Source organism: Poecilia formosa, unplaced genomic scaffold, assembly GCF_000485575.1.
Source record: "Poecilia formosa unplaced genomic scaffold, Poecilia_formosa-5.1.2 Scaffold356, whole genome shotgun sequence".
NCBI lineage: Eukaryota > Metazoa > Chordata > Actinopteri > Cyprinodontiformes > Poeciliidae > Poecilia > Poecilia formosa.
This window is the reverse complement of record NW_006800295.1, coordinates 325,565-378,435: the sequence shown is the minus strand read 5'-3', so window position 1 is coordinate 378,435 and position 52,871 is coordinate 325,565. Positions and strand designations below refer to the sequence as shown.

At 35.8% G+C, this 52,871-nt stretch overlaps 3 protein-coding genes and 1 long non-coding RNA gene across 6 annotated transcripts in view; 2 read left to right on the top strand and 2 right to left on the bottom strand.

The window, feature by feature from the left end:
* Positions 1-10,822: 10,822 nt before the first annotated feature.
* On the bottom strand, positions 10,823-23,815 carry LOC103153584 (uncharacterized). Its single transcript, XR_001659004.1, has 3 exons — positions 23,460-23,815; positions 15,714-15,808; positions 10,823-11,393 (listed from the first exon to the last, which is right to left on the bottom strand). It is a non-coding gene; the product is annotated as an uncharacterized LOC103153584 (long non-coding RNA).
* On the top strand, positions 15,269-37,391 carry LOC103153585 (excitatory amino acid transporter 2-like). 2 transcript variants are annotated; one of them, XM_016662051.1, is made up of 11 exons: positions 15,269-15,486; positions 28,796-28,935; positions 30,769-30,921; positions 31,551-31,801; positions 31,906-32,014; positions 32,490-32,616; positions 32,710-32,943; positions 33,861-34,055; positions 34,401-34,535; positions 34,938-35,148; positions 36,105-37,391. In XM_016662051.1, exons 2-11 carry the CDS (start codon positions 28,806-28,808, stop codon positions 36,174-36,176), a joined length of 1,617 nt encoding a protein of 538 aa, XP_016517537.1. In that variant the 5' UTR covers positions 15,269-15,486; positions 28,796-28,805; the 3' UTR covers positions 36,177-37,391. The 2 variants fall into 2 exon arrangements, with proteins under 2 accessions (XP_016517537.1, XP_007574626.1); XM_007574564.2 differs by lacking the exon at positions 15,269-15,486 and adding an exon at positions 25,546-25,821.
* Positions 37,392-38,474: 1,083 nt separating this feature from the next.
* Positions 38,475-41,916, bottom strand: LOC103153587 (endochitinase A-like). Its single transcript, XM_007574565.2, has 5 exons — positions 41,744-41,916; positions 39,700-40,371; positions 39,550-39,585; positions 39,389-39,467; positions 38,475-39,296 (listed from the first exon to the last, which is right to left on the bottom strand). Exons 1-5 carry the CDS (start codon positions 41,814-41,816, stop codon positions 39,131-39,133), a joined length of 1,026 nt encoding a protein of 341 aa, XP_007574627.1. The 5' UTR covers positions 41,817-41,916; the 3' UTR covers positions 38,475-39,130.
* Positions 41,917-51,751: 9,835 nt separating this feature from the next.
* The window catches only part of apip (APAF1 interacting protein), a 16,987-nt gene continuing 15,867 nt past the window's right edge, over positions 51,752-52,871 (top strand). Inside the window, exon 1 of one of the 2 annotated variants that reach the window (XM_007574561.2) lies at positions 51,752-51,889. In XM_007574561.2, coding sequence (XP_007574623.1) covers positions 51,881-51,889 — 9 coding nt within the window. In that variant the 5' untranslated portion in view covers positions 51,752-51,880. Of the gene's footprint in view, positions 51,958-52,871 lie in introns of both variants that reach the window. The other variant, XM_007574562.2, reaches the window with a different exon arrangement.

The window sequence follows — 52,871 nt, the reverse complement described above, 5'->3', positions numbered from 1 at the left end:
CCAGGCTTCTTTCTCATTTTGTTCATCCTTTTTAAGTCACTGCCTTTGATGATGCTGCTACCCAACAGATGATGACAGAGGACATTGCACTTCACAGCACCTTGCTTGAAACTGAGGAATCTAAACTTCCTCCATAAGTACAGTCTTCTCTTCCAGTGTACAGCTTCAGAGTTGTGTTTCTAGTCCAGCCTGATGTCCAGGTGAACTCACAAGTTGTTGTCCATATTCAGGATGTAATGATTGTAGTGAACAATTGCCTCACAATGTCACAGAAACAAGAGTTTCTTTCTCTTGTGGTAGCTGGTCATTGTGCAGTGAAATGTGTTTTTATTTACTGTTGTTACACCTTATATATGTCACCTGCTCCATTACTGCATTTGCATTTAAATTGTTTTTTGCATAGCATAATTTGACCTTTCAGGTCTTGACTTCTCTGAATGGTTTGCCACTACTAGAGAAGGTTCTAAGAAAACAATCATATTCCAGTGTAATGAGAGCATGATAACTAAATTGTGGTTAATGATGGAGAGTGTTGATGCTAAATCAGCACCTTAGCAGTGTTATTACATGAAGTGTGGATTGAATAAATGTATGCTAATTTTCATTCTAAGATTGGATATGATGTAATACATTCCCCTTAAAGTACTGAATTATGGCCGACTAAAATGCATGCCATAAAAGTTGAGTATATGTCATGTTACTAAAAGTGAGTCGACACAATAATTATTTGTGACCACAGTCAGACACCTATTATTGCTACTCAATAAGATTGAGGTAACTCTGCTCTAAAAAGCTCACTTCTTCATGGCACATTACAGTAATTTATATGCCTTGTACGGAGTGCACTTTGTGGGTTCAGACGTCACACTTTGACAAAGAAGAAATTGGACATTTTTTTGCCATGGAAACAGTCTTTTTATTAGTGACCAGTGTTAGATGTCTGGGCCTTTATTTATTGCTAGACTCACCGATTTTCCTCTGTTTTTGTTTAGTATTTCATCCAACATCTTAATACCACAAACTAATTTGACAGATTTTAATGTTCCCTTTATATTTTGACTGAAATGGTTTTGTTTTTGCAGCCAACAGTCTTTTTTTCCTCTTCTTCTGTGACATCCTTTGACTTTGTAGTCCTGGTGGGTTTGTACAGACAGCTTTCAAATACAAAAATGAATCCATAGTTGATGATTTACTAGCATAAGTTGGATAAATAATAATGGAATTCCACTAAAATAACTCTGAGTTGCCTCCTGCTAGTAGATGTAATTCATAAAATCACATTACCTTAAGAAAACCAGGAGTTATTTAATAAATGATAGAAAGTTACTTTATGTGAACAGTTGTAAACATTCTTCTACAAGACAAGAACTAATACTTGGTCAGTATGAAACTTCTCACTGTAGACTGCAGAATTTTCCAAAAAGTAGATTATGAAATTATTAAAGTAAAGTTCTATTCATAGCTTGCTGTATGGAAATGTTCATCAGTAATATGAAAAAAATAAATAATATCTTCCAGAAGGCATTTGCATAGAGTTAATCCGGTTAATCAGGGGTGATAAATGGTCATATTTTATTAGAGTCAACAGGCCTCAACTGAGATCAGAACTCAAAAAAGGGAAGCAGGGTAATAGGGTGTATTATAAGTTGTTCGATGAAAACATGCAGCTGCATTAAATAATGCAAGATATTTGAGCTTTTGGGGGATTCCATTATTCAATGGTTGGAAATGGAAGGGAGAAAATGGAAATGTGTAGGTACGAGAGGGAATCCTGAGCAGAAGCCCTTCTGACAATTGTGACTGGATGGAGGCGAGAAAGGGCATGGATGCTAGAGGGTGAATAAGTAAAGTCTCTAGGCTGCAAATAGAATATCTCTCTGAGCAACAGGAGGGCTAAAAATAGCAAACAGAGCACTATGGATAATTACATAAACTGGAAAAAAAGAACAATGTTGGTGGCTGATGTTGAGAGCTCATCTTAAGAGATAGTTTGTCCTTGTGACCCTGATGAAAGTTTTATAACTGTGTCATAATCTGGAATCCATAACACCCTGCTCCTCAGCCGTCTGCCTCTTCTCTGGTTTTGGCAGGTTCAGTTTGACAGGATGAGGCAAAATCTTCCGTTGTGATTGACAGTTCAAAGGATGCCACTATCAAATGTAGTCACTCATGTTTCTTTACATCTGTCAGCTCCTGATGATGGAAAAAATACGGTTGTCACTTCGTTGGTGAGAGAGCTAATTACTGCTGTGAGCTTTTCAGCTTAACTATTTCCCTGCTGTGCAAAAAAGCATTTCCCCACCATGCAACGAGATCCTCACACTGAGTGTTTTTATTAGCTATATTATTTCCTGTAGTTTAATGTCATCCGTCTTGTTAGAGGTATTTTAGAGGTATCTTATACCAACATTAGGTGAAGTTTGACCACTTGAGGGCAGCAAAGGAAGGCGTAAATAACCCTGAATCATTATGTATCATGGCCAAGCTCTAAGATATAAAACATGATGTGCTCATACAAACCAGTTAGCAATCATAATAAGCATTCACCACTTGATAGATTCAAGCTCAGAGTTCAAGTTTATTGAAGCTTAGTTTTGTCTACAAAAGAACAATGCCTCTGTTAAGCCTTCATCAGTCACTTGAAAGAGGTTTTTATCCAAGCTTTTGGCAGAAGCAAGTTGCTGCATGTAAAAGTGATGCTAATGAGACCCATGAGATCTAAATCTGAGGGAAAGTTTTCCAGAAAATGCCAATAAACAAGAGCCACTTTAGATAATGTATTGTTGTTACATGTCAGATTTATTTATTTTTTGTTTAAAGGTTTAGGACACATCAGTAAATGAAAATAAAACAATGCCCTTCTTGTTTATGGACCATCCTATAAAAACATTTTGTAATATTTACAATTCAGGTAGCACTTGGATTACCAAAAACAAACAACCTATAGCTTCTTTTACACTATTCTTTCTTCTGAAATGTGTAGCAAACCTTGTATTTTTTATTTTTTTTTTGCAGTAGCATGATCTCACAAAATAAATTATGCAATTTGAGTAAATTTTTTGCAGTGCCTTGATTTTACAAAATCCCCAGCACCACAGGTTTGAAACCTCTGACATTAATACCGCAGTGTGTGCAGCCCCCTTTTGTAGATAATACAGTTCTTAGTCTTTTTTGTACAACATTGTAGAGAGCAAGATCTTTGAGGATTTTTTCATTCTTCACTCATCATTCTTCATCTCATCTCTCCAGGGTCCTTAAGTATGAACTTTAGCTCAGCCTATAGCTTTTCCAAAGGACTTAGGTCTGGGAACTGAGATAGTAACAGAAGCCATTTGATTTTGTGTCTTGGAAACTATTTTTGAGTCAGTTTTTCCACATGCTTTGTTACAGTATCATCCTACTGAAAGGGCGGATCATGACCAGTTTTTATGTTACTGAAAGAGGCCAGCAGATTTTAACTTAAAATATCCTAGTATTTTGGAGGGTTTACGATGCTATGTAATTTTAGAAAGGTTCTCAGAAACACGCCACAGCATCACAGTTAACATTGAACTGTGGTTTTAAGCTTATATTTCATCTGATCCGACACCAATCACAGTCTCATTCTTATCCAGCTAATCCAGACAGAATCTAAATAACAATTGGGAAACTCCTTAATGTTCTTCTAAGCTAAGCTAAGATAGCTAAGAGCTCTTTGAGAGGAAGCAACATGAACCTATTACTCAGCACTTAGTGGCCAGAGACTACAAGTGTTAAGCACTGTGTCATACCATTTGTCTCATTTAGTGAACTGAGTTACTGAAAGTTACTGAGTTACTGAGAATAAATGAACATTCCAATAATATTTTTATTGAGATGCAATACTTGTCTTAGAGTTATCTTATAGGAATTTTGTTGCAAGAGTTGTACCCGAGTGCAGACATGAAAACAGTGTTCATGTAGAAGGAATTTTATTTAAAAATAAAAAAAAGACGTATAGCAACTGAACAACCAGCAATAGAGATCCACATAAACTGATTTGAACAACAAAAGAGCAGGAACACAGGATAAGCAGCATAAAGAAAGCAGAAAATGGAGAACAAGAGAATTTTGCAAGGTGGTAAAGAAACTGACAGGCAATAACTATTGGGAGGGTTAATGAGTAGTGTGACAACCAGGTGTGAAAAATTAGTGGAATACAGTCCACCTGATGAAGAACATAAGCAGAGATACTAAGAGGTGACTAATAAGCACAGAAATAATCACAGTGAGAATAAGACATGATAATCTAGCTAAACAAAGCCAAAAAAACTGACACAAATGAGAATTTGAACCAAAAGAGTAAAACACAAGAAAGTCTGAAGAAACCCAACATCAAGAAATTACCTGAATACAATACACCCTCAATGACAACTATCTAAATACACCAAGACACAACCAAAACACAAAAATCCATGTATGATGGCAAATTAGGTTTCAGTTTTCTAAAATTTTCGGTGTGAGATTATATCACTACTATAAAAGATTCAGTAGCTTAAGGCTTATCCATGACGAAAACCCATGATATTCGTCATGGATATGTATGTAGAAGGTTGTGTATCGCTGTAAAACATTAGATTCTGTATTTTTATATTTAACTGGAAAAACTCTGAATCAAATTTGATTTTATGTGACTTTATTCACAAAAAAACATAAAAAAAAATGGTATTGTATTGACTACATTGTTGGCTGACATGTAAAATACATTGATTACAAAACAATTTCAACAGTCTTTTATGGACACAAATACTAACTGATGTCTGTTATGAGAATTTGTAAGGAAATTGACATCATTCTCTCTGATTCAGAAGAGTTTGACTTGAGGAATGTGACAATGTGTAGGTCTCTTGATGCATTTATTACAACTTCAGTCTCATTATTGTTAAATAATTTCCCTCTTGCTGGTGTCACTTTTCCTACCACATTCTTTCCTTTCTGGCTTATCCTCCTTTGGAAGGGTGTCAGGTTTTGTGCAGACCCCATAGAGGCTCAGGAAATCTTTGCAAGTATTTTAATTCATTTTCTGAGTGTGAGTTTTAGGTATTTAATATTTGTGTTATATGATGTGATCAATGATAATCAATATTAGAGTAAGTAAACAAATGTCCCCCTGTATGTGTAGTGAATGTATTTAATTTGTGGGTTTCGCTGCCTGAAATACGTAACAGATATCTTCTTGTACTTTATAACTGGCATTGTGATTAGTTAGAAATTACAACATTAATCTGTTTCACATTTCATAAATTATAATTCTTTTCTAATCTTTCTGTGAATCAACAAACAATTTCAGAATGTGTCAGATAAAGCCCTGAGAAGATTAGGAAGATTAGGAGAGACTAATTGTTTTCTAAATTGAATCAAACTCCTGTTTGTTTAATTAAACTGAAATATGATCTTAAGTACTTTCGGTTTTTCAAACTTTGCTGTCTTTTCTTCATGTAACATCCTCTAAATTCATCAGAAATGTGAGAGGTATTTTATTGAAGCTGCTTTGATATTTTTTAACGCTGCAAAAACATTTCATTTCTCGATGCGTCTTCTATTGTGAGTCTTTTCAATTACCACATTTTTGTGTTTAACTGAGACGTATGGTCTCATTCATTCATGAGTCATAGAATGGGATAAAAGAAACAGGAATCTGTTGCAGATTTTATGTCAACCCGAAATGCACTGAATGGTTTGAATTTGGTTTACCAATGGAGACCTGTGAAGTGTAGATTATATGTGCCTATGTTTTGTTCTAGAGTTGTGAAAGTGATACAACATGACTGGATTATATTTCAAGCAGACTAAAAGACTTTTGTCATAAATTAACTGTTAAATTGTTCACTTACTTTTGTAGACATTTTTCAGTTTCTATTTCCAGGTAATAAAGGTTACACATATGAAGTAAAATTGTCCTTTTGATTAAATGTTGTTAGAGTCAATTTGCTAGATTGCAAAATTTGGTTGTGTTGCTTTACCTAAGAATACCTGAACTATGTTTTTAGTTTCTACGTAACTATGAATGCTTTCATTTTTATTTTTTTTATTGACTCTGTCAATATGCCTAACTAAAATAAAACTAATATATATGCATATATCTGTGAGGCGTATTGTTAAGCATCACATTTCTGGAATGCTGCAATGCGTCACTTCAAACAAAAATAAATGTGGAGTTAATTATGAGAAGAGTAAACTCAAGACAAACAATGGAATTGATACAGGATTCATCTTAAACCTAGATCTACATATCCCCAGTATGTGGTTATTTCAGATTAATATTTGCACACGACTTTACATATTATGATTCATTTTAACAGCTGATTAATATAAAAAAGCTTTTGTACTGAGAATCTGAAACAAAACTATTTTTTCTTTTCGTTTTGTAACCTCAGAACATTGCAGCTTGTGGTTGTTATGTGACAACACCTTTAATTTATTTTTTTTACACTTCTTGTTGCCAAATTGCAGTCTGTTTAGTAGCTGTAAATCCTGCCAAAATATATTTGAAAGCTAAGATTTATATAATAATAATATATAACTATATAACTATATATATATATATATAACATCATATTTCATTGAATTGTTACCAGTGCATTGTGTAAAGCCAGTATAGAGCGGGCTAGAGAAGTCATTCTCTAATGAATATTCAGTTTCAGTCCTTTAATCAGTTATTGCTGTATAGATTTCAGGACTTATCCGACTACAGAACACACCTGAGATGCTGAACATTTTTGACAGATATTCTTTTAATCATTTTTGTGGCATTTGCATTTTTGTTTTTACATTTCTGCTTTGTTGGTCATTGTAAAATGATGCAACAAGAGTTTAATAGTAGCATAATAAAAATTTACAGAAATGCTGATATTTTGAATATCCATGGCAATGTAGAACACAGAAAAATGCCTAACAAGCATCGGACAAGGTTGTATTTTTGATTTCTTTACAACACCGCTCCCGTTCACTGACATTTGTTTCTGCACAGTTTTCTCATGTTTCACTCTTGCACCAGTAAATTTAAAGCATGAACTTTGATTGACCCATTGCAACATCTTAGCTCTTTTTTTGTTATTTAGTTTTAGGTTTGCTGCTTTGTTTGGGATTATTTCAATATTACCTGTCCCCCTTCTCAGAAAACTGTATTTAGTATCTACTTTTGTAACCTTTGTCTGATACTGAAAACATTTCAGATCAACAAATAATTTTGCTTAATATGTTGAAAAGCCAAAATCACTGTGTTCAGTGACAGCTTACAGATATTATGTGGGAGAACGTTCTGGACTTTTTGCCAGTCTTTGCAAGTTCTTCGCTTAACAGCATGAATGTCAGTGTGATGTTAATCATCGTGGTTGTTAAAATGTCTGCTTGGGTATGATCCCTTGTAATCTTTTTGGCCATTATCTGCTGTTTTGCACAGCATGTCACATTAGTGGTCCAGCATGCGCCCCTCAAAACTGACAATGCAGCTGTGATAAACATGATTTTTAATGGAAATGTGCATTTACTAAGTGGAAGGTAATTATAGTTGTTTTAGTTGGCAGCCTATATGGAAGAAGCTCTGGGTCACATTGATGTCTGTTGTGAACAGAGTAAGAAACTGCACAGCATTAATTTGAAAATATTACAATAATAAGGAAAATGTTTTCAAATAGCTGTGCACTAATTGTGTGATGAAGTAATATGCAGCAATGATTATTGTGTCTACAACAATAACTAAAAGTATGGAATAGAGATGAGCGTAATGATGATGTATTGACTTGGGGAAGAAATTCTTCAACGTAATGAAATTCAAGTTAATATTAAGATTTAAATTTGTTTCCTTAACACAACGTCATTACTTTCACTACTACTGTTGGGATAAATGTCACATTTTGTAATATTATTGTCTATTATTAATTAAAATATATTCCTATTGTCTATATACACACAGTTAAATGTGTTAGCTGCTTGTGAAAATATGTTATCTGGTTATGAGACATCTGTATATAAAGTACTAATGTTGAAGTAAGATGAACTTTTTATTCTGCCTTATGTGTATAGAGTAAACAAAATATAACTCCAGTTACAATTATTAATATTTTGAAGTAAACATTACTGTTGAAAAAATATATTGGCTCTTCTGTTTTCTTTATGCTGATCTTAGCAAATTCATTACCTGAGTTGCCATAGCTAGCTAGCATGTGTATACTGTTTATCTGTCTGATAGGTATGTTCACTCTTGCACATAAAGATTTGTTTTAGCATTGCATTTCCATCAGAGGGATTAGGAGAACTCCCTTGGTCACTGACCCATGACACTCAAGACACAATTTCAACTCATTTCTTTTCAGTCAGGAATCATGCACAGCTTCCTCTACTGCAACGAGTAGAGGAAGAACCATTATAACTTCTTACAACAAAAGAAAACTGCACTACCTCGTAGATCTCATTAAAACTGCTTCTAAAACAGGAGGCTCGTGTATTTCTGCTTTTTTTCTGCTGCAGTGCAACGAAGATGAAACACTAGTAGTCACTATAGGGATCACAGATTGCACCAAGGGATTACACGTATTTTTAAGACCATTCTTACTTTGAAACCTGAAACGTCTGACTTTCTCAAAAATACAAAACATTTCTCTGATCTTGTGGTTCTCACAGGCTCACATAGGAGCCAGAACTTTACATTCTGAGAATCTAAACTCCAAAGTTACTTATTGGTTTGGTGGAACTCATCTGTGTCCGCCAACAAAACAGTTCAGAAATGTTGTGCTGCATTGTGTTCACCTCAAACAGCCACGGTAGGCTACCGTCGGTAGCTTTGGTCAATATGTTGGCTCCCTTGCTGAAGAGTTAACACCCTGGAACTTTTTCACATTTTGTTACATTCTGCAAAATAAATGTATTATGTGATTATAACAAAGTGATGACTACTCATGAAGGGAAAGAATATGATTTTAACTTGAGTCAAATTTGATTAAATTTTATTTATTTTATTTTATTCAAATTAAATCTTAAAGCCCGACATGCATCCAAATTCAGGCACCTTGACTCGGTCAGTCCTAAATAACATCCACTGCCCTCAGTTGCCTTTGAAATTTTCACCTGCGGAGGGAGACAGAGTCCACCTGTGTAATTCAATATCAGTATTAATGAATCTTTTCTTTGAAGACATCAGATGTTTGTTAGAGGACATTAGTGAACAAACAGCTGCAAACTGAAAACCTACCAACATATGGCTAAACTGGCAGTTTGGGGGAGAGCCATGTTTTTATAGCCACCTTTTCTCAGTATCACATATCCATCTTCATGGTATTCTGTAGGTATTGCCTTTTGATACCTTTTATAAATAATACAGATGACCCTGTTCTGCCTCCCCATACATAATGTACAGTCACCCCTGGGCTGTTTCACTTTTATTCTTATCTGTCTGTGCAGCATGCTGCTCGGGGAAGTGATGTGAGACGGACAGTCGATGACAGATTTATCAGACTCTCTTCTGTCTTTCAGTTTGCGGTCTATGAAGCAAATCACGCACATAACTTATACCCCATTGGTGCACCATCAATAAGTTCTGAATCATCTAACAGTACAGAGCTCAGTGCTCATCATGGAGAGGACAATGACAGCATCACAGACTGCATCACTACCCACATTAAGGTATGTGTGGACAACACTGTGGCCCTCATGAAGATGTGGTGTTTCTCCATTAACAAGCCTTGGCTCAACCTTCATCTCCTTAAGGAGATGAAGAGTTGTTAGATCAGGAAACAAGGAAGAGCTGAAAGCAGAGCCAGGGAGCCTGAATACAGAAAACAGCCTTTGCTGAGCATTGCTATGAGAGTCAGTGGTGAAATCTGTTGAGTTAACCTGAAAACAACCCCGCCCTGCTCTGCTCATCCATACTAATGTACAGTGCAAAAGAGGCTGCCTTCCAAATAACAAGTACAGTGGATTTAACACATAGAAACAAGAAGACCTTCAATCTTTCTATGCACTTTCGTTTATGCTAAAACCAACGTTAGAACATTAAACCAGTATATGTCATCAAACAGCACTGAATAACAAGAGTTAAAGCCCACTGGAAATTTTGTGTATTTATTAATTAACCAAATGTGATTAAAATTAAATACCTTGCTGGACATCAGGCATGACCTTAGCAATGTTGTCTCAACAATCACTAAAGGTTTCTGTTTTTTTTCAGAAGGAAGGAACATTCCTATTCATTCTGATTCCTATGATGATTTTATTTTCATACCCAGGGTCTGTGCTGTTTAAATTTACAATACTTCTCAGTATTTAGATACAGAAAGGCAGCCAGAATAAAATATATTTTTGTAAAATGTTACATGTTGTACCTTGTCTTCATTCATTTTCAATTTGTAGTGAAAAAGAATGTATGCTGGAGAATTTATTTTTCTTTTTTTGAATATGCCTTGTTAGTCAGCAAAAAATCACATATCAAATATAAACCTGTATTAAATTTTACTAAAAGTTTCAACATTTTGGAAGAAATGGGAATCACATTTAATTGTTATTGAACATTACAAGGCCTTGTAATTGTCAGATGTCCATAATATAAAATATTTTTTGTTGTGCAATATGTAAAAATATTAATAGCTCAATACATGACATGATGTGAACAATGTTTTTTTTTTATGTTTTTTTTCCCAAAAGCTGTAATAAAATGTCTTCAAACTCATTTACACAGATTTCATTTGAGATGTTTTTTCCAACATATGTTATTTTTCTTCAAAATCAAAATTACTTTGGCAAGATTTATAAATTTAAAAGCAAGTTTAACATGAGTGAGCTTTACTTTCCCTTTTTGACCTTAAATAATGACCCGGCCAACTAATGTGACTGAGATTAGGATGTGCACTTTAAAGAAATCGGTTGTAATTTAGTCATGAAAACAGATTTTAGAATCCACTCTTATTTGTTGTTTCTGCTTTTGGTTTGAGCGACAGCTAATTTACCAAACTTTAATAGCCTCACTTTAAAACGCAAGATCATTTTGGTTGTTACTTCATCATGACTTTCATCTTTATTTTCTCCATCTATGCTCTTCTGGTTGCTAATGCCATTCAGTCTGTGACAAATTAGAAGCTTTTAGCAGGATCCACCTTTCATAATCTCAGTGGCCGTGGCATGCAGCCATTTATATCCGCTCACCTCCTGATCACACTGCAAGCGCCCACGAGTCTTGTGGAGGCACCGTGTCGTACCAGCAGGGGGCCTCAGAGGGGTCCACATACTGGTTCCCAGGCTGCAGTGAGGCTCCGCTGGTACAGCGACGAGGACTGGAGGCAGCTCAGTGTGTGGCAGACAGAGACAAGCAGCTCCTTCATCCTGCTCATGTGAACGTTGTCATAGGGATGCAATTTCAGACATGCATTTATGAACTGAAAAGCCTTTAGCGCCTCAGGGCAAAACACAGAGAACACATCAAGAAATACTAAGTTACTAAGAGAAGATCTATCTTATCTTTCTTTTTTCTATTTGTACAGACTGTCAAACAGGTGGTGTATTGAGACTCAAAAATGCAAAAAAAAATAAAAAAAAATACATAAATAATTTTGGTATTTCAAAATTTTCAGAAGTTTATAGCATAACTTCTACTGAGATTCTTAAAGGATGACATTCAAAGTATTGAATCTAGCTTGTTAACAAAAACCCTAAATAGAGTAAAATTGGGAAATTAAGCATTTTTAATTTTATTTTACTTCATACTAAATATTTGGTTTTATAGGGAACAAAATTAATCTGCTGGTCTTCAGACATGAAATTTACATTACATCGAAATAAAATTATGTATCTTAATACATCGAAAACATAAAAAGATTTAGTCTTCTTAAAAGAAAACAAATATAACCTTACAGAGCTAAAATATTTTTACTTTTATTTTTAGATTGAAATCCGAGCAAGACAGGCATTCTAGCTTATATTTGTTTAGGACCTGATACATGCCTGTCTCACAAGAATGGTCTATATTATTTTATAAAGTACTTTGTAATCTTGTAGAGAATCTAAGTAATTTTCTCAATGTGAAAAAAAATGTGTTCTTTCCCCTCAAAAACGTAAAAAAAAAAAAAAAAATCTCTCTTTTACTTTTTGTCATTTTACATCTTTCCTCCTTTAGGTTTTACTCAATGCACATTCTTACTAGATCAAATGTTTTATGTTAGAGGATATGGCAAAGTTTTGTGATCACATAAAAACCCTTCCATCTCTGAAAAATACAAACTATTTTACAATGCAACGTGGAACTTACCAAAACAACAAACAACCTGAAACCTGACAGGACTGGCTGAAGGAGTTGTGTTGCTTATTGTCAAAGGAGTGTTTTCTTAAGGCGGGGCACATACCACAGAGATTGTTCACAACACACACTGTGCTATGAGCAAACTGTCCAGTCCTGAAGGCCCATGTCCCAGTGAAATTCCAAACATCAATACTGAGCCACCTGTCTTTTTTCCAGAAGAACCCACAAAATTCCATAAGAGAAAAGCAAGTGTTGTGTGTATATATAGCAAGTGTTGTGTGTATATATATATACACACAACACTTGCTTTTCTCTTATGGAATTAAATCAGTAGCTGCATTCATATGCAAGCCACAATCATCAGACATTTAGTTATAAAAATTAAATAAACCATAGATTACTCTCTCTTTTCTTTCACAATTATGTATTACTTGGTGTCAGTCTGTCACAAAGAATCCAAGGTGCAATGATGCTTTGGCAAATTAGCGTGCTGAAACCAGCTAAGGTCATCCAGTCATTCATCCGTTATCTAANATATATATGCTTGAAAAAAATGCTATATATATATATATAGCATTTTTTTTCAAGCATAAATATGAATAATATGTAACCATGACATTATCTTCCTTGAGCGGATGCTCTGCATTGACACATTTCCGCATGTTTAAAACCACAAGCTTCCATATATCATCTGGAATTGTGATATACATGTTTTTCTTTCTTTTTTTTCCAAAAGAAAATCAACCTTTTTTACTCCTTTATCCCTAATTAAAATCTAATGTACTCAAAAGCTATGTTCAATTCACTTAATTCTACAATCTAGAAGGCCTCAGAGAACTCCAGTGAACAAACAGCATTATAATGAGGAGAGAAAGGAATAGAAATGGAAGAGGTAGAAATTTGAACCAGGTTTAGTGTAAATGACGATATGTCAAGTGTTGAATATCCCACAGTGCACTGTTAATCCATTCCAGCCGTATTAAAAAAAACAAAAAAACACTACCATGTCGTTTGCATGTCTGCAAACCGTTGCAAAATTCAAAGAAGTAGCTCAAGGTTCATAGTGATTCTGGAGAAGCTGCAGTGATTAGGTAGAGGGATTTATTGACAATGCAATTAATAATTATGCATTTTACTAATTTGTTCTCCATGAAAGAGTGACAAGATTTGATTTGATTTTTTCAATAAAATCAAAAGGATTTTCCTCTACAGTGTCTCACAAGTAGGGGACAGAGGTAACATGTGAAATGAGGTGCTCTGGTCAGATGAAGGGAGAGGCTGCTCAGGGTCAATAGGAAGATGCAGAGAGATAAATACCAGTCAGTGCTGCAATAAACTGTCAAAAGCTGAAACAGGCTTACGACTGGAGAGGAGTTTCATCTTTCAGAAGGAAAACAAACCAAAACATACAACAAAGAGTATTCTTGTGTAAGACTGGTCTACACCTAAATCTACTCAAGTACTTTTGCAGAGAATTAAATCAGTAGCTGCATTCATATGCAAGCCACAATCATCAGACATTTAGTTATAAAAATTAAATAAACCATAGATTACTCTCTCTTTTCTTTCACAATTATGTATTACTTGGTGTCAGTCTGTCACAAAGAATCCAAGGTGCAATGATGCTTTGGCAAATTAGCGTGCTGAAACCAGCTAAGGTCATCCAGTCATTCATCCGTTATCTAAACCCGCTTATGCTTTCAGGGCTGCAGGAGGGGGAGGGGGTCAGGAGGGGTTATCTCCAGCAGTCATTGGGCGAGAGGCTGGAGTACACCTTGGACAGGTCGCAAGTCTATCACAGCTGCTAAAGTCAATACTTTACACAACAGCTGCTGATTTTTAGGCATCTTTGTTTGTCACGTGTATTTTCAACAAAGTTGTCTTCATGCTCTTTACCTGACAGCACCTAAGATATATATTAACTGATGGCATTTTCACCTTTGGAGGGAACAACTCTATGAAGAATTTATTTTTCCTATAATATCCAGGGGGTGTATGTTTTTCTGACTCTGCTGTGTCATAAAACCAAAAGTTATCTGCAGTCAGCTGCTACCCCAATTTATCTTTTGCTAAAGAGGAACCAAGTGCTTGTCTGGCTGTTATAGAGAAGATCTCTAAGTGCTAAAGTCCTTCTTAACAAGTCACTGCATCTTCGCCAGCCCCGGGCCTCTTACCTCTGAGTGTCTAGAGATAAACATTTTTCAAGAAGCATAAAAACTTGGTCTGCAAAGTCAACTGCCATTTTTCTCAAATTTGCTCTCTTATGTGGCTTTTGAATCTACATAATTCACTTTGAATATCACATTTATTCAGCAGTTTGTTGCATTCGAGTAGCTCATCAACGAGAATACACTGAAAAAGGAAAATCCCCCCATTTGCCTCCAGGTTTAAGCTCTGCACATGTACACGTGCTCGGCAGCACACAGCGTGCCAGGTGAAAATTCACCTGCCACAGTAGATAGCGTGTGGGTATGTGCTATGTGCACATGGGACACTCTGCATCTGTGAGTTTCTCTGCAGACTGTCCAACATGTGCTGTCATTGAGAAACACACTGAGAGGATTTGCTAAAGTTAGCTCCTACTCCTGCGGCGCAGACACCTGCTGTGATCAACGAGGCTTTATGCAGGACACCTGTAAAGCCAGCCAGCCAATTAAACAGTGAGTGCACAGATTCCTCCTCTTTCAAGACAAGTTGCAACAGTAGAGACATATAATGACCGGGAATTAAAGATCTGAATGTTTATTACACGGTTATATAAATGTTCTGGAAAATATTCAGCACTACTCATAAAAATTTAATAGCTACCTTGAGCAATTGCGTAAAAGTTGTTGACTTGCATCGAGAAATAGTTGTAAAAAGGATAAAAGGTTTTCAAATTGAGTCAATCAAATGGTCTTGAGAGTTTGTGTTTTGCAGAAGTCCTTGATTTAATAGGATTCCATGATGCAAAATGGTTTGAAGTTCCTTAACTAGGAGAACATCCCACCCACACCTGGGAGGAGGCACACAGAGCTCTCATCTCAAATCCTCTCTCCTCTGTGTGTACGTTGTGCATATCTGGGGTGTTTGTTTAGTTTGCTTCAACTTCTTTAACTTAGAGTAGGAGAAACCTGTCGTTACACTTAATTTATCTTCAAAACCCCCACAAATCTCATTGCTGCTTAAGTTGTAAGGCACAGCAGGGAATTCATCAGGAAACCAGGAAAGCCCATAAAGTGAAGAAGAGAAGACTTCCTCAGGTGAGCACTTTCACTGGATATTATAGGAAATTAGAAACAGAGAGAATATTTGTAGTGATGTAGTCATAGTGGCTACAGTTAATTTTTTTAGAGGAAAAAAAAAACATATTTTACAGGAATGACATTCCTCATACAATTCATGACTCCAAAATATTTCAGAATACAGTTCTGACTGAGAAATTGTTACAAACAGTTCTGTCAGTGATGTGACCCCATTCTGAGCATACCTGAAACTGATGATTGGTGCTTGGTTGAATTCCCACTCCTCGTCTTGGGATGATGGCTTGATCTAGGTCACATCAGCATACTGGCAGCACTTCTACTAAAAAAAAAAAGAAAAAAGAAATAAAAATCATCAGTCCGCAAAGTCTCAAAATGAGCTGAAATACATAAACTGTCAAATTAAAAGATTAATGACATTACATCTCAAGACAGGAACTAATGTCAGCTAATGCATTGTTTTGAAGTGACAGGCTCTTAAAGCGATGCAAAACAGCTTGCCTTGGGCCACATGTGTATCAGTAAAGATATGATGCTGTGTGCGATCGACTCCCACCACAACTCAAGAACAGGCTGCATGAAGATGAAGTTCAAAAGAACTGCCTAAAGGCTTAGACTGTAAATTCCAAGGAAATTAACTTGATGGATTTTACATCAGACAGTTTATTTTGCTGTGCCTAATGTCAGAGAACATAAGTATCATGGGCAGCTGGCCAGCAGAGGGCTCTGAGATGCCTCTTACAAATAAAAAAAATGGGCCTTTCATGCACATTTTTAAAAAGGATACTCCCTAAAGCCTGATTTTTAAAAAAAATCTGTCTCTATAGAAATATCCTCTAAAAAATTTTATTGAGATGCAACTTATATTATTTTACCCCGTCATGATTAAAACACATCTGCTAAACACAACAATTCCTAAAAATGTAAGATTTATAAATTAAAAACCGATGGGAATAAAATAAACAATAAATAAAAATAAGGGCAGATTCAATCACAAAATTACATTTTATTCCAATTAGGAAGGGGAGTTAGACCACATAGTGATCTTTATGTAATTAGTCAGTTCAATTTAGTTTATTAACACAGCACCAGTTCACAACAAATGTCACCTCAAGGCATGTCAGAAGAAAAAACAGGTCCAAATCAAATCCAATTATTCAGAAATGCATAATGGAATCAATCCAGTGCAATTTTATAATTTTGGCAGATTGAAATACAGTTACACACAGACCAATTAAAATACAATTTTTTTAATACACTGCAATCAAATTTAGTTAATTATGTTAATTAATGAAAAGTTTTGTGTCTCGCAGCAGATTGCATCTCATTGCCTTGGTATTAATTCCACATTCTGAGGAAACATGTCGTGACCATGAAGAGATCTTAATAAGAAAAATCCTACAACAGAACCAGGCTGAGTGTAAAAGACTATCTGCCATAATCAACTGGGGTTTAGAGGACAGAAAGCAGGCAGAGACCGTGCTATTTGAATATTTTTTTACAGGGAAGTACAGGGAAGCCAACTAGAAGCAGTTAATTTAGTACATTAAACTGCATTTTAAGACAAAAGGTAATATTGCTGGGTATTGCGCATTTTGAAAATACATTGGAAATATGGCAGTGGAGTTATGGACAAGAAAAAAGCCTTTTAATACACTGCTGTGAAACGTTCCTTATTTAACTTCAGCTACTTAATTCAATAATTTATTTGTTTGCTTCTGATGGGATAACATACACTTTGATTGCTGCCCAGCTCTGGATAAAAAAAAAATAAATAAATAAAATAAAAAAAATAAAACAACCTCAAAAAGCACAAACAGAAATCTTTCCAAAAAAACATAAATTATCATGCTAAAAAATATATTGCTGGCTCACTAGCTAATGTTAAAAAAATGTGGTCAAGACAGAATGAAAAATCATAAAATGTGTGCAAGTAAGTTCCCAAGTAAATCCCCTTTTTTATTCATAAACCTCTGAGTCACATCCATTAAGAAGGTGTAGTCACATCAGACGAGAATCTCCTTTTCAGCCACACTATGGTACAAATATATCTGTCTGCTGTCTCAGGCAGCAAAAAGGTAAACTGTGTGGTTGGTCTAATAACATTATTATAAGTGATTATTGTTACTTTCTATATGGAGTACACAGACTCCTTCATCTTCAGGTAATTGGTCTATGTGCTTGTGAACGACTGTCATTGTGCAACCATTACGTGAACCATTTGTTTTCCATAAAGGTCAGTTGTTGCCCAATGCTTACATTAAACTGCTGTCTAAAATCTCCAACCTCATTTGATTAAAGTTATATAATTTGTGGTCCAAAGAAATTCAGTATCACTATTGTGCTAATTTCATTAGCTTGTGGTGCTGATGTAGCAAATGCAGTGAACTGGGTTTGCTACTTCAGGCCTACACACAGAGGCCTGAGCCACACCAAGGAGATGCTGCAGGCCTGTGTGCATAAGGAGTCTTCACAGTTCTATACAGTTTTGTTACCTTTGTGGTCCATAGCCATGGTTTTCCAACTGTGAGATAAATACCACTGATGGTACTTGAGCCTTTAGTAGTACTCAGAAGAGATTTTGCTGTCAAGTATTGGCAAGGTAACACAAACTAATTAACTGTGATGTAGAGCTAATAAACACTAACAGCTAGAAAGATGATCGTTAAGCTGAAACTGTTCAAATGAGAAGAGCAGTGGAGAAAAAAGATTCATTTTCAGGCAGCACAAGTGAATAGCAGAAAACCAGAAACAAGTGTTAGTGTCTACTTATGCTCGTTATGCTCCAAGTTTGAAAACTGCTAATAAATATGCCTGCTAGCCAGATTTACTACAGCTAAAGAAGCTAATTGAAATGCCTTTTTCTGAATTTTATTTTTATTCAAGTGCAATGTAGTTTGACACTTTTGCAAGTCTTTTTGCTGTGGTTTTACATGATAGACAGTCATGTTGGGTTTTGATGTGGGGGTTCATAAGATACATTTCACTTTTGTTTTTCATTATTTGACGCTTGAGAATGTCTAAATTAAAAACATATTATGTATTATTGATTTGCATCCTCCAAGCAATCATTTGGTCCTAAAAAAAATCATAATAGAAATGTTTTCTTCCTGTTTTTGACGACACGCTGAGAAATCCCATCCACCGTTGATGCTGCAATTAGAAAATTTTGTATTTATTTGTTATAAAACAGTTTCTCCCTCTGGTCTAGAGTAGGCATATTTACATGGTCAAAGTAAAGATGTGGAAACAAAAGAAGAAAATTTTACATTTAATGCTGTATTCTTTTTGATATTGGCTAATTAATCATCTGCTAAAAGCATAATATTTGACAGGTCGTTCTCATTGATCATATGGAAAAGTTTGAATGTCACTGCAGTCTAGTTTACTAATTACACATTCAGTCTAAATTGGCTCTGAAACAAGAGGGATAATTGTCTGGCACTGTCAGGTTAATGCAATGTCAGATACACTAAGTTTTTCTGAAATCTTCCAAATATCTATCAAAGTCAATTAATTACACATAAAATGTTATTCTAATCTGTATAATCACATGGTACAGCAAATAGCAATTTTTGAAACTAATTTTTTTCAACAGTGTCGCACCTCAGATCTATGTCTATTTGCTTTTTGAATATGCTGTAAAAGTATCTTATTCAGAGTTTTAGGCAATGGATAAAGAAAAACATAGCCTAGTAAAGATAAATGACACATTTTATTCACAGAAATTGTAAAGAATTTTGTGAAATAACTCAATGAAATTAAAATTCAAAGTTTGTCACAGTACCTGATGCCATCAATCGAATTTAATGTACTTACTTTACATAGCGCTTCTCTGCTCAAACCAACCGTTCAAACAACTCAGAATTAGAAAATCTCATTTCACTTGAGGTTAAATAATAGTAATGCCTTGCCAAAAGGCTCATTGACATATAAGAGAAGGAAGATGAAATTGAACCCACATCTCTACTGATCACCAGGTGTCAAAATGCATCCAATTCTGACTGGGCTTGGTTTCTGTAATTTGTGAAAGAATTTTGGTTCTGAAAGCTGCCAGAAGTTACTTCAACAAAATTATCAAAAGGCAAACATGTTTTTATAATAATCTTATTATAAGATCATTTAAAACACACCACTGTTTCTGTTATTGTCCTTGGCTTTCTAATTTGTAATGCATAATTGCTTAAATTAAATGAAAAAGCATCAACAAAAAAGCAAAGTTTTTTTTTTTCTCACTGTCATGAATAACTAATGATTTTGAGTTGCTGTCGCTCCTAATTTTAATGTTGAATTCCAGAGTGTCTCTGTACATATACAAATTTAAAAACAGGTTTTTTGAAGTGCAGACATGCATAAGAGTCCATTTTTTTGTCTAAATTTTGAGAAAGCATGATTTGAAAACATCCCCATAATTTAGCTTTGTTTAGTGACGTTCTGTTTCATAAGGAACAAGAGCACTGAAATGAGTCAGAGTAGAAAATGCCATTTTCTGCTTCTGCTTCATTCTCAAATGGAGGCATGATGGCAGAGCAAGTTAAGAGCTTCTTGTCCATATTTTTTATTTTTTTTAAATTGTACATCTTCTGCATAAGTAAGAGCAATTAACTCCCTTAATCAGGAACTGGAGATGAGCTCTGGCGTTGAAATCCTGCTCTTCTGAGGCAGATGTCGTTAAAATCAGCACTGATGCATAATCATCAGTGGTGTACCATGATTTCACTCCAAGCTCATGCAAAACATGGTTGATTGTTTTGAATGCATGACATTAACAGACTATGGGCAGTGTTGCATGAGCGGTTTATAAATACTATATCAAACAGCCCTTAAATATATTAAGATTTTTGTTAAATGATCTGAAGAAGGACAAATTTCTCTAAAATTGTTAAACGTTTAGCTGAATCCTCAGGATATTTAAAACAATGTATCATTTGAGCAGTGGCCCTAAAAGTCTTTGCAGAAAATCAGTGCTTATGGTCCATTTGCTGATTTGCAGTAAACTCAATTATCACTTTATGAAGTTTTTTTTGCCTCATTTGTCTCTACCAATTAAATATTAGTATAGTGTAAAAAATGTTGGACCCATTTTTCAAAACCCATTCTAATTTTGGTTTTATGCCTAATTTAGATTCTACATCAGTTGCTTTGGGGATATTTTAAAAAATGACTGGATAAAAAAAGACAACTGAGATGGAAAGCCAGAAGACAAATGACAAAACACTAATTGCTTCATTAATTCTGCTGAGCGTATAAAAGACACAAAGCTCTTTGAATTAATATTCCTTTGATTTGTAGAATAAATAGATCATGCATTGTATTGAGGTCAGAAATTTACATAAAACAGCTGTCAGGATGATTTCCATCAAAAATACACCAATGTTCCTCTGTAGTGTGTTTCTTCGATATACTTCCTACATCTCAGACTTATTTTTTCATTCATACAGATTCAATGTTTTTAATTAATCTAGCTTTGATTTCTGTTGAAGCTTCGTAAAAACAAACAATCAGATGAAGAGAGCAGAAGACTAAATCTATTTGGAATTTAGAAAACTGTGGCAAAGATGCTCACATGAAAACAATTTGTAGAACAAAAAATTAACATAATTTGTTATTTTTACTATCTTGATATATTATTCCATCCATCCATCCATCCATCCATCCATTTTACTGTTCATAATGAGTGCTGACTGGGAGCTAGACTTGAGTTATGGTATTCAGGTACTTTTTTCAAACATTCATTCTAACATTGTTTAACATTTTACACTTTTTTGCTATTTCCCATTTTAAAATGAAAAACATCAACATATTTCAAAATAAGGGAATAGACCAACGCAAAGGAGGGCATCACTGTAAATGATTGTAAAAGCTGCTTCAACCTTTAAATACTTTAACAAAAACTGACAGCTTGGATGCCTTTCAGTGTGATTTCCATGTTCACTACAGAACAGGGATGCCCTTTGTAAAGTGTTCAATGATTTACAAATACATACAAACTGTGGAAGAGAACCAAATGAGAGGAAGCAGCATTGAGTTTTTAATTCACTAAAAATCTGGAACAAACTGATGGAAACCTGCAAAACAGCCACAACACTGAGTTCCTTTAAATCAAGACTATGTTTGTAATGTTTGTTGCTTGTTTCATAACTGGCTTTCATGCTAATCAGATGCATTTTTTTTTCACTTAACTTACTTTTACTTTTATTCAAACACGGTTTCCTTTTATTACTGACCTGCTTTGCTGCTGTGGTGAAAAGTGTCCCCACAGCATAACACTGCCACAGCTTTATTTCACAGTGGCCAATTTGGTTGATGTTTAATGTTGGTATTTTTTGTGCCACTTTGTCTCTTCCAAGTGAACCAGTTTAACATTGGTGTTATCAGAGCACCTTCTTTAACATGTTTGTTGTGTCCTCTGCACAGCTTGTGGCAAACTGCAAACAGAACTTTTTATAACATTCAGTCAACAATAACTTTCTGTTTTGTATTTTTCCATAAAGGCTAGTTGAATTTGTGACCAGTAATTGGCCTGTAGACATATTGCCCTGACTTATTTTGATCCCTGCAGGTCCTCAAAAGTTGCCATGGATCTCTGAAGCTCTTTACATGATTAATGCTCTACTTCTCCCGCTGCAAGTTTAGACTGAATTTCATATCTTGGTAGGTTTGCAATTGTGCCATCCTATTTTCCATTACTTAGATCAGTGTTTCTCAGCCCTGGTCCTCACCGCCTCCCTGTCCTGCATGTTTTAGGTGTTTCCCTTCTGCCACACACCTGAATTGTATCTTTGGGTGATTAACAGGCTTCTGCAGTACTTGATGGTCATGCAATCATTTGAATCAGCTGTTCTGGAATAGAGGCACATCTAAAACATGCAGTGTGGGGGGGCGGTGAGGACCAGGGTTGAGAAACACTGACTTAGATGATGATTGAATTTCACATCTTGCAAAATTTTTTTCTAAATAAACCATAATCTTTAAACTTAGTCATAGCTTTATTGCTGATGTGCTGTTTTTTTTTTTTTTTTCTTGTCAAAGACAAAATGACAAAGATTAATTGCAGAGGTAATCAAAATTACTGAAACAACAGTGTTAGGCAACAAAATGTGCTAAATTTGTGAACAGAAAATAGAAAAAACATTTTCTGTTTTCCATGCACATCTTTAATAGCATTGCCAATAAATGTCAAGGTAACTGTACATGTACAATATTGTTTTGCATTGTACAAAATATAAATCCAGGCTATTGTTTTTCCATTGAAGTTTCTATTTCTAATGGATGGGTGGATGGATAAATTAAGCAGCGTTATTTCCTAAGACATGAAGCAGTGTCATTTTCTTACTTTTTGATTGGGTATAGAGTGTCTTCTTTCAGATTAAACACCTTAAACACCTCGACTGTAAAAGAAATGTCTCACAATTCGGAGAGCTTTCATCTTATAATGGTCGTTAGAATTGGTTTCCAAGGAGGTGACCCTGATAAATCCCGCAGCTATTCTTACCAAATATGACAGTCTTTTCCTCGGTGGGAGTTCCAGTTAAATTCTAATGTGAATTGTAACTTATCAGAATCCTCTAAATAGAGTGCTCTGTAAAAGGTTAGAGAGGTGGTAAGGATTTAGGAATTTTCCCTCACTGCAGTCTCATGAGAAGCCTGTTATTTGCTGAGCTGAAATAGTTTACGACCCTGAAAGTCTATATGAGATCCTGAGTGAGTCCTGAGTGAATCAGACCAGAATTTTGTGCTGATCATCCTTTCTGCTGTAGTCGCGAATAGGATTTTTCTTTTCAAGGTTTAGTGTTTAGATTAAGTGACAAAACATTATTCCCACACCAGCTCACTCGCTGTTCCACCTCTGCTCTTCATTTTCATTGTTGAAGTATCAGCCAAAGTGGAGAGTCAGCAGAATGAAGAGCAAAGACTTGAGACAAATCCCTGGGAACTCCCTGTGCTTATTTTGATAAAGTGCTGCTTCTTACCTCTTAATGTATTGCCTGCTGTGTGATGTATAGAGAATCCCAAATCCTTTTGCAAAGTGAGGTTTTGTCCGGAAGCTGAAGGAATGTCATCATAACTGGGTTTGGGACAGCTGTGTTAAGACTTTCTGGTGATGTTAAGGTAAGGCAGAATCCACCCATGCACAGGGAATATATGCAAACATCATGGCCTGAGGCCAGGATTCAAACCCAATGCCTTCCTGCTGCAAGACATCAGTGCTAACAGCTTCTCTACCATGAAGCCTCTTAATCCAAAAGTCTGGCATTTTACACTGTAGATTAGATTACAGCAACTTTCTCATATCCTTGACCGTGTGCAGGCACATGTCACTTCCTGAAGGCTTAACACAAACAAGATTCTGCTTTTTTCTTTTTTTCTGTTGCTCCTTCTTGATGATGATGCATCAAATAGATTTGATTACTTGACTACTGTCTACCATTTTAACCCCTTGGAAAGCAGTTAGGATGCATTTAAGTTTTCCACTGTCTGCATGGATTTGTATAACATTTTATTATATTTATTGCATCAAACGGACATTTTTGTGCAAAGTCACACGTAATACCTTAGAAATTTTAAGAACTAAACTATTACTGACAAGTGACAAATAATATTTGCTGTGCTTTTACAAACTGGACAAAATAACCATGAGGCCTAATGCACAGATTTACATTTCCTTCCTCAATCATACACATTTTCAAAGTTTTGTAACTTCAAGGATTTCACAGCTGTAGACATGTTCCCTGTTTCTGAAACATATTGGTGTAAATGTGCGCTGGAATTAGGATGGCTCAGGACAGATTAGTTAATTATAGACACCTGCTGTCTAAGCATGGCCTTGTGTTGTCAGGTGTTGCAGCATGAGGACGGCTTGTTGCAGAGGGAAGAAAAAGGTGGAGCTGCACGGACAAATGCTTTGCCATGTGCTCCGGTATTGGCTTTTCCCTACCTGTGCATGTGCTGAGGACTGCCCTACAATAAATCTCTTCTAACATTTCAGAGCAGCCAAGGATTTTAAAAGTTAATAATTTTGACCCCCACAAATTTCAGGATAATTCAGGTTGACATACATGATTTGCAACACAGTTAATGTTCCAAATAATGTATAGCACTTTTCCCACAAATTACAAACAAATTAAAAATAAATGCTTTAAAAGCCAGTGGCGTAAGGTTGAACTATTGATAGCAAAAAAAAAAAAAAGCTATTTACCCAGAGCCACTGAGACTAAATGTCAAAGCTGGTTTGAGGAGATGTGACTCTGCAATGTTTGACATAAATAAATGGTTGCACTGAGTCACTCTTTGTTGCTGCCATCTACAAAGGGAGTATATTAATGAGCTGGGTCCATTAAAGCGATTCTGAGCTGAGAGCTGTACAGGAAGCCTTCCAGGCTTTAATGTTTGAGTACTACAAACAGTTTATTCTACTCAGTTTTAAATTTGGTAAATTATCCCACAATTTGGTAACATTGAGTGTCAGATCTTACAGAGCTCTCTCACTCTCCATGGAAATCAGAAAAAAAGATTATCCCAATTCAATTATGTATGTTTATTTTGCTCAAAAGTAGCTATTGTTGACATGACAGGAAAGACAATTGATTTTCAACAACTGAATTATGTTTTAAAATGTGTTCAGTTGGACTTTAAAAAATGATTAGATGTCCTAAGTTTCTTGTTGGTTGATGTTTTACCTGAAGCTGAATTTTATTTACGTTTAGGTTTTGGACATTGCTCATCAAAGATTATGTGCAGAATGCCTTCTCTTAACAAGCCACCATTATGTGAAATGCACATGAACATTGTGCTTCTCTTACCAATGAAATGTTCAAGCAAAACCCCAATTTTTCAAGTTTTGACCTGTACGATCCAAAGCTTATGCAGCTTTTTGTCATCACTTATGAGATGCATGTTCAGCTTTTGGACATGCACAAATTGGTGTCAAAGGTCATCTGTGCATTACTGATTTTTAAGCAGGAACTCTGGAAAACACAAGAAATCAAACATTCAAAATAACAACAAGAAAAAAAAATGCTACCAAGGCTTTTCAGTTCTTCGCTAATCTTGGCAGGATGACTCCACCCTTCCTGTCTGGGAGCTTTCAGTCACACCTCCACTTAACCACTTTACCTCTGCACACGCCGTTGCAGCTGAAAGGCATCTTTGACTTTGATTGTGGATTTACGACAAGAAGTGACCAGCAGATTGTTGTTGCAACTGAGGGGACTAAAATCTTTTTGACGTTTTGCTGATGACTGAGCCATGACTTTGCAAAGGATTCCAAAAATTGCATTGGTCGTGTGATATCTCCCAACAAGTCCAGACATTGTCCTGAATAACATACATCTGGTAAGTTTTATTATTAAAAAAGCAACTGCCGCCTTTACTTTGCAAATGACGACTAAAGGTTGAGATGAAGGATCATTATCTGTGATGCAACTTTGATTCCCTATTAGAACAATGTGTGCTCATGCAATGATGGTATACGTCAATGTTTTTCATGCAGATATCTTGTCTTTTGCGATGCATTAGTAAATAACATGTTATTCAATAATTGTGTCCTGGGCAAAGTGCATATATTATTTCGTCTTTACTCTATACCTCTACCAAATCTGCCCTCCATGCTAATGCTTTGCTTGTGTTTCACAGTAACCCAATTGTTGCTATGCGACAACCATTTAGAAAACAGATACTACATAGCCTACTGATCAACAATTAACATGTTAACTTCTTAATATGAAGAAATGTTATTTTCTACGAATGCAGTGCTTGAAGTCTGTTATGCAGCTTCATGAAGTCTAATTAGCAATGTTCTGCAGATGATGTTACCACCTTGACTTTTCATAGGAAGCCCATTTTCTGTTACATAAGTCAATCACTTGTGACCTGGAAGAGCTAATTTTATCCTTACTAAATCGCTTAAGTCTCATTACTGCCAGAGCACACTGTATCAGACAGCCTTGATTGACTTGGCAGTTGTCATGTCCTTCTCTTATGCGCTCCCTTTAAGTTTCTTTGTTAAGACGTTATTCCAAATTATAATCATTTTGCAGTTTTCTGGAACAAACTTCCAGAAAACTGTTAAACAGCTGAAACATTGAATTCTTTGAAATCTAATTTAAAACTCCACCTGTTTAGAGCTGTTTCTGAACCAACATAAATGAAGCACTGACCAACATTTTGATGTGTAATGATGGCACTTTACAAAATGTGATGTTTACTGGTTTTCTCAATTATTGGCTGTGGTAACTTCTATGACTTCATATTTTTGAATTTTTATGACGTAAAGCACTTTAAACTGCTTTGGTGCTGAAATGTGCTATGCAAAAAAACAACAACTTTTGATTAAGTTGTTTGCAGGAGAGTGTTTTTAGTGACCCACAACAACAGTGGTTTTATTGTAGTTTTTGCTGCTGAAGTTGATGTTGCTGGTGTCATTGAGGTCAAGGTGGTTCAAGTGACCGCAGGGATTCACTGTTGCATAACTGTGTACGTCTGTGTTCTCTAGGAGATTTAAAGGCTCCTCAGGGGAGTTGATCTTTAGTCAAAGAGGCTTTAGTTTAGACCACAACAAACCTTAACTATGTGTTGCTTTAAGGACAAAATGAGGGTCAGAGAGTTAGAGAAGTACACATTAGGATGGATGAGCTTGCTAAAGTGCAATTAGCATCCAGAATTTAATTTTCAGCATTCTGAATAGACTGTAGCATACTTTAGTGTTCTAAGACCTGCAAAAGCCTGGTAACACAAAATATCCTGGAGCCAGTTATTTATTCACATCTTTATACATCTTCCATGATTAATTGTATATCTTCAGTACATAGAATTTTCCAAATTTGCATTAATCATCATGCAAAGCTGATTAAACAAAGGCAAAGATAGCATAGCCATGGGCAAGGATATCTGTGAAACTAAGCATTCTGTTTATTCAAATTGAAACATCAAACAAATTATTTTGAAAGACAAATTATTAGTAACTTCTTTTCTGATTTAATTCAGTTGTATTAAGTTTATTTATTCAGTGCCAATTAAAAAGAAACGTAATTTCCAGGCACTTCACGTGGCAAAATGGTGACCTTCATTCCCTGTCATTAAGAGTCAGATTCAGTCCTCATTTAATTAATATAAATTCAGGACATTCAAACAAAGTCCATATGCAGTCATTGCATATACCTTCATTCAATCTTATACAGTCAAATTCAGGGAGCCATTGAATGCTAAATGGGAAAAAACTAGACCTCAACAACTGCATTGTTGACTTTGCAGAGATTTGACCTCCTGACTAAGCATGTGGCAAGCGAGGAAAGAGATAACAAGAAGAAACCCGGCTCAGTATGATGAGTTGTCAGCTGAGACTGGCTGTGAGGACTAGAAGAAAAAGAGAATATGTAGAGTAAATGGCAGCAATAGCTTCTGTTTGTGACTTCATCTAACAGGAAAGAAACTGTTCAACACAGAAACACAGGACAAGGCCTTCCTCCAACAGGGGAAAATTAATAACGATAATTGCAAATGACACAGAAACAGAGGGAATTATAATTATTTTATTTTATTTTTGAGAATAACAGTTGCTATATTTGATAGCATTCCTGAAACTTTTAACTAGTTTGCCCACATTAAGGAAACAAATGGTACGGAGTGAAATTAATTCAGCTGTGTTTAATATTTTTCAACACTTCTTCAATTATAAAATAGAGGAAAATTTAATCTAACAATTTTTCATTGGCATTGGTTTTAGTTAAGGTCTAAAATCCAACCATACAACCTCTGTCATTATCTTCTATAACCTGAAAAGAAATAATAACAAGTGAATAACATTACTCAAGTGTTGTTAGTGTTGCTATGATTATTTAGAAGAGGACCAGAAAGCAGAACTCAAAAAGCTTTTTATGAGTCTACTGAGAAAAATAAAAAAGTAGTGCCAATGGCAAACAAAACGACTGAACAGCTACTAAGCAGAACAAAGCAGCAGAAACTAAGACAAGGCAAATATGAAGTCAATAACAACCATAAGAAAAGAACAAAGAAAAACATAGAGCACAGATACTGGAGAGAGTGTAGGCTATAGTGGCTTGAACTGATTAACAAGAGACAGAACAGTTGGTAACGAGGCATTTAGAGACAAGATCAGGGACTCTAAAGATAACTTTAACTTTAAAGGACAACTGAGAATCTAAACTCGCATATGGATAAGAAAAAATGAGCCATATCTCAATGAATACAAGATTAAACCAAGAAGATGCTTCCTGAAACTGAACCAAAACCCACAGAATAGTTAAAACTATCTCTCCAAAAAAAAACAACTCTTCTATGTATTTTTCAGTGCCATCAAAATGCAGAAGCAAGTCGAGGTCAGGATGAGCGAGAGCCACATAGACCCAATCGTGGAGACTCCCGAGAATCCATGCAGCAATATCTGTGAAAAGATAATGAAGAACATGGTTCTCACTCTCACAATCCTGGGTAAGTCCATTGTCCCCCTACTTCCATAAGTCTACACACAGTCCATTTATCTTCAATCCTCATATATCCTGTTCTGGGACTCACCGGGGCTGGAAGCATATTTCAAACAATAGACTGGTTTGACATGAAGTGGGTCACCAAAAAATGGGACTGGAGCAAGTGGATGGATTAAAAAGCTCCAGTGAAGATTGAGTGCTCCCTGCAGGCTTCAGATTCTGCAGAGGATCAGTCTGTGCCATCTTTTATTTATTTTATTCCTGTAAATGACATGGAAGCAAACAAAAGTGCATTGGTGTTCATTTGATCTACAAATATTCAAAGATAACTGAACTGTCCTTTTCAAAAAGGCCATTATTTCAGTTTGCAGCAGTGCATGGATTTGGTGCCCAGATGGGATTTTGACTTAGTGTTTCTTAAATTGGGACATTCAGATCATGAAATAACTGTCAAAAACGTGTCTGACTCACTGGGTGTGCACCATTTGTCCATCAGCAAGAAAACTGGTGCACAGGTTGGGCGTGGTTTGCGCCAGATGCCCCCGTTTAAACCCACCGAAGAGAAAAGTTGACTCCCACTTCAACCATCTAAAGTGGGAGTCTCTATTACGTCTGAGCTCAGATGTGTTCACAGTGTGTGGGTGGATTTTTCTCTGATGTTCTATTCTTCAAAAAAACCTACGTTTTTTTTAGAGCGTCGAAAAAATATCTGAAATAATGAATAATGTGAATGAATCAATGGGATAGGATGACTGCAGGCTGTGCATGAGAGACTCCTGGTAGTTTAACTTTTATTTTTTCATGTTTAGGTTATCATGACTATCTCATAATAAAACACAATCCCTCTCAGAGGTCACCTCTGATCTTGCCCAGCCAGCAGACGTTTTTTTCTCACCATGTAAAAGCAAAACTCCTCCCACTCCGCCGTGCCAAGGGATCCGCTTGTCTATTAGGGAACGTACCTTCTTAATCTGATTCGAACTTGTTAGCAAAGATTTTGATTCAGTTCATCCTCCTTGAACTTATTTTTGTGTTGTTTTGAAGAAGCATCTGAAAAAAGGAGAAAAGCTCCGTCAACTTTAATGATGGGAAAAATTTAAATCAATTATGAGTAAATCGCTCCTCCAGAACCAAAATCGAATTGCAGCTATTTAACATTATGCTCATCGTCTACCACCAAAAGCCACTGGCAGTATCAGGTGATAGCCATGTGTTTCCCATCATACCTACATGTGCAATCAGTGGAGAGCAACTGCTGCACCTGGTTTCAACAATTGCAGCAGCTGTTGCTGCCTGTCTTTGGGCTCTGAGAGGAACTCGGAACATCAGAGAGAAATCCACCCACGCAGTGTGAACACACTGGAGCGCAAATATAAGAGAGTTCAACCTTTTACATGTTGGAATATCTTGTAAAAGAAAGCACATTTCAGAATTTTCTGGAGCTTATTACATTGAAATACACTGATTAATGGCCACCCTTTTCATAACATTACTTGCAGTAATTCTTATTTATGTAGATTTAAGTGCAGGGTAGGTAGGGGAAGATAAATTAGATTAGTCACTGATTGACTTACGAGATCTTCTAAATCATTGCTCTTTGTTTATTACAAAAGCAAGGCAATCACAATGTCTGTGGAAGCCAAATATCTTGGAACTGCAACTATTATGCTGATTGTTAAAAGAAATATTAAATGTGAATAATATGAGGTTCTGTTTGCAGAAAGGGTGTTGACATATTTCCTCTGAACTTGTGTTTACATAAGAGTTTATATGTTTTATTCAAGCCCATAAAGTCACCAGGCTTTATCTTTAATATGTTTCTTTCTCTCTTTTACAGGTGTGTTTCTTGGTTCCATTGCTGGAATGCTTCTACGGCACATATCACCCCTCCCTCCTGACGTTATAATGATCATTGCCTTCCCTGGGGAGATCTTAATGAGGATGCTAAAAATGCTTATTTTGCCTCTTGTTGTTTCCAGTTTGGTCACAGGTGGGTGAGATTCGTTGTCTGTGCGGCATGAAATGTTCTGCTGAATTTGCAAACAAGTGTCCTAAAATGAGGTCACACTGTACTTGCTGGAACCTGGGAGCTGGATTGCAACAGGGAAAAAGAGAGAGTCTGTGTCATTTTTAATTTTTAAAATTTGTGTTTGTTTGGCAAACTAAAAAGTTCTTACAAAGATGTATATTTTTTTTTCTGTCTTAGGAAACTTATGAGCAATGTGTATGTTTCACAGCTGGTATTGTTTCCCCTCAGTTTGAAGCTGCTTTTCTCTTTGAAACATTCACAAAACAAAACCTGAACTGTAAAATGATTTAATTTGCAACATTAAACGTAGCTCAGGGTATTATTCTTGATCCTGTCTCTTCTACTATGAATTATGGCAGACAAGGTTTACATTGTAATTTTTGTTTCCATTGTCTTGCATGGTGTTTTATAAATAAACGTGGATTTGATTGGATATAAAAATTGTAACCCTGGGAAAACAGGAAAGCTGAGAAACATTTTCCAAGTGTCAACTTTTCAACAAATATTTCTTAAACGTTAAAAAAAAATTAAGAAAACAAAGTTTCCTGGATTTTTTTTTTTTTTCTGAACTTTTATTTTCTTTCCAACAGGACTTGCAGGTTTGGATGCCAAATCCAGTGGTCGTTTAGGCACCAGAGCGATGGTGTACTACATGTCAACAACAGTAATTGCAGCCATCCTTGGAGTAATCTTGGTGTTGGTCATCCATCCAGGGAATCCCAAACTAAGAGCTAATCTAGGACAGGGAAAAAAGAACGATGAAGTATCCAGCGTTGATGCTTTCTTCGATCTCATTCGAAATCTTTTCCCAGAGAATCTGGTCCAGGCCTGTTTCCAGCAGGTAGGAGTCACACAAAGAATTTTCTCTCACCATATAACGTGATGTGTCAGCTGCTCCCACTTATTTCTTTTTTTGCCTGTTTTTAAAATGTCTTTCTTGTCCAGATCCAGACAGTAACCACCAAAGTACCAGTGCCAACCAACAGGACGAGAGCACCTCCACAGTTCACAGTTAAGAGGTCACTTCAGTTCAAGAGTGGGATGAATGTCCTCGGTAGGTGCAAATTCAAAAAACCCACATTATGTCTGAAATAGGCTGACAGTGCCCTTAAAGAAAAATAAAACATTTTTCATTTAAATTTTTAGTTATATAAGAAAAGGAAAAAAGACGTTTTTTTTTTTATTCAAATATTTGTAATGTTATTTATTTCTGTGTGTAAGCTTATGGCTAAATAAGGTTTGTAAGTGCATACCAGAGAAAAGCCTTTAGTCTTTTCATCACCAGTTGTTTAGATCATCTCTTTACATTTCTACATGACCTGTTCATCCTCAATTTAAAGAGATATGACTCTAATTAGGAGGTATGAATCAAACATAATGAACAAGAGCTACGTAGATTGAAATCCAAACCCGTCCCAGACTGACGGGACGGGTTTGGATTCATTATGATGAATAATGCAAGAGATAAAATGTGTTAAAAACAATCTTTCATTCAAGCAAAATTAACATCACTATTATTCTGCATACAGGGCTGATTGGATTCTTTGTGGCTTTTGGAGTTATAATGGGGAAAATGGGAGAGAAGGCCAAGCTGATGTTGGAGTTTTTCAACGTTCTGAATGAAATCGTTATGAAGCTTGTGAGCGCAATTATGTGGTGAGTGCAGCTTTTCTCTATTATTGCGTTTTGTGCATTCATTCTGGAAAGAAGGGAAACTGCTTAACAATGTTACATTATATCTCTTTTCAGGTATTCTCCTGTTGGTATCGCCTGCCTTATCTGCGGAAAAATAATCTCCATTGCTGACTTGGAGATGGTTGCGAGGCAGCTTGGGATGTACATGGTGACTGTGATAGTGGGCCTAATCATCCATGGAGGCATTTTCCTTCCGCTAATATATTTTGTGATAGTAAAACAGAATCCCTTCACCTTCTTTATGGGAATATTTCAAGCCTGGGTCACAGCACTCGGAACGGCATCTAGGTAAAATAGACTTTTGATTTGTTTTTATTTATTTATTTATTTATTTATTTATTATGTTCTATAGTTTGAACTATAGAATATGATAGTTTGCTATAATATTGCACAACAATTATACAGTTATCTATGACAGCAATCTATGTATTTAAGAATAAATCAATAGGGCTCTTTTCAGCAGAATTCAAAAATTTTGACCTATTGTTTCTGTAAAATTGCATCTAATTAGGCTTTTTAGCATGCCTTATTTTACATAGCAGTATCGTAAACTTTTACCTACATAAATTCAACTTTGCTTCTAATTGTTTAGGAATGTAAACCATTTTATTCCCTCTTGATGTGAGCTTAAGTTTCTAACCACCCACTCTGCCAAATGTACAAAAAAACTGTTAATTCTAAACAAGCTATTGTATTTTTCTCTGGTTTTAAACTGTGATTTTTATGCATTACAACAGTTTAGACTGAGATTTTATCAGAATCAGGAGGAATTGTAGAGATTATGACCTGTTTAGAGAGGCAACAAACCACATTTTGGTGTTAGTTTCTGATTTCAGGCTTTTTCTTCGAACTCTTACTTTTGGAAACTGATTTTAGCAGAACACAATTACTCTTTAAGAAATACAGTACATAACAACCTGTCAGGAATCAATAATTATTTACAGCAGAAACATAGATCAAGTCACTGTAAAATAAAACAGACATGTCAATTGAATTATACAATTTTATGTGGCCATCTAGATAATTTCACATTTTTTGTAATGGTTCACTGTTCTTTATTTATGTCTAGACCTGACAGTAATAATAATTACCGACAGTCTAGAAGAGTTGTCATTGTTTTAAGATTTAGCTATAAATGAAAGTGGAGTATAAAACCTAAATATCACTGTGGTCATGGATAATATTTTTGTCTTTTGATTCACCAGTGCTGGTACCTTGCCTGTCACATTCCGATGCTTAGAGGAAAACCTGGGTATCGACAAGAGGGTCACACGCTTTGTCCTCCCCGTGGGGGCCACCATTAACATGGACGGTACGGCGCTCTACGAGGCAGTGGCGGCCATCTTTATCGCTCAAATGAATGGGATTGAGCTGGACTGGGGCCAGATAGTCACTGTGAGGTGAGAATGTGGCTAGAGATAAATGTTACAATTGGACTGTATTACTCTATTTTCCTTGAGTTTTTAAAATTGTCAAATCATAAGTACCATTCATCATATTTTAATTTATACTTTAATAGGCTTAAAATGTGCTCAAATAATTTAAAACAATTGATTTGATCAATTGAGCCTTTATTCTTCAAGGACTGGTTTATTTATTTATTCATTTATCTATCTATTTATCCCTCGAATGTCCAGATTTTAATTGTGAATCTGTTATTTATGGTATTTCTACTGCATTTGCATTCAGTACTTGCAATGACAAATGAAAACACCTGCTAAGAGATGTATTTGTCTCCTGTCTAGCATGACAGCCACCTTGGCCAGTGTTGGAGCTGCCAGTATTCCCAGTGCAGGACTTGTGACCATGCTTCTGATTCTCACAGCAGTGGGGCTCCCCACTCAGGACATAAGCCTCCTGGTCGCTGTTGATTGGCTGCTGTGAGTTGTACACAAACACTGCTTCCATTATTGAAAACTTAAGGGCTGAAGACCATACTAGCATTAGATTCTAAGACTTATGATTTTAGAAGCAATGTAATGAGTTAGGTAACATTAGAAAATCGCATCACTATGATGAACATCGCAATCATTGTGATTGTTTTCTTTTTTAATATCAATGTTTATGAAATCAAAACTTCAAAAAAGAGACATGAAGAGAAAAAAGAAAAAACAACTCAAGATCACACAATAAATGTTTAATATTTAGAACCAAGTAATACAATTTTGGAGGTGATATGAGAGTTTGAGCCATATTTATCTAATAGAACAATACCAATGTTTGTAGTTTGTTGTGATAATTTGCTCATATATTTATTCTTTCTATCATTTATCAACATGCAGCGATCGTTTCCGCACCTCTGTTAATGTGGTTGGAGACTCCTACGGTGCCGGAATCGTTTACTACCTTTCCAAAGACGAACTAGACATGTATGATGCCCAGCAGACCCGGATGGATGACTTTGAGATGACAAAGACACAGTCATTTTTTGAAAACAACACCAACCAGAATATGTATGCTCACCACAACTCAATCCTGATAGACGACTGCAAGGTACATTTCACATTAACGGACATAGAGACTTGTATGTAGAGAAGCTCCTCAGCTTTGTGTTTCTCCTATTGGTGTACTTGTTTCTCTCTCTTTTTTTTTATTGATCCCTGCATGTGTCTTTGGTCATAGCACTTGTGATATTTTCATTTATGAAAATATATTTATAAGTGGTGAAACTCTAAAATAAATATGTCCATATTTATTTGTTCACCCATAAATGGAACGAAAAAGCAGTTTTTGTGATACCAGGTTCAGCAAAAGCAAAGTCTGTACTTTTTTCCTGTTGGGTTTTATTAATCAAGAAGTCATATAAATACTAAAAAAAAAAAAATTTTTTTTAAACTTTCACAATACTGTGTTTTCTTGTGAATGCTTACATTTTACTTTTATTTTATTTTAGGGTTTTTTTGTGGTGTAATTTTTTTATTTGCTTTGTCTAATTGGACATGTATTTATGGTAACCCTAACCAAATTACAATCGTCAATCAACAGACATTTTTTGAAATTCTTTTGCAGCCAGTGGTGTGCATAAAGACTGCTGATTCACCATATGTCATCGCTAGCGATGCATTACATTCATAAATGCCTCTCAGACTTATTTTTGTAGTTCTGTTTGTGTACAAACAGCAGATTTTGTTGACATTTCGCTGCCTGTGTTTTACTGTCAGTATTGTAATTCGGTTGGGGAGAGAATCCATAAGATACATGACCAACTTTGGAGAACTGTTTTGGTGTTCTCAGCTAGAGGAACATGTAAACAGAACCTCTGTATCATTCCATTTGTTCGTGGTATGGGATATTTGACTCTTTTGGGGGGATTTGTAAACTAAAGTCTGTCAACTGGACAATGCTTTGAATGTAATGAAGGAATGGCTTCTCTTCCCACAACCACTGAGTATTTGTTAATGATGGTGCCTTGGCCCAAATAGTTAGCTGTTCTTGATAATTGCTTGCAGGTCAAAAACGGCAAAAATGGCAACACTCCAGAGTTCTCTATTGTTGAGGAGGATCCGTGGAATTTCAAGTAATGCAGATTCAGCACTTTAGCCTGAATTTGTCCAGCTGTAACTTTCTGAGGACACTAATTTAATGAAAATAAACAAACAAATAAAAAAAGCATATATATTTTGTGCAAGGACACAGAGAGTGCATTGAGATGACACAGAATGGAAACTTTTCTGCAAGAACTAACTGCTGTCAAGTCAACGAAGAGTTCCCTTTCTTTCCTGGGTAACCTCTGGAGGACGCTGTGCTTTTGCATCTTAAATCTGATCTTACATCTGGAAGTTTATGCATGCACATAAACTGGAATGAACTTTTCTGCTTCAAGCAATTCTTCGGATGAGTCAAATAGTTGGCTGACGACACTCAGGACCTTACTCAGGGTTGCTGCATTCTTCCTTTCTTGTCAAGACAACTGATTTCTTTATTATTGTGTTTAAGCATTTGCTCCATGGCCTAAGGGACAAAGACATGAACATGTTGGAGAAATTGCCTTGGCAGTCAATATTGTAACAAAGAATCAGAATGGAGTAAGAAATTTGTTGGTGAAATGCAAGCTTCGTCATTAAATATTTGACATTCACAAATGTGTAAATTTCATCGCTGTTTGATTTATCCAAAGGTTAAAAAGAACATAACCAAAGTGAAGCCCTGCTTCTGCTGGCATTAACTTAAAGTACTGGACTGTTAAGCATTGCATTACCTCTGACTGTTTGATTTATGGGATTATACCTTCAGACACGTGGTCAAGCCTAAGAAGTGAAGCTTAAGACTTAAGACAGGGAGTGGCTTCTAAAAGCGGCAACAAACAGAACACAGTGTGTTGCAGAGAGGAAATCGGTTACTGTGTTTATTTATTCATTTATTTATTTATTTATTTATTTATTTCTACTTTATGTGTCTGTTCTTACGTATGAACCAATGAGTGTCTGTTTGCCTGTGACCTGGGAAGGATGTTTGATTATTTCCGTGCATTTTGGGGCTGAAAAGAACAAAGATTAAAAGGGAAAGAAAGCTAGTGGTTCAACAAGAGGAAACACAGAAAAAAGGATTTTCTCTGAAAATCTAAGTAGGACATAGTTTCATGTGTTTTATTACAAACTGTTCTTTTTTTCTGTGCTATATAACAACCTTGCCTTGAAGATGTCACATTCAGAATGTGATCACTGACTAAAATATTTCTGGACTGACGTTGCTAAGCTTTTTAGTGGACTTAAGTTCACTGGATACATTTGCAGAGATTATACAGCATTTGAGGATGGCTGGGCCTTCTCACAAGATTGTATTAGATTTTGTAGATTTTTCACATCAGATTTGCATATAAATAACAAGCTTGTAATTGGATCTAGACTTAATTATCTATGGTCACATCTGTTTAGCAAGTGCACACTAAATTCTGCCTCCAGCACTAACATAAATCCAGCACTGTAACAACAAGGTCACTGAATGTTGTTTTCACATGTTTTTTGAGTATCACAGGATAAGAAACTAATTGATCCCAGCAAAAAAATGGATTATTTTTTTTTATAAGCAGCATCCTTGTTTAAAGTGCCTGCTTGCACTTTGTGTATATATTCACTTTTAGAGATATACGAATCAAATGTATAGACTTGACGTTTTTTGTCATAAGTGTTTTTGCTATCCTAAATATTTCTAAAAAAAAGACTATTCTTATTAACAGTGTTAAGCAATAATAGAGCAATGCTATATCTGTACTTATTTATTGGCCTAATAGACTTTTTGATGGGCTGTGAAAGAGTAAGATAAAGACGTACTAAAACTATTTCACTTTTTTTTTGTTTTTTAAAAAGAGCACATTTTATGACTGATCCCATGAAGACTGTAATTTTTAGGTTCTGATTCTGCTGAGGTGGCTCTGAGTGTGTGTTCAACTTGATGTTGGCAGCTACATTATGCCTACATGAATAAAACCATCAAGCCCTCTGATTTGTATGGCTTTGTCACCTTGAAAGACTAACTGCATAATTTTATTTATATTTTTAAAATCAGCTATATGTGAAATGCATAAAAGTTCATTTTTCATTGGTTTTCTGATTTGAAATATGCATTATTAGTGATTTGGACTCATTTTTTTGTTTACTTCTATCATGTAAAATTTCAGGTATTCTATATATATTTTCATTTTTATTCAGTGCTTATATTGAAGAATAAGTAACATTTTCCCTGTTCAAAACATTGGCTGACTACTTGCAAACAGAACTGAATGGACTTGTACTGAAGGATTTGTCCAGAAAATAGTGTGCGTAAATCTTTTAATACATGTGTGTATATATTAAATAAAAACACAGATAAATATTTACCGATGTGTTTCTGTTGTGTTTATTTCCTGTTTGACGTGGGATGCAATGAATATTCGGTAACCTTTGAAGTGCTGTGTGGGAGAAGGAAGAGCAGCGGAGTTAGCAGGCTGAGCCCTGTACAGCGCTCTCCGCTTGCAAAATGAAGATGGGAAAGCAGCAGAGCAGTTTCACATAAGTTAGAACTCACAATACATTATTCAATAAGATTACTATAAAGACTCTCAGATAATATTAAAACAAACACACATTTTAAAAAATAAAATTGTAAGAAAGTAAAAAAAAAGGAAAAAATAATATACATTGGAAAATCTTATCTTGTTGAAATGAAATAAAATATATTTGTGCACCACTCATGAACAGTTGTCTATCTTACAAGTAATATAAAAAAAAAAGATGATTATGGCAATAAATATCTCAGCCATTTTTTTTTCTTTACATTTCAAGTACAGGTCTCGTTAAAACTTTTGAAAGGCATCATTAAAAAAGAAAAAAAAAAGAAAAAAGAAAAACAGAGCGTAATTTTGACTGCCAGATAAAGCCCAGAATTAATTCTGATTAACAGTCAAGTTTTGTTCCTCAGTTCAAATTTTAGATTCTTTAAGAAACAGTCTTATGATTAACAGCTGAGTCTGCATAGGGTCGGTATCTCAAACTCAGTCTTATGAATGATGGTCAGCAAGATCGTCCAGTGGAATAACCGTGTACTCAGTTTCCATTCCATTCTCTTTGGGCTCATTTTTGTGGAGGAAAGTCTGCATTTCCTGCTCCCTCTTCTGGTTCTGAGCATTAGTTATTTTCTCAGATGTCTGCTGTGGACCATTCCATCTACACATCAAGAAGACAACAAAAAATTAGTTCAGCACTTAAAGAATGTAGAAGTAAAAATAATGATTGGTATTCTGACAATTAGGTCTTACTTGTCTCTGGTAGCAATGGCAGCGCAAAGAGCTACAAGTGCAGCCAGGGCAACTAGAAATGCAAGGATGATGATCCAATCTGTGCAAATGGGAAAATTGGTTATTTTAATGGAATTAATGAGCCACAAATAGATAATATTAAAAACTTTTCCTAAACTTACCAGGTGTGCTGTGTCCTTTGTGAGTGCCTGTATCTTCTGTTGGCAGTTAAAAAACAACAACTCAGAATTAAACATTCTCTAGGACAGTACAATATTGTTCTACCAAATGTTTAATTTATGTATAATCATAATTATTTACAGAAAATTTACCATGGGGGTGATGAACTTGTTTTGTTGAAACTCCATCGGTAGAGACCTCATCTTGATTTGTTCCCAATCCTCCGATATAGCTACTGCGTAGTTTCGGTTGAGAATTATTTCTAAGGCCAATCGATGATTCCACAGACTCCATTGTGGAGGTAGGGGTCGCTGCAGCTGAAACACTCACAGATGTTGTCGTGGCACCTGAACTGAAAACTGAACTGTCACCATTACCACCTGCTAGGAAATCTGTGCTTGTCTGTGGAATCGATGTAGATAGCTTGGATGATTCTGTTGCAGGGAATTCTATGAAGCCACTTCCCTCGTCTGTGGTTTCAAAGGTCACTTGTGGAGATGGAGAAATAGTTCTAGTGATTTCAGGTGTTTTGGTTGTTGGAGAAGTAGTTGTCCCCAAGAAACCACTGCCCTCGCTTGCGTCAACAAAGAATGTCTGCACATTGGTTGTGGTCGTTTCATGTGATTCAGTCGTAGAAGTAGGGTAGAAACCGCTGCCCTCTGGTAAGATTTCCAAATATGGCTGCTGGGATGCCTGAACTGTTGCATTTATTTTGGGTGGCTCAGTTGTGAATGAGGGGCCAGCATAATGTTCAACAAGGAACCCATCAGTCATGGCCTCTTCTAGAACGTCCTCCTCTGGCCTGGCAGGGATCTGGGTCATAGCTAGAACAAAGAGAAAAGTCTATGGATAAACTGTTATATTTACAAACTGGTCCTGACATGAGTGGAAAGGAAAGTTACTGAGCTCTTTTATATATTACAACTGAACCTTGAACCATGAATTCTTGTGTTAGCTTGTTTTACACTCCTCTTTGACTGAGGTGTGGTGATAACTCTAATAATTAACCTGGGTGACTAATATTTGGGTAACAAAAGAGACCAGTGCTTTGACAAAACATCATTCTCAAAATTTGACACACCTGTTTCATCAGAACAATGACTAATGAAGTTGCTTCCCGTTTATTAGGAAAGGATGATTGTTGAAGAGGATGCAATTGGACAAAATATGGAGCAAGCTCACTGGTAAGCATGCTGATGTTTGTTTTGGCCTTACAAATGTAAATTTGTGAATTATCATTGATTTAGTTGCACTTAAAGGATCCAATGTTTTTAGAAGTTAAATGTTTGTTTCTCATTTAAATCGAATTCTTTGTTTTAGTTGTAGAAGTGACATTTCAATTTGTGTTTGATCATTTCTTATTCTTGCAACATTTCAGAGATATTTTTTAGGAACAGACATTGTGTCACCATACGCTGACTCATGATCACTGATGGTGAGGAGTCAGAATTCACATTTATGACATTTTTATTTATTTTGTTTGTTCTTGTTGCTCATTTTTACATAGCTAAAAGGTTCATGGATTATTTTACATCAATTTGATGGTAAAATTTAAAAGAAATTGCATTAACACTTTTAGATATTAGATAATAATACCTATACTAATGCTGAAAAGGTAGGAAAATCTTTCTCCATCCCTGAAAACAATAACCTGGTCTGTTACATTAAAAAATAAATTAAAGTTAAGCGCCTTAGCTTTAAATCATGTTCTTTCTCTTTTTTTTGCTTGGTCATGTTCAGATAAGGTGTATCCCCCCTCTGAGATTAGCTGTTGCCCAAACTGGTGTAACAACTATTTGCTGATATTTGGTTTCACAGTAATCAAGATCAACACATAAATGCACCTCTTGGAGCAGCTCACAATTTTTTTTACAAAGCCCTCTGTGTGTTCTCTGGGGGTGGCGTTGAGATTTGAGCAGCAGCTAAGAAATATGACTCGTGCAGGAGTGAGAGCTAAAATACACAGAGAGTTCTGGCTACGTGCTGAGTCACAATGTAAAGTTAAAAGACTACTGTAGAATAAAACATTTAGATTTTGTTTGTCATACTAAAGCATGTTCAGAATTAAGTGACAATCTCTTAAAGCAATTTTTTTTTACTTCTCAATGAATTGTTACAATTATATCATCAAATATATTTTAGTAATACATTATTGATTTGAAAATTAAATATTATAGAAAAAAAAAGATATCTTACAGTCAATAGGTGATGAGTGGATCACGGCAAGAAGACCAAGTAAAACCGCTGGAAGAAGATTCCTCATCTTCATAAAAGCAGTGATGCCCAGAGCTAAAGTCAACAATTAGCAAGCTTGAACTTTGGAAGTGTGAATCTGAAGCGGATGAATCAGGTCTCTGCCTTTATATACTAGCAGCAGGTATCGCGTCAGAGATAATGGTAACAGACAATCACTCAGGAAGGTAGACACACCTGCTCATGAAAGTTCCTCCTCCACTCACTTTCTCACGCTTTCACCCTCCTCCTTAGGTAGAGAATGACAAAATGCACATGAAAGAAAATTCCATTCTCTTGGCAGTTTCCTTTTGGTTATACAACGTTAAATAATATGCAAAGAAACACCACAAAACATGTTAGGCTTTGTCATCTTTCATATCGGAAAAACTACTTCAAAAAAGATAAGTTAAACAGCTCTTTGATCTGTTTTTGTATTCTTAATGGTAGTTAATAAAATAAATATATATTTATTATACTACTTTTTCTGATATGTGTCACATATAGTCCCAAGTTTAAAACAGCTGTGAATAACAATAAAAACTTATGTTTTGGACTCAAAACAGGTTCAACACCCGGACCGTTTTTAAACAATAGTGTCACAGACAAAAAAATAAATAAATAAATAAAACTGAAATTACACAAAGGACAAAAAGGAACAGGAACTAACACATACATAACATACAAAAGGCGATCACATAATATCGGAGTTGGAAAGTACATTTACGCATTTAAAGGGATTTTGCTGTGATGATACAAGCAGCAGCAAACTTCAAGGTTTCTGCCTGTTCACTCTTCTCCAGCAAATCAGCTTTTGTGAACTAGCTTATCTCTTCTTCCAAATTTTCTTTCTTATGTAATGGAAAAACCCGTTACATAATTTGGCAAACAAGGATTTAATCTTACAATAAAAACTGTTTATGCTAAAATCATGATGCATGTTGTCTTTGTTGTCACTGTAGAAACTGGCTAAAAGATTCAGTTGCAAGTTAGGGTTGACGTAAGAAAATATATAGCAACCTGATGAGTGATAAGTACTCCACTTCATGTAGCATTTTGATTAGGGTATGGGAAACATATTGAAACTACCCTTGAAACTGTGTGAAACTGGTTTAACATTTATTTATTTATTCTCTATTGACTGGAAATCATCCTGGAAAATGTTCAAGTCTTCAACACATCATAAATTATGTTAAATTTTGGAGACACATCAAACAACACACCCATCCCTTATCATTCCATCTGCTGTCCTTCTCATGTCGAGGAAGACACAGGAACATAAATCCCCCATTTTCCCTTGCCTTTGTTTCTAACCCTTTAAAGCTGTGATTTTTGACTTAGCTTGAAAAGTTTTGCCACAAACTCAGCTCTTTATCATCCCCCTGCAGGTTGTGTGTACTGTATACCACATAATGGCTGTTGTGATACGCTTGCACTTGACAAAACTGAAGCGTCACAGAAGAGCTGCAGCTCCAGGCTATCTGGCTCATACATGAAGTTGCGACATGCGTCATGAATTACTCAGCATGAGTGGGTGAGTGCTTGTCCAAGCTTGTATTCCACACCCAGCACAGGCTCTGCTTTCTGCCACCGGAAAGAATGGAATTTTACAGCATATTAGCTGTGATGCACAACATAATGAATAGGTTCAGGCACAACACTCGCCTTTACATGGCTGTAATGGTAAGTTTTCTGTGGCTAGACTCTGCTGTGATTCTCAGTCAGGCTCACATCATGGTTGTCTAGTCGGTATGTAATACAAGGTAGATTTCAAATTACGTCACACAGGGGGAAAGAAGTCTTATGAGCTTGAGGAAATGGACTGATGTTATGTTTAATACAGTCGCCTATGGGATTCTTTTGTTTTAGCTTTGTTCCACATTTAAATGTTTCAGAATGATATGTTATGAATAAAAAAACAAACATGGAAGTAATTACCTTCTGTTAAATCATGGATTACCTTTGATTAACCAGTTTTTATGACAGCTGAGTTCAGTTTCATTACCCATACACAGGCCTGTTTCTGCCAGACCATTAGAATCAAACGATTGATTAAACTGATCTTGTGATACAATGAGAAGTAGGATAAAATATGTGAAGACATTATGCCCTGATCTGATGGCATTCATGAACAGATGAGAAACAAAGTGACTGCCGCATTTATCAGACTAGAAGGACCCAAGTACTCATTAGGTTCGGGGAATAGTTACATTTTCTTGTAGCCTCAAGATGGCACAGCTGACTTTTCACCATTAAAACATGAAATTATTATTTATAAAATAAAAATAACTTCTTATTTCCACAACATAGTGTATATTTTGTGGATTAAATAGGTTTATTTTATGTTTTTTTCTTCTTTGCTAATGATCTACAATATTAAAGTTAAAAGACGTCACTGTGACAAATAAACTGACCTGGTAACCTGACCACTGCATTACTTAAACAACTACAGTGTGTAGAAATGTCAGAATTTTAAGAATTTAAAACATCAGAAGGTTGATCCGTTTGAGATGTAACCGCAAGACCCAAACTTCAAAGGTTTATCTGAGATTTGGGTGAAATGGTAATGGCGCAATCCTTTTCCTACAGACTTCAGATGTTTGGACTTGAAGCAGTATGTAATTTTGCCTGAACAGTTTTTTTCAGTTTTCAAAAGCAGGCTTGGATATGAAGCAGCAAACACATAGCCCCCAGGGTTATGAGGTTTTTCATTAAAAATTCATTATATTTAAGCGATGGAAAGCCAGTTTCTCAAAAGCAGTGTCTGTCCACAAGCACATTTGGCCAAACATCTTATTTTTAAGGGTCTACATTCTAGCATACACATCATTTTCTCATGTGAATTCTTCTAGCCATTATCATAAAGTTTCAGACTGAATATAGAAGATAAAACGGAAAAAGTCCCTTTTCCCATTCTTGTATAATGAATTATATGAATTGATAAACACTTGCAGGAACCCTTCAAGGGCATGTCCAATGGCCTTTCCAAGCTAATTAGCAGCTGTCCTCCCTCATCCTCTGCTTCACCGTTATCTCATGTTTCATGGAAGCAAACATTGTTCCAATGTCCAAAATCCCGAGGCAACTGAGCCCAGTGACCTGTGAATAGCAGCACTCAAATTTGCTACCACTGTGAAAAAGAGGGAGAAACATTAGGGGTCCAGCGTGTCAGTGACCTGCATTGAAAATCAGAGGCAGCATGCAAATCCTGGATCACTGTAAACATTTCTGAAAAAGAAGAGCTCGTAATAACTGTTTTACATATAAGGTAATACAGAAAAAAAATAAATAAATAAATAAAAAAATACTTGAATGTTTCACCTCTGTGCTTTCAAAAAGTTTAATCCATTAGTACTGCAGCTACAGGAGAGTGGGAGGAAAAGGGAACGAGTGTAAACAGAAACCACAAAATAAAATACAGCACTTTATTAGATCCACGTCCTTCCATTTCACTCAGTTGTGTCAGCTGCTGGATGCAATTTTAACTTGCCAAATCATCCTGCGCTGCCTGGCAGCAAAGAAAATGATCTGTTTACATGGGAGGCAAATGACAGGGATTACCCTTAATGATTTATGTTGGCAACCATATGGTGTGTCTTGACTATGTTTAAAATATCTCTGCCTCTTCCTAATTCTCCCAGATGGTGAAAAGCTGAGTGTGAATGCTAAATCGGACGAAATCCAGCTGACTGCATCAAACGCTGCCTTTACAGCAATTTCTCTTTCTGGACAAACATGCTGTGTGTTTCATCTATAAAAACCGACCGTAAATAATGGCCACAATAGTTGGCCACCCTCCAGGAAGGTGCCACCGTTAAAGAGAATAAACAGGCCAAGTGAGACTTCTCTGAACAGAAAAAAAAATAAACAGAGGGAAAACAAACAATCACAGTTAATGGACGTGATAGCTGTAGATGATGCATAAAAGGTGTGAGGCTTAGAAGTAGAAAAACCTTCTGTAAACCCGAGAAATTTCTCCTGATGAGCAAATATCATGTCATTGTGATGTCTAGTGTTATAACAATAAATGTCACAAAACACTGTAATAAAATTTTAAGTCTTTATTACTCATCCTTGGCAATAAAAATGACATGCAGTTTCTGGAGTGTAGATGGAAACCAGACTACCCACTCACGCAGAGGGAAAAACATGAACTTTAAGCAGAAAGTTCCTGTTTGAGAGGTGAAAACAGAAACTTCCTGTTGCGAAACAGTAGTGCCAGCAGCTGCAAAGCCTTCACATCAGCACCTTATTCCAAGGGAACCAACTTTTATAATCTTTAACCATGTATCCCCTTCAAGAGATATTAGTGACTGGCTACACTATGTGAGAATCACATACCAAAGTTGTAATAAACCTTTCTTTTTTATTAGTCTTCATATTGTTGATTTTATAAATCTGTCCCTTCAAATTGATTTCCAAGTCATCATGTTGGAATGACTTATTTTTAGTGATTTTGTTCTGACTCATCCATCCAAAATCTAATAAATATAGGTTTGGTGAGCTCTTAAGATCTTTATAGCTACAAGGAATTCATGAGAACACCAGACGCTGAATATCCCAATTTAAAAGGTATGGCTTTTACCCTGCCAGTGCTTATTAAGGTCCAGATGAGTAACATCCAGTCTAATAGCCCAAGTTCTAGTATTTTGCACATCCACATGCTCTTAGAATGTTGACAGAGAATAAACTGTATTTTATAAAAAAAGAAATGTCTGTTATTAGTATCACATAAACAATAAGATGTAGACTCAAGGGAAAAAATGCTTCTCTGGTTGATGGCAAACACTGATCAGACTACATTGTCTAGAATAAATCAAACTAGGAGAGATACAGTGTTAACAGGTGAATGAATGATTGCGGTGTGAACCAGATTAGAGTTCTCAGATTAGATAAAGCCCTAAACAAGTGTAGGTTATTCTACCTCTTATCATGCTGCAGGTGAGGTTTATTATTTTTTGTAATGTGTTGTTTCTTCAAGAAATGGCCACTATCAGTTCTACTGAACTCAGAGGTTTCAGAAAACACTTCTTGTAACAAGTTGACTTAAAAGCCAAAGAGGAAAAGAAATCTTGGTTTCAGCAACATTTTCCTCTTAATAATGAAATAATCATTTGCTTTTTTTTTTCTTTATCTTTGTCTGAATTTAAAATTAGTTTGGTGATTTGGAACATGCTGAAACAGAAGAAATTCCATAAGACAGCATTTATTCTTTTTAAATATTTTTACTGACAGCAATCAGGCGAAAAATGGGCAGAGAAAGGGAGTTGGGGGCGACATGCAGCACAGATCGAAAGGTTAGGACGTGAATCCCAGATGGCTGTGTCAGGCACTTATAGCCTCGTTACATGGGGCGCCAGCTCCACCACTACACCACAGGCTGCCAGAGAGGGCAAATACTTCTGCACAGTAGTTGAGCTTTCCCTCAGCATGAAGGATCACTGTTAAATCTGTGCATTACAATGTTTTTTTGGATGGATGGATGGATGGATGGATGGATGGATGGATGGATGGATGGATGGATGGATGGATGGATGGATGGATGGATGGATGGATGGGTGAATGGATGGATGGATGGATACCATGTCTCAGAAATCATATTCAAGCAACAAAAATCATGGTGAAATGAATTTTGTTTTAAAATAATACCTGATTTGATTCCTGCTGAGAGTAGAGCTTGATTAATTCTGGCAACGCCTCTATGTTTCACTGAAGGAAGTGTCAGCTTTTGCTCACAAGCATTTGCAATTGATTAGTTTCAATAAATCAAAAATGCCACATCTGAAGAAACATGTAAAGATAATCTTAATGCAGAATCTAGACCTTCTGTGTGAAAGGAAAGCAAGTTGAGACTGAGAAAGCATGATACTTTGTTTAATTCAACAGAGCTCAATGAGAGCAAGACTGATGTAACTCTTGGCTTCAGGAATAGTCAGGGATTAAATCAGGCAAACGCGCAGCAGACAGTCTTTTTTTTTTTATTGTTTTAACCATGTGTCATGGCTCCAAAGGTAGCTTGCAGACATTGCTCTGTAGATAAAATAACAGCTCTATTAGAGAAGGTTTAGCTTTGAAAAGTCAAAGATGAAGGAGCATTGACAGTGGAAAAAAGAACTGGAGTAAGTTGTCTTTCTCTCTATTCATATATAAGACTACCTGACGTAATAACTTAAAACACCTTAAAACAAAAAAGCTCAACAGCCTTTAAAGTTGGTGCTTCACCACCTCAAATCCCCAGGTATGGATTAGCTGCATGGATTTCCAAGAAAAGTGACACACACACTGTCACACACAGATATCCAGACTTTTGTCTGATTTGTGTGATATTTTCTTTGAAAAATATATTATAGCATATCTGTTTTGGAATCTTTTGTTGTTTATTGTTATCAACTTTATATATGTATACAATTTCTGAGTCAATCAACGTTTTCCTCATTTTAAGGTTTTTTTTTTTTTTTTTTTTTTTTTTTTTTTTAAGTCTTATCTTTGTGTAGATGTTTTTCCTACAACGGTATTCCTACTGGTGAGTTCTTCCCTGTCATGACATTTTCCAAACTTGTTCTGCATTGTTTGTAGTTTTGGTCAAATCTGGAATCTCTTCCTCATATTCTCCAGATGCATGGGTGTCTGTAGAACTTGATATACACGATTTCCCTTGAATCACCTGATTTTCCACAGAGAACATGTTCCTTGTAGGTGAAAAATTGTGCATCTACAATTTCCTTGTTCCTGCTTCAGTTTGAAGTATCTTTCCGATGTATCCTAGTCCATGATGACAGATATGATGAGATATGCATTTTCTTTTCTTGTGGTCTAGTTATTCAGTGCTTTGTCTTTGGTCTCTTCAAAGTATTTACATTTAATTTGCAACATCATTTTTTTTTCTCTCTCAGACTGTTATTAATTCAATTTTACTCCAAGCAAAATGTAGAAACATCAGTCATTGTGAACTGTATGAAACCTATCTAATCATTATTTGCTACCAAAACACAAAAAGACCAACATTCATGTCACTGATACAACTTGGTAAAATCTTGACTCTTATTTTGCCAACAGCTTCACTTATTTGACTTCTGTCAGAAAAAGATATTGCCTTAGATGGTTCTCACTGCTTGTAACAATGTTCTTTGGAGCTATTATTTCTACAGGGAGCCACAGTTGGAGTCTTGCCATCAGGAAACAAAGTAAACAGTAAGAGGAGTGCCTGATCAGAGCACACGTTAGCCAGTTAAGAAAGAGGTCCAACAGTTAACATGTCAAGGCAAGTGTGAATGAAACAAACCTGTTCAAATGTGAAATAAAAAAGAGGTTTGCTTTTGGTTGCTGAAAATATGTTTTACATGTACAACAAACATGTACATGTATTTACTTAGAATATGTCTGTGTGACTTCAATAGCGATTTCAGAAAATACAGTTGAAACCAGATACTTACATACATTGAATAAAAAGAGACATGCACAGTTTTTTCTCACTAACTGGAGGTAAATCAAACTAAACATTTCCTGTTTTAGGTCAGTTACAATTACCAACAATATTTCTGCTTCCTTAATGCCAGAAATAATCAGCAATAACATTTTGTAGAGATTTCTTTGTAGCTTTCTACAAATTCAGAAGTTGACAAAGATTTGCTTCGAATCACAGACAACTGTCTTTTAAACTGTATGACTTGTTTCAAACCTTTTGAATTTACTTCCATAAGCTTCTCACACTACTGTTGCTGTCCCCATTATTCCATCTATTTTATGAAAATAACAGCCCCACATTATCATAATACAAGCATCCCTGTTTTTCCTCCAAACATAATGATGACCATTATTGTGAAACAGTTCCACTTTAATTTCATCAGACTACAGGATATGTCTCGAAAAATGAGACATATTCTGAAAGCAGCGTCTTCCAGGTGTGGCCCTTAATACATCCACAGGTGTGCCACCATTTATCTCAGATAATCTATCAGAAATTCCCAAACCCATGTCATCATCATCTGGGCTTTCTCTCATTGTGTAAAGAGATAGTAATCAAACTCCTGCTTTTGAAGTCATTAATAAATAAATACATGACATTCCTTCTTTCATTATTGTGGCGTTTAGCAAATAGAAAATATTTTGGAAATTGTAACTGACATCGAGAAAAAAAGTGTATGCATCCTTTTATTCGGTGTATATCTGGTATAAACTGAAATAAAACAACAACAACACCAACAAAAAAACAACAACTATGTTATGACGTTGTAAAAATAACGGTCTTGGGAAATCTAAATAAACCAGGAAGTGAATGTTCCTCTTGTTCTGAAACCAATAGTCTGCTTTGTGTACAATAAAGCCTTCTCTTAGCTCCCTTAAGCTCCCCCTTAGCAGCTTGTTCAGTTCCTTTTGGTGTCTACTTTAATTATCAAAAGTAAATCTCTCTGAACACTTCTTAAATATATTTCCTAACTCTCATTAAAGAAAACACTTTTTTCAATCTGTAACTGAAAAAAGGGAAGACTTGTTCCCTGTTCAGACTTCAAATTCTGAACAGAAATATTTACATCATGTCTTTGAGAAGAGTTTATTTGATCATTTTTCTTTCTTTTCATGAGATGCTGACTGAAGTGTGACAATTCTTTTTTCCTAAAACCTTCAGATTTAGTTTGTCTCAGACAACATCAAATGTTCCAACATCTCATTATAATGATTTATAAGAATTCCAAGTTATTTTTCAAAATACAGATGTAAATATTTAAGCCGTCAGGTTAAATGAGTTGTGTCCAAGGCGTAAACAAAAACTGTTCACTTTTGACTGCTGCAGCGATGGTAAACAGTATTTCTATCATATCAGTATGTGCGTGACTCAGTAAAACCAAATAGAAAAAAAAACAAAAAAAAAAACAATCTGAAACTGACAAAAGCTTGCCTGTTCTAAGGCATTGAATTACCTGTATATATCTGTCTTTGTCACAATGATTTCTGTATTCAATAGATTAGTGAGCTCTTAGATGTCTGTTGTCTTATCTAAAGTTACATGCTGTATTTAAACTGCTTTTAAATGTGCCTTGACATTTATCTTTGAAGTGCCAATAAAACACTTGAATGACACAGATTGAAAGCATATAATTGAAACTATAACACATGTGCCAAGAAAACTCTGTAAAAAAAAAAAAAATCATGGTCTTTTCAATCCAGAAAAAACATGTTGGAGTGCTTCATTAGACCATATTGTTCTGTGCCAAACCACTTTTTTGTGGTTTGTCACACACAGGTGCCAAACCACCCTGGCAATCTGCTATTTACCATCAAATTTGCTTGGCAAATAGCAAAAAAGATAAATAATACATATAGATAGGTTATTAAGTTCATTTAATTGCAACCTTTTGTGTATCCTGACTGTGTTTTCTATAACCTAGATGCATAAACATAAAGCAGATAAGGGGCCAACACTATTCTTAACTGTATTAGATGTAAATTAAGGTAAATTAACAATATTTTGATACATAATCTTGCAAAAAGTATTTTTTACCCCTTCAGCTTTTCATATTTGTCATGTTACAATCACAAGCATTGCAATATTTTACTCTTTTATTTGTTTTTACTTAATGTGATGAACCAACACAAAGTAGTGCATGTTTATGAAGTGTTTAGTTTTACAACTACAATTAAAAAAAAAAGAATGTTTTGAAGTGCATATCCATTCCCCTTTGATATTCCTAAATAAAATCCAGTTGAGCCAAAAGTAAACATTTCAGGTCAAAGACACTTTCAAGTGTCTCCTACAGAAACACAATCTGAAAGTCTTGTAAAATAGTCATGTTCCTGAACACATACGGCATCACAATACCAGGCTGGAGTGATGTAGCGATATCCTATGGAAGCTGGAGCTGGGTCAAACCTCTTATTTCACATCAGGCAATAGGCTCGTTGTATCACCCAGGAGCAGGTTTTGGTTTTCTAAAACACACCCCTTGTTACAGATTCAGGTCTACGGGATGGAACACCACAAAAAAAGGAGAGTGTGTTGAAAGAGCGCTAGATTGCCTCAGTTGTACTGACTGACCACCCCACCTCGTCCCCTGTAAGCAATCTGTAGCACAGGAGGACCACTCGCGTCATCGACATGTTTGGATGTCGCAGGTGAATGACGTCACTGTGATCAGTTTGTAACTTCGTGAATTTAATCGTAGATTAAAAACCAAATTGTGGTAAGTAATTGTTCAGTTGATGTATTTTTAAAGTATTTTGGATCACAATCTAAGCAGCTGTGGTGAACTGCGTCATAATGAAGTTTCGTAACCGAACGTCTAATACCAGCATGTTAGCCTCGGCTATTAGCCGCTATATAGCATCAAACTTAGTGGAAAGACAAAAAGTCTGCTTTAAAGCGGGGACCGGCTGGTATATTACAGGGCTCTTGTACATAAATTAGTTAAAAGCTTAATTCGAGGGAAAGAGCAATACCTTATTCAATAAAAATTGAAAAAGTATGTTTTGTTTTCGCTCCTTCGCCTAGCCACCTAAAGTATTATGGTCATGTACCATTTTGCAGCTGCTCTAATTTAGCTGCTGATATATTTTGCAAAAATACAGCCATTGTAGTTTGTCTTTGTGTACTAAAAGTTAAGTGACCACAATTTAATGGATTTGAGGAAAGGGAAGTTTATTTGTATAGGACATTACAGTTACAACAAGCAAATTCAAAATAACAGTACATGTAAAGCTATAGGTAAAGATTAGCCTTGTTTGCTCATTCTGGAATGCTTACATGGTGGCTTGGTTAATATGCACTATCGTTTATTAAGTAAATTAAAATAAAGAAGACACAAAAACAAAAAAACATTCGTAGGAATTCACTGTTTAAACGGGTTTGTGGACGTTTGTTCCAGATTGAAGGAGCAGAAAAACTAAATGCTGCCTTTCCATGTTTGGAGAATGCAAACATGGATTCTGGGGATGCACAGTAGACTTGAACCAGAAGACCTGAGTGTTTTGGAAAGTTGATATGACAACAACAGCTCTTTTATGTATTGTGGTGCTAAGCCCTTCAGTGATTAGCTACAGCAGAGGTTCCCAAACTGTGGGGCGCGTTCCCTAGGTGGGGCGCCCTGCCATTGCTTGG

Bases quoted from the DNA above. Each gene is read 5' to 3' on its own strand.
- LOC103153585 (XM_016662051.1), top strand. From the start codon at position 28,806: ATGCAGAAGCAAGTCGAGGTCAGGATGAGCGAGAGCCACATAGACCCA. The intron at 32,015-32,489 runs GTAGGTGCAAAT...TTCTGCATACAG, and splicing joins GAGTGGGATGAATGTCCTCG to GGCTGATTGGATTCTTTGTG. The intron at 35,149-36,104 runs GTACATTTCACA...AATTGCTTGCAG, and splicing joins TCCTGATAGACGACTGCAAG to GTCAAAAACGGCAAAAATGG.
- LOC103153587 (XM_007574565.2), bottom strand. From the start codon at position 41,816: ATGAAGATGAGGAATCTTCTTCCAGCGGTTTTACTTGGTCTTCTTGCC. The intron at 39,468-39,549 runs GTAAGTTTAGGA...CCATTTGCACAG, and splicing joins CAAAGGACACAGCACACCTG to ATTGGATCATCATCCTTGCA. The intron at 39,297-39,388 runs GTAAGACCTAAT...CTTGATGTGTAG, and splicing joins GCCATTGCTACCAGAGACAA to ATGGAATGGTCCACAGCAGA.